This window comes from Myotis nattereri (genome assembly GCF_964212035.1).
Source record: "Myotis nattereri genome assembly, chromosome: 1".
NCBI classification, from domain to species: domain Eukaryota; kingdom Metazoa; phylum Chordata; class Mammalia; order Chiroptera; family Vespertilionidae; genus Myotis; species Myotis nattereri.
The window spans coordinates 186,760,484-186,832,572 of NC_138075.1; the positions used below are offsets into that span (position 1 = coordinate 186,760,484).

Genomic DNA, 72,089 nt, shown 5'->3' on the forward strand with positions numbered 1-72,089 from the left:
TTTTGACACCCTGACCACATTACTAAAATGTGCTTTCAGATGTTTCTTTTTCTACTAGATATAATTGTTCATGTGAATCCAGTATATTTTCTTAACCCCAAATAGTTTCTAAATGCTATGGTAGTGGAAATTGAAATGAAAGTAAAGTTTGACAGTATAGCAATATCGTGTGCTCTAGAGCATGACACTTTGTTCTTGCTAGACTTTCAATACATATTGATTGAAGGAGAACAATTATGTGCTAGACTTTATAGCTTTCATTCTGGTGTTTTCTACTGCCAGCTATGAAATCTGCCTACTTATGACCCTGAAGTATTTTTTTAGTGCCTCTCAAAATTCTAGGAGACTCTTAAAAAATGAGAGAACTCAGAACCCAAAGTAACATAGATTTGATGTTGCATGTAAAAGTAACCAACATGCTCATTTATCCTCCTTTATTTATTGTTCCAAGCCCAACAAATATCATCTATATTTGAAAACTTTATTGTTTAGGGAATAACATTAAACATCCCTACTTAACATTCTTAATGGACTCTTGCCTTGAAATTATTATTAGTCTTCTGCATTAATTAGATAGAGTAAATGTAAAATAAAAAGTGATTACATCAAGATGGCTTTGGGGGGATGCTTTGGGAGAAAACAGGTAAATCTAAGCCATACATTTCTTCGCAGTGCAGCATTAAAATTTCAGACTTTAGCCACGGTTGTGATTGGTTTTAGTTTGTTAGCTGCCTGGAGCGTTATTTTAAGAAAGCAGAAGCAACATCATTTGCACACTCCTTATAGCACACACACCTTAACCCTGACTGGTTTTAGGTCCAGTTTTCAAAAGAAGTGAAGGCAAGATGAAGAAGCATTTGCTTTTCTGGGGAGTCCTGGCCATTTTTGTTAAGGCTGTTCTTGTGACAGGTATGTAATATTTTGAAAATAAACCCAGATGAAAGGAAAAATATAGCACAAATCTGTTCTTCAGATCTAAACATTAATGTTTGTGCTTTAGTTGGCCAGCTAGCTGGCTACTTTTCTCTAATATGCCTTAATCTTTATATGGGCAGTGATCTTTATGCAGACAAGACTCATTATAATTCTTTTTCTCTTATCTGTTTGAGTACTATAAACTAGAGAATAAGAAAATATATATTTCTGAATAAGTATTGATAGCTGTACTTATATGAATATCCATATTGATTCTTAAAAATCAGTAGTCCTCTTCTTGAGTGTCTTAAATTCGTATTCAGGGAAATTAAGTAATAATTACTTTAAATACAACATAGACTCCATTGGAATTTTATTTTCTGAAACAGACTAGTATTAGTTCTAAGAACTTTTCTGGACCTGGGCCTACAGATTTATTAATAATGTTCAATGTTCTACAAGGCCTATAACTTGATGACCAAACTTTGGCTATTTTATTTATTAACCCTTCAAAGTATTATAGAAAATAAAGTACATTCTAAATATAGAAGTACAGTTTTTAATAATTTTCATCTAGAAGGGCACATGATTAGTGTGATATAACTTGGCTGGATTGTTTCTAAAACTGAGTTTATTCTTATTTCAAGACTGACTATGATATAATTAAGAATAATCCTTTAAAATATATTTCATACTAATTTAGCATTAAAATAATGAATTTCTAATTATATTTACAATATAAAGATAGCAGTAAAACATGTACAGTACATGTATCTATACATATGTATAAATACACACATACATAACACATATGAGCTGTCATTTATTGAGCACATATTAGGTTCTAGGCATTATGCTAACTACTTTACATATACAATTCTATTTATTTATTTTTTAAAATATATTTTATTGATTTTTTACAGAGAGGAAGGGAGAGGGATAGAGAGTTAGAAACACCGATGAGAGAGAAATATTGATCAGTTGCCTCCTGCACACCCCCCACTGGGGATGTACCTGCAACCAAGGTACATGCCCTTGACTAGAATCGAACCTGGGACCCTTCAGTCCGCAGGCTGACGCTTTATCCACTGAGCCAAATCAGTCAGGGCTATACTATTCTATTTAATTCTCACACAACCATTTGAAGGATAGGTGCTATTATAATTTCTACATATAGTTGAGCCCATTGAGATTTAGAGAGGCCAAATATCTTACCTAAGCTCACACAGCAAGCATGTAGTAGACAGAACCCAGGCCCTCTGACCCTCTGACCCATACTCCTACTTTCCTATTTTTCCTGTATAAGAGAATCGCCGTTTAGTAAATTAATTATGCTCATATGTAGAATATGTTGTTAAGTCTATTTTCTTATTTGTTTGAACTGAATTAAATTAAATTTAACAAATTTTATTGAGCACCTACTATATCTCAGTTGCTCTTTGAATAAAGTAAGGCACAATCCTTAATAACAGATTTGTTAGGGAAAATGCTGCCTGTCAGTGAGAGAGAATGTTGAATCTATAAGTCTTGGTGAATTGAAAATATTTGTACATTTTCTAGCAGGTATGTAGGCTGCCTAATATTTTTATATAACAACTGTAATGTTAGTTTTTTCCTAAATTTCAAGTAAGAAAATAAACTATATGCCATAAATAAAATATAGACATTTTCTATTTAAGACTTAATTGTCAACTCACATATTTGATTCAATTTTTATTTTGGTCAGGTATTTCTGGCTCATTTGTACTTTAATGAGAAAGCATTTAAGATTCATGGATACAGCAGCAGGGAAAGGACCTGCTTAATTCCTCTTACTCTTCAAAATGTTAAGAAAGTTATATGATGATCTTGAATTGACTTCATACAGTCCAGTGCTGTAGACTTTTACCCAAAGGTTTATTAAGAAGTTATGAATAATAACATTATAAAATACTTCTAACAATTATAAGTACAATAACAATGATCTTAAAATGTTTTTGTAATAATTATCACGAAGACTGAAATATGCGATTAGATCCTCTCAGCTCTGAGACCATTTCTGGAACAATTAGGCTTTCAGTAACATTGATATCTATCCCAGTCATTAACCTTTATAACTTTATGTGCTAAATTTTTGTGTTGTTGCTTTTTTCAGTTGAGGCTTGATGTGAGGGAATTTTAAAGGTTACTTAGCTAAAATTATAGGAACAAAATATATTTAACATTATTTTTACTTAATTAGCACTATTAAATAAAGCTATTTACTCTTCAAACATCTGTTAACTGTTCTAAGTCCATATATTAACACCTTTTCTTTCTTTATTCTTTGCAACATCTACCAGACCTCTTTGTCTAATATTCAGATTAAGGCTTTAATGGTCATCTGTGAATTTATTCATTTATTAATTTTTTCTGCATTCGGGCACATTAAACTAAATATACATTTACTCAGTATTTTCTGAATTGTTTTTGCAAATTTGTAACATTTTATATCTATATATACTGAAACTTTAAAAATAATTCTTATGAGAAATATTAATACAGCACCTGTTATTTTGATTGGATCATTATATCATAATAACCTGATTGTTACTACAAAAAAAGAAGAATAAATTAAGTTTAGGAGGACTGTAGTGGAGAATATTTAAAATCGTAGGAAGGAAGGTTATTTTGGGGGAAGTGTATCTGTGCTCAGCTCTAATGCAATGTAACAAACTATGTATATAAAGGGGAGTCCAGTGAAGGACGTGGCATTTCACACTGGGTTTACAAAGGCTAATGTTAGTTTTTGTTCACTTTTGAATGGAATGCTTTGGTCTGAGAGAAATCCAGTCTAGATTTTTGTTTTCTCTCTTATTTTTGCATCTGGTACTCACGTTTACAAGGCTACATCACTCAGAGACCTGTGCTCCATTAAAAGCATTGGCTTAAAACCAGAATTCTTTCAGCTCAGGTGCACCTAGACTGGTCCAAGGGAAGAAGAAAATTCCTTTTGGATGTCCTTCACTACACTGTGAGATTCTACTCAGCTATTTTAGATTAGGAAGGAGAACAAATGGAGAAAGCTGAAATTGATCAACCTTAAAACTGATATTTTTTCTGCAGAAAATAAGATTAACTCAATACAAAGTTGATAAGTAGATTTTCATCCCCATTTCTTCTTCTTTTAAAATATATATATTTTATTGTTGATAGTATTACAGATATCTCCCATTTCCCCCCCTTCTATCTTCCTCCTCCTAGCTCTTACCACCCATCCCCACCCCAAGTCCATTTCTTCTTAATACATTGTATTTTTCCAGCCCAAGACGAAGATGAAAGGACTGTTCTTGTGGACAACAAATGCAAGTGTGCCCGGGTTACTTCTAGGGTCATCCCTTCTCCCGATGATCCTACTCAAGACATTGTGGAAAGGAACATCAGGATTATGTATGTGGTATTTTATATTTCATTTCTTCATGTTGTAAGCAGAGATACTCTGTCATATCAGTCATTGTTTGAAGGTAATACCTATGTCTTGCTCCTCTTTGTGATATGTAGCACTTGACAGGAGATTGAATCTAGTTAATGGACCTGAGTCAGTTATGCACAAGCTGGGAGCAGGAACAAGGTTTCCACACAGTCTAAAACCAGTCAGCTAGGTCAGATGATTGTAACTGAAGGTTCAGATCTAGTCATCAACATGCCCTGTTTGTATGGAGTTATTTCCGTTTGAATCTGAACTTTTAGTTGCTCTTGATCAGTTCAAAATGAAACTTGACATAACACTAAAAGCTTTATTTTGTACCACACCTGAACTACAGAGTATTTTACATAGTACTCAAGTGGTGGCATAAGAGGTAAGGCAGACTAATCAAATTGACTAATTTGGTTTAGTTTTCACTTGTCCATTGGACTCCAGATATTCATTTAATTTCACATGTAGTCCAAGTTATAAGTTATGAGTCTTGATATTTAATTGCCAAAATGCTAATAATATTTAAGAAATGAGATTCCTATTGGATCCAATCAGTAAAGCCTTCCTTGTGAACACTTCTGCCTTGAATAGTTTCCTAACAATTGGGTACCTCTTTCTGAAACAACATAGCATTCAATTCCACCTAATCAATGGAAGAAGTATAATGTTTTAAAATTTTGTTTCAAGTTCTGGTTGGGTCACTGGTTGTGCTCTTGTATGCAAGTTACTTAACTATAAACTTCAACTCGCTTATCTTTTTAAAAAAATATATTTTTATTGATTTCAGATAGGAAGGGAGAGGGAGAGAGATAGAAACATCAGTGATGAGAGAGTCATCGATCGGCTTCCTCCTGCACACCCCCAACTGGGGATCGAGCCCACAACCCAGGCATGTGCCCTGACCAAGAGCCGAACCTGGGACCCTGCAGGCCAGTGCTCTATCCATGGAGTCTAACTGGTCAGGGCAACTTGCTCATCTTTAAATAGGGGGAAATAGTATATATATCATGGGGCTACTATAAAGATAAATTGAGATCTATTCTTTTTAGAAAATACTAAAAAAAGTATTTGCTGTTATTCATCCACCTAACCTACATGCCAATTTTCTTTATGTTACTATACTTATTTATTTTTTGTCTAAAATTTTACATATGTCTCCTTTTCCCCCGATTGTTACTATACTTCTTAAAATACCTTGGTTTACCCAACATTGTTACTGCGATGAATTACAAATGCCTCGGCCTAACCTACAACACTGAGCATAATGCTCAAGCTCTTCCATTGACACTTTTTTTCACCTCATGTTTGAAAATCCAGAAATATTGTAGTGCCCTTATTTTTCCCCACTCACAGTGCTTTCTTCCACTTCTATTTTTGCATGTTGTTCCTCTGCTTGAAGAACCCTTTCTCCCACTCCTCTTAGCCTGGCTAACTTCTTCTCAACCTGCATGTCTTAGGTTAGACATCACTTCCTCTGGCAGGTTTTCTCGGACCATTCAGACTATACCACTGAGCTCCCTGTTAGAGAACAGTTGGAGAAGCATGCGACTGGAAGGGATGGATGGCATTCATGACATTAAACATTTTATGTTTAAATCTTCAGATTTTTAAATGGCACTCTATAATTCTCTAATTCATCTTTTTTTCCGATGACCATTCTTTTTATGATATATTTTTTTCTGAATTCAGATAATTCAGTCACTTCATCCACTTTGCCTGATGTGTATTAATGGTTCTCTGATTTCATTTCTAAGAGTTCTATTATTATTGCCATGTCATTATGGCATTATTCCCAACTCCATCACTTCCAAGCGATATGACTTTGGGTAAATTACTCGACTAATTTGAGCCTGTTTCCTAAACTATAAAAAAGGGATACAATATATGTATGTAGATATACACATATACTTTATAGGGTTATGAGAATTAAATGTGATAATGTGTAGAAGTGTCTAGAACACTGTTTGACTCAAAGTAGACATTCATACATGTTTATTCCCTTATCTCTATCAATATTTAAAGCCTTTTCTGATATTACTAGAGCCTTTCAAGCTAATAAAGAATAGGTCCATTCATTCATTCAACAAACATTTATTAAGCGCTACTGAATGCCACTGAGGGTTGGAGTTGGGGACTGTTGGAGAATTTACAGCTGAGTAGGGAACTGTAAACAGTTAAAAAGCCAATTACAATACAGTATTGTAGATGCTATGATGACAGGAATAGGCATAGGCTGTTAGAGGGCACCCAGTCCAATCCTTGTGGGCTGGCGCAGAGTGGCAGGAGGCAGGAAGAATGTTCGGAGAAAGTAGTGGAAGTGAACGATGGCTGTTAGCTGGCTGAATGGGAATTAATTTTGTAAATGTGTGGGGAACGACAGGGTTGATAAGTGAGGAAGATCATTCTAAAGGAAAAGGAATAAGGGTTGCTATAAGGATTATATGAGATCATCATGTAATATATTTAGCATAGTACCTGGTACACTGTAAGCGCTTAGTAAATGTTAGAACTGTTTTTTTTTTTTAATTAAAACTTGGAGACGAGAAAAGCCTGGTAAGTTTGTGGAATTGTCAGCTGTTGTTTAGAGCTGGCATGTAGTGTAAAGAGGGTGGCATGGTGAGAGATGAGGCTGGAGAGTGACAGGCACGTCATTAAAGATACCCTGGTACTTCTGGAGAGACACGGTAGGTTTTAAGCAGAGAAGGAAATTAGGCTCGTATTTTAGAAAGGCCATTTTGGCAATAATGTAGCCAGTGCATTGTAGGGGTCAAGACTGAAGGAAGGCATTGCTAGGAGAGAAGAGGCAGTGTCCTGAACCAAGTGGATGGATTTCACAGAGGCAAAGAGTTAGAATCAATTGAACTGTGACATGGAATTAAATATAGGTCATGATAGAAAGGGAGGGCTCAGGGATGGTATCCAGGTTTTTGCTTGGATATTTATATGAATATTATTGCTAAACACTGAGTTAGGAAACACAAGTTTTTCTTGGTATCTTTTGTAGGGATGAGTGCATATGAGGAGAAAAATGACATAGATGAAAAAATGCACAAGTTAATAAGATCACCTGAACTATCTAATTTTTCTAATTTTTCATGGAAATCACCAAATCAAGAGATTTGGATTCCAGCTACAGCTTTACTACTTAGTAGTTGTGTGATCTTGGATAGGTTGCTAACCTCTCTGATTTATAATTTATGCATTTCAAAATTGTGGGTACTAATAACTGTCCATTCATTCCACAAATATTGAACATATTCCACATACTACACAAGTAGTGAGGCACTGGGAATACATAACTGTTTTTGCCTCAAGGAACTATGTAGTCTAGGGAAGTTATGCCTCAAGCAACTATGATATGGTATTTGTTATAATAAAGATAGATGAGCTTAATAAGACTACAGAGGAAGGAGTTTATAGAGGAGTGGAGATGGGATCTAAGTTATCATAGAGACCATAGAGAGGGTGAAACTTGAGCTGATTGCTAAAGGGAAAAATGGATTTGCCAAGTAAGCAAACATCACTGACAGAGAAGCTGTTGTGAGGTTTATTTTGAATGGGAAATGCTTAAATTATAGCAAATTACTGTGAAATCTGAGTATGAGCATCACCATAGATTCTTTTACTAGTAGAATGCTAAATTCACTAAATGCCCTCATGAAAAAGTACTGCTCTAGCAATATACCTATTACCAAAAAATAGCAATATCTGTTAATTTCATCATTTTGACTTGTTTTTTCTCTTTTTTAGTGTTCCTGTTAACAACAGGGAGAATATCTCTGATCCCACCTCGCCAATGAGAACCAAATTTGTGTACCATTTGTCTGACATGTAAGAGATTTTCTTTCAACTACTACTAATATATATATGTGCATATATATATATGCAAGTTAATAACTTTAAAAAATTAACTTGTTAGTAAGAATGTTTTGGAAAATATGTTGAGGTCTAAACATTTATCAATATAATTTTAACTTTTGAATACATTAATTCTCATGTTAATTATTAGGTACCATAAATTCATAAAATGTAATCAAAGATAAAAGTTAGCTATAAGTTTATTCTAACAAAGAAATACTTGCCATTAGTACAGGAAGGGCTGATTTGTCTTAATAGCTCAGTAATTGGATTTCAGGCATATTAACATGTAGGTGTTTTTTTGGAAACTACAGAATTCAGTATCAAACAATTTCTTTAAAAATATTCTTCCTTCTTTGTCACTATAAATAACTTACTTAATTCCAATACACAATTGGCAATTAATCTAACAGAGTAGAAGTTGCTATATGGTGTAGGGAAAACAATATTTCAATTAATTTTTATATTAAAGGTTGAAAAACATCCCATAAACCATTCTACATTGTAGAGCACTGCAAAGAATGAATTTATTTTGGATACAACATTTGATGGGGATTGTCTAATGCATAGATTTGTTTTTCAGGTGTAAAAAATGTGATTCTACACAAGTGGAACTGGGAAACCAAGTGGTTACTGCCACCCAGAGCAATATCTGTGATGAAGACAGTGAAACCTGCTACACCTATGACAGAAATAAGTGCTATACAAATAAGGTCCCATTTTCATATGGTGGTAAGACCGTAATGGTGGAAACTGCCTTGACCCCGGAGTCCTGCTATCCTGACTAATTAAGTCATTGTTGACTGCACAGCTTATCTTGAAAGGCTCTCTATTTTGATCCAGAAAGTTAATATATTTATTACCAATGAATTTGAAGCCACACTATTTTGATAATGTTAAACTCCATCCTCCAAGTAATTAAAACAGTAACATTGTTATTTTTATTAGGTAATTACTTCTCAACTCTTAAGTATTGTATGTTCACATTTATAGTGTTGAATCTCTTATTGCCCTTGCCTGAAGGGGTCTATGTTAATAATATAATTTCTAACATTTAAAAAAATAGACAATGAGAGAGAACAAAACTTAAGTTTAAAAACCAGGATACAGAATTATATTTTGTGGGTGTTTTTTGTACTTTCTTTTCTTTTTTGCTTTGCCTTGGAGAGCCAGAGCTTTTGCACATTCCATGCTATTCTCTTTGACAAAAAGTAAAATGTGTAGAGAAAAGTGATATGCAAACACAAGTCAATTATAGATCTTCATTAAAAAAGTGATTAGAAAACATGTTTTAGAAATATTTAAAAATAATTAAAATTGGATCTGTAATATTTGTGAAACCAGTGAGTTGAAAGTTACATAATTAAATGCAGAATTATAAAATTTGTTTTGACATAACACAGATTTGGTAGCAGATGATACATTTTTTTGGATAAAATTAAAAAAAAAAAATCAGGGTCATGTAAGAAATTCCCATTGGAAATCATCAATGTTGTAACTGAATCTAATGAAATATGTATTCCACAATATGTATTCTCTAGCACAGTTTGAACAATTAAATAGATTTTTAAGCATATACCTGTGTGAAATAATTTATTGGAAAAAAGTTTGTGTTAACTTTGTTGTATGTAAGTTAAATATAATTGATTACTTATGAATAGTTTGTAAGTATAATGTGGTTATGCATTAATCACTGAATTCATACATGTCCTTATCTGAGATAGCTTTGTGATTTAAAACTAAAATTAAATAAGAAGGCACGGTCCCTCAGGACAAACATAGTGTTCCTAAGTTTAGTTAACATCTCTCACCTCACACAATTACAAGCCATTCTGTTTCTTGTGGTAAGAACTTTTGCGGGAGATGGTTTCTGGAGAGGCTCCTCTCTGCCTCCTCATCTTTGCCTTGGTTTTTTTGCCTACCTAATAGGAAAAGGCTTTGTGACCACATTGCCTCATTAAATGCCAGCTAGAAGAGCACCTCAGACTTATAGTCCTGGGGCCTTCCTTCTTTTAGAAGTTCAGTTAAACTCGAAGATCCTCATATTAGTAACAGTTTAGTACTCAACATTAGCTAGGCATCAATCAGTGGTTTAAGTATTAACTCATTCAATACAAATCCAAAGTAGCTGGTGGCTCTTAAATGAGAGTTACTGAAGAAAGATGAAAGCGGTCCTGTTAGTTTTACTCATATGTTTGCTTGTATTAGTCAACAATTAGCAAGGAAACACCAAGGAAGCAACACAGAGGAGGCAGCTCTGAAAAGAGCCTATCGATTGTTTGCAGGGAGCGCATTTGACCCATGGCTCTGGTACCCACCACTGTGTTTGTATGAGGTACATGGGCTGCCTGAGAGGGTAAGGATTCTAATACAGACCAGTGCCTGGGACACACAGGACTCCTCTGATGGGTGACTGACTTGAGGACTCCCCATCAGCTTCACTGAAAATTTCTTAGCACCACACCTTCATTATATATTACTTATGCAATCTTCCTTACCACCTTCTTTCCTCCACACAGGTCAGACCTGAGTCAGAGTCTGATGGCTCTCCCAGCCTTCTTGGGCTCCTGCCCCATTTTCTTTCACAGGTGTTTTTCCTAATAAATATTTTGTACCTTTAATTTCATCTTGGATTCTGCTTCTGTGGGGCCTGAATGAACATAGTAGCCAATTATGAGGTATCTGATTTAATGATGATGATGTTGATACTGAACATTATTCACGTCCATGTGATTCACCTATGTTATTTAATTTTATCCTCAGAATGACTCTTGGGCTTACCTTTATGTCATTGAGAAAATGAACTCGGTGCATAATTAATAGTCTGGTTCACTGGTCTCTTAAATGGCAATGAAAACTCAATCACTGCCATAGCCTCAACAAATATCAATAGAAGCCCTCTGATAATCATTTTGCCCACTATAACATTTTTTATAGTTACTGTGACATTTTGAGGTTAATGTGACCAATTTACTGATCTGTTATAAGTCAATTATTTCTGTCCTTTTCTGTCCTTTTAAAATGTGAATTAAATGGATGCTGTTTTTAAAGGACAGGTATAAGTGGGTATTAGTGGTGAGAATGTTTTTCTTCTGCATAGTGCTTAGCTATTACTTACTAGTAAGTGAGCACACTCAGCACCAGCCAGAGAAAATTACATTAATTAACAATAAGAGTAATGTTCCTTTGTGCCAGGCCCTTGAAAACCAGTAGACACAAGTCAAGTATTCACTTTAAGACTATGGATAGGAATGATTTTTAATGATCTTTCCAGGTCTTGGCTTTGGGTGGCTGTGTAGCTTAGTGGGTAAATTCATGGCCTAGATTCTATACTTAGTGACTAAATGACATCACTAAGGCAAGTCCATTCAATCTGATTAAAAATAGGAATAAAAACAAATCTCTCATAGCTTGTAAAAATAAGGATACATGCAATCATTTATGTACACCACTCATTACAGCTATTATAGCATTCAGTAACCCTCTGTAAATTACAGTTGTCATTGTGTGTTAATTGACTTCTGGCTCTTCTTTTTATCCAGGCAACAAATCAGAAAACAATGTGATCGTATAGGATCACTGATTCTCAGTTTTTAGCATGCATGAGATTCACCCCGAGGACTCATTGAAACAGATTCCTGCCTCCCAACCCCCATGATGACTAAGTAGTTCTGGGATACAGCAGGAGCAAGTACATTTTTCAAAAAATTTCCAGCAGCTGCTTGGAATCCTGTGAGAACCACGGCTTTAGAATTATAAGCTTCCATCTCCTCCTGGTGGTTGATTTATGAAGCACAATGCATATTCATTTTTAACATGTTTCGTTTAATCCTCAACTGCCCTATGAAATAAGTACTACCTTCATTTTACAAATGATGAAACTGAGATGCAAAGAGATGAAGTAATATTCATAGGTTTTACAGATAGTGTATGGAGAAGTGGTAATTGAATCCAAGACTGTCCATTTTCTGAGGAAGCACAGAAAAGAAGGTGCTGGGTCCTTAGGCAGATGAAATGGACACTGAGAGCAGAGGACGGCGATTGGGGAAGTGATGGGCTTTGAGAGCCACTTCATCTATTTCACAATCATATCTGTGCCCGATTACAGCTCAGCTTTCTCCTTTATTTGAAGAATTCTGCTCTGCCAAATGGGATTTTGTTTGTTACCCGCTAAATCCTGTTTCTAAATCTTATTGGCCATGATTTCAAAATGAGAGCTAAAGGTCTAGTCAGTGGCTGATGTTACAGGGCTAAGGGTGAGAGGCAAGGAAGAATGGGTGAACCAAACCAAAAGCTTTGATTCCGTTGTGAAATGGTGATTACCGATTTCCCAAAAGTGCAGTTTTCTGAGTTTTAATGGGGCAGTTGGTCTGAGTCACAGTGAAACCTCTGAGGTTTTGTGAAGGAGGGTGACAGTTGTTGATTTGAATCCAACATTTCTAGTTCCCTTTTTGGCTTTTAGAAATGAAGTTTGGCTTCCTGAGGGCAAGCTGAATCTTCTTTAGGGTCCTTTGGGTCATGACTGAAGCAGCCTGGGATATGTCAAAGCAAGCAATAAAAGTAACTCAAAGGTCATGTCTTGTGAATTTCCTTTGAAGGTGTATTAAGTTAAGACTCTGATGTGAATGATTAAAGTGAAATATGTTCAGGGCATTCAAAAAGCCAGAGGAAGAATCTTCATGATAATGGCTGCTAGACTAAGTGTTCAGAGGTGGCTGGACCCTACATTCATTATCCTACTTCACTTTCTGCTTTAAGTGGAAAAGTTCAAGGTTTTCCCAGCCAACTGGATCAATGGCCAACTACCCTTTAAAGAAGTCTATTTCAGGCTGTGAGACAGAAACTCTTATAAGTCAGTTGTATTAGCCTTGCTGGATTATCTCCTATTTGCCATCCTCGGGTGTTATTTTCTTTCTCATTTATTTACATTATCATCTAAATATATGGCTGGGATATATCCAGCCATTTAAAAATCAGCAAGTGATAGCCACAAGATGTAGGAATTTGCCATGGAAATGGAGAAATGGCAGTGGGCTGGGAGTGCTAGAGACAAGAGGGGGTCACCTCGGAGCCTGCCATCCCACTGCATGCACCTTAACTTTAGAGCTGACTTTAAAAGCTTTATCAATAACTTAACAAGGGCACACAGAATAATTCCTTTACTGCAAGGAACTCAGGCCTGGTATCCAGGTTTGCAGAAGGATACCTGTGCTGATGAAGAGTCATTTTCTACAGGGACATTTTCTCTTTTTATTTTCTCACTATAGTCTCAAATTTAATAGATATTTTTGTCCCCATTGTTTATATTTTACATTACAGAGGTCTCAGATGATAAATTAAGTTCCAGTGACTCAAAGATTGTCAGCATATCTGCTAAGACAAGTGTTTGATTCATACATTTTGATGAAATAGTGAAGTGAAAGAGTATTTTTACAATGAAAGGCATTCATATCTAGATTAAAAAGTCATTTGAAAAAAGTAGTGAAACACAATGTAATTTTATTTTGATGAGGATAATTCTTAAGAGACAGTTTATTTAGAATAAGTTAATTTCACAATGAATGATTCAAATATAAAACTGGTGGTGCATTTATTAAGGAACTAATAAATGGCCTAGACAGTCTACCTCTAAGATCCCTTCTTACCCTGAGATTCTATAATGCAAATGTTGCCGAGTACATTAAGCTACAGAGTGTGGTGGCTCATTCAGCACCCCCAATGGTTTAACGGGCAGGAAAAGCACACTGTGGTATTTTCATGGGAGCTTTAAAAGCTGTTTTAAAAAACAGTCAACCAATAAATATTTATCAGATATCTACTATGTGCAAAAGACACAGAGCCAGGAACATTAGAAGACTCAAAGGACAAGATTCGTTTCCTCAGGAAGTTTTCAACACTCTATTTTCTCAAGTTTCAGAGGTTTTATGAAATCTGTCCTGATGGTCACACTTCAGAAGGAGGACAAGGGAGGGTGAGAGAGGGTCAGTATGAGATCAAACAAAAGACTTGTATGCATGCATATAAGCATAACCAATGGACACAGACAGTGGGGTGAGGGCCTGTGCTGGGGGTGGTGGGGGGTGGGGAGCAGGCTGGGAGAGGTCAATGGAGGAAAAAGGAAACATATGTAATACTTTCAATAATAAAAAATTAAAATAAAAAAGAAAAAAAAGGAGTATGACCTAAGAAGAAGAAGAAAAAAATACAAAGAAATCTGTCCCAGGAAATTTCTCCTAAGAATTCCTTAGAGTTAGAAGGTAACTTTCTAGGTAATTCTGAGAATTATTTTTCTCTAGGAAAGAATATATAGATAGTGGGCCAAATGCCATTAATAAAAACAAAATACCTAGATGTATTCTAAGCAATGCGATATAAAAATGTCTACTTTACAAAATAATTTACACTATTTAATCAAGGTATGAAGAAAGTGTGTCTGCAAATAATTCTAGTAGGACATGAAGAATGAAAATATGTTTCCCTGGCCCATGCTTCTCAGCAGTTAGAGCATCAGCCCACACACTGAAAGGTTATGGGTTTGAATCCTGGTCAAAGGCACATATTTGGGTTGCAGATTTGATCCCTGGCCCTAGTCAGGGTGCATGAGAGAAGCAACGCATTGATGTGTCAATCATCAACAGTCCAACAGAGCCACCAGCACAGCAAGGGCCTCTCTCACATTGATCTTTCTTCTCTGTCTCTCTCTGTTTCTCTCTCTGTTTCTCTCTCTCTCTCTCTCTCTCTATCTCTCTCTCTCTCTCTCTCTTTCTCTCTCTGTTTCTCTCTCTCCTCTCTCCCTTTCTCTCTCCCCCTCTCTTTCTCCCCCCCTCCCTTCCACTCTCTTAAAAAATATCCTCATGTGAGGATTAACAACAACAACAAAAGTCTTTATGTTTCTAGTAGCACACATTGCTAGAACCACTTATACTGTAGTGTTAAAGAAAAGTAACTGTTGAGTGTTTCCTTTATTTGATTGAGGACAGTGTTTCCCAGATGATGAGTTGGTGATGGGATATAACAAGTCCTTGTCTTTTTTGTGCTCAGTCACAGAGTGGCAGTCTGGCCCTATCTACTTTCCTAAGCCTTATTCCCCTGCTGCTTGTTCTGGGTAACAAGCCTGTTTCCTCCTATACTTCTCCTTGAATGTGTTCCTTTGACTGAGTTGTGTTTACTTGGTAAGACCCTAAGAATATCAAAAATGAAAGTAGGTACCAGTGTCTACTATTTCTGAAATATATTCTACAAAAATGTTTAGGCTAGGCCAAGAAAAAAAAGTAGGATGGAGCTTAGAGAGAAGATATAATAAAGGGAGAGAGATATGCAGTCTTAAGATAGGAAAATGGCACAGTAGGGAGGAAGATAAAGGGAAGAAAAGAGTCGGAGAAGAAAGGGATTGGTTGACAAGTGACATATTAGGAGACAGAACAAAGGGGGAAGAGAGGAAGACAAAAATGAAAGAGGTAGATGTAAAGACTAGTGATGGTTAAAGATAGCGTACTATGTAAGAAGTGATATAAAGATGGAAAGGGAAGCAATAGAAAGCTAAATATGGAATAGTTGAGATAGAATTAAAAGAAGGAAAATAAGAAAGTAAATAATAAAGGTAGAGAAAAAAAGAGGTAGTGGAAGAAAAAAGTGCCAAAAGAGAACCTTACCTAGGGAAAAACAAAAACAAAAATGGACAAAGACCAACACAAGAATAAAATGTACAATCATCAGGATTATACTGACACAGATCTCCATACACAAAATGGAAAGTTCATCTGCTTTTCTGTTTTGCAAAACCATTTTTTTTTTTTGCAAAAACCAGCATTTTGCAAATATGGGACTTTGAGAGAAAAAAGAAGAATCAGCAAGCAAAGGGAAACTAACCCAGACAAGTGGCTTCCAAGTTTCAAGGTGGTGGTGGTCATAATCTTCCTGCCTTTTTGTTTGCTTGTTTTTTAAGGTCTGCACTAATAGTGGTAGCACTGGTTGTAGTGACTCCAAGAAACCCAACCTCATCAGCACCACCTGGGTCACTACTCCTATTGTTGGAATGGGGGGAAACATAAGGATCACCAAGCGGGACAGATATTTAATCAAGTCTTCAGGGAAAACTTTGAGAACCACTGTAAAATATCAGGTATTTTTCTTCTTCAAAGAATGCTCAGTTGATATACAGTAATTCCTAGGCCTGAAGTAGTAAGCAGTCTTGTGGATTGGTCCCTATTTGAAGGGAATCAAATGGAATGTGTTCATCTACATTATATGGGTCTACAATTATACTCTGAAACTGGGTGCCAGTAGCTAACCCAGCCAATGAGTCAGGAATTTCAGTAGGCATTATTGAATCTCCATTGAATGGGCTTTGCCTTCCAATGCTAGATGGAGTTCCAGGGCTGGAGGAGTGATACTTTGCTAATTTGGAGCCAAAGCATGGTAACTGTAGAATACTAGATGGTCTTTGTTGCTGCCTTTCACCCTCATTTCCTTGCACTTCACTTTGGATTTCTTCTGGCTTGGGGCCTTCATCAGGTGTGCTGATAACAAGCTGCTCGGGAGTAAGGTCAACAGTCCTTTCATTAAGCTGGTTGCCTTCAAATATTGGTTCCAAAGCATTGTTTCCATCTCCTCCAAGGTCATTTTTGAGACAAGGTGTATTCTTTGATTGAAGGGAACTGGCTTCAGAAAAAGGCATAACTCCCCTTTGGCCTAGTTGATTCTTTATAGAACACGGTGTGTTCCTCCTCAAAGTGGACACATCATCTCTAAAAGGAGTTGGGTTTTGACTTTCTCCAGGCTGTCTTTTCTCTGAGCTGTTTCTTTGGCTAGGTAGGCTGCTTGTCGGGGAGATGGTATGTCTTGCATGCTTAGTGTGGCTATCTTTTGTATACAGGGGACTGGTGTCTTGGTTCTCCCCTGGTGCAAGACCAAAGGATGGAGTGTAGTCTTGTAGAGCGAGTGGGTTGTCCTTGTGTCCAACAGAGCCACCAGCACAGCAAGGGCTTCTTTGGTGTTGGTGAAATAAATGTGCTTCTTTTTGACCTGCTGAATAACTTGGAGTAATTAAGTCCTGGAAAGCCAAGTGTTCGTTGTCTGGTGAATTTAACCTAGTATTCTGCATTCCATAATTCAAATTCTCACCTTCACGCCATATTGGACTTTTCTGAAGCCCAGCTGGGGAGTTACTGGAATAGTGCGGGCTCTCTTTCTGGTGTGGTGGACTAGCAGGGGCTTTGTGTAAATTGGTTGGCCGATCCCAGACATTTCTGTTAAAGTATGGTCTTCTTTCTTTCTGCCCTTGGGTTTCTATCCTGTGGTCCCAGGAGTTCCAAGAAGGAAACAGAGAGCTTTCTTCTTGTCCAACAGGCCTGTTGGCATAATAGCCCCTATTCTCCACAGGCGGTGGTACAGTGGGAATTGTATTATATGAAGGGAAATTCTCATCTGCATTCCAGGGGTAAAATTCACCATAAGGAAAATCCTCCCTGGGTTTCGACGGATTATCTAAGGAATAGGGAAGGTACTCCTTTGGTCGATTTGAGGTATACTGTTCATCTTTGTAGTGCCTACCTGGGGCGCCTTCTTTAAAGCGCGACTCCTCCACACCCCATCTACTTTGTCCTGGAAAAGGTTCATCTCCAGTTGGATCAATTGGGTCCTCTTCATTATAAGGCACTGTCTCTTTTGGGTCTGGAGTATTCATGGGGTATAGCGGATCTTCCGGTAGTCCCATATTATTGGGCGCATCATCTCTTTCATCCCATGTATTGCTTCTAATGTATGGTGAGTTTTCCCTGGGATCATAGGGGTTATAGTCAGGGTAGTACACATCTGCCCTAGAGCCATGGGAAGGATGAGGTAAGTGTTCTTCCTGCCTGCTGGGGTCTTCCTTAAAAGGTGGAGAGATGTCTTGGTGGTTCCAAGTATTTCTTCCAGCAGGAAAACGTTCTCCTGCAGGGGAAGGGATGTCCTCAGGGTATGCAGGCTGATACATACTGTGCTTCAATTCTGGTTGATTAGTTTCTGATTCATATGGGATCCTTCTTGGCTCTAAAATAATCCCTTTGGGCAAATTCTGGCTCTGGGCTTGTCCATCAGCATTTGGGGCTCTTCTGGAATCTCCTCTTGGGTAATAAGAATTTTCACGCTGATCAATAGAATTAAAATTTGGGAGTTGCTTGTTACCCTCAGGAGGAGGCAGTTTATAGTTTGATTTATTAGCTCCATTATCTTGAGAGTTTCTCCAGGGGCCAGTTGGATCTCTTGTAGGAATGACGACTCGTTCTTTTTGACCTAATGGCTTTTCTCTTGGATTTTGAATTTTTTCATTGCGACCAACAGTACCATGTTTGGGAAAAGGGGCAACATTGGTTCCCATAGGGTGTTTATTTGGCCCCTGAGGTTTTCTTCTGAAATTTGCTGGATTTCCTGCAAGATTGGGAGAATTGCCTCTTGCAGTGGAAGCATATGGTCTGCGATAAATTGGATATCCTGGACGAACAGCTTGCTTGCCTTCCCAAGCATAGGAGTTCCACCGAGGACCTCTTTGGACTGGATTTCGGTAAAAAGGCCCATTCTGTCTGTGTCCCACGGCGGTACCAGTGGGACGCCATTGTCTTCCCACAGGAAAACTTGGAGAGTTGGGATTTGGGTAATTTTCACGAATATTTGGCTGACCCGAGCCCCATGGGATTTGACTTCTTGGTGCCCCCTGGCCTGAAACATTAACTGCAGGGTGTGGATTGACCCCATTTTGAGCTGTAGGGTTGCCCCCAGTGTTGGGCCCATGGCCACTGTTTCCTGTTGGGCTGGTGTCATTTCCACCCGGACGCCCTCCAGGATTGGGTGCATTTGGTTGGGTAGAGTTAGTCTCAGGAACTGTTGAATTAGACGAGGGCTCGGTGGCTGGACTTTCCGTTTTAGGAGGGTCTTTTTCTTTGGGTTTTTCAAAATCTTGTTCAAACATTTCTTCTGAATAATAGGGAGGACGACCCCCAAATCCCTGATATCCAAAATATCCAAAGTAAGGATTCTGTAGGGAAGAAGATAGACATTGATAATTACTCTCTGCTTCCCACCAGGTGGTGCTCAGAATTTTTTAATGTGATAGGGAAACCTTATCAGCCACATGCTTCTTTTAACACTAATGACTTAAGCTTTCTTTCTTGACATTTGATCCCTCCTTGGGTTCTATGACCCTTTTACCTTCTGGTTTTTGTACTTGCTGACCATTACTTCTCAGATTTCTTTTTCTTGTCCTGTATTCTAAAGCTATTTTTTTTTTTTTAAAGGTTTCCATCCTCTATCCTCATTCTCCGGTTCTCATTTTACACATTTGCCTTGAGCAAGCTATTGCAGCCGAATTCTTTTACTACGAATACATGCCAATGACTCCCAAAGCCACAACTCTGGCCCATCCCATTCTCTCCTGAGGTTAAGACAGTAAGACAGCTTCACTGAAGATCTCATGAGTCCCCCCAACAGAATGTACCCAGATTAGACTCATCTTTCCCCAAACCTCCTTCTCCAATATTTTATATCTAAGTAGTATTCACCATGATTTACTCAGTTTCCCAAGTTGTTTCTGTTTGTCTCCTTTATCTCATCTAGTGATTAATGACCACATCCTATAAACTCTAAATTTTTAATCTCCTTCTTTTGTTCCCTCTTCCTTTATCCCCCAACCCCCTGAACTATTGCAATAGTTTTCTTACTGGTTACTCTGGATGTAATATTACCTACCTCTAACCTTGCCTTTCCATTGCCACCAGAGTAGTGGAGGTTGGGGGTTGGGTGTGTGGGAAAGTTCTGTCACTTTCCTGTTTATTTTTTAATTTAAAAATATTTTTATTGATTTCTGAGAGAGGAAGGGAGAGGGAGAAATAGGAGCATCAACAATGAGAGAGAACCATTGATTAGCTGCCTCCTGCACACCCACTACTGGGGATCAAGCCTGCAACCTGGGCATGTGCAATGACTGGAAATTGAACCCTGACTCCTGGTTCATGGGCCCATGTGTAACCACAGAGGCATACTGGCTGGGCTAAATATAACTTAAGGTTGCCCTTGCCTTACAGGATAAAATCTAAACATTTGGCTAACATACAAAGCAGTACAGTGTCATGCTGAAGAGTGGGTCTCTAGACAGATATGGATTAAAATCCCAGTTCACCAGAATTAGTAGTATGGCTCTCAATGCACTTATTTGAAAAATGGAGATAATAAAAACAATCTACCTCATAGGTTTTCATGAGAGTCAAATGAAATAATATATGTAAAGCTCAGTGCCTGATACTGGTGAGGGCCTAACAAGAGTTATAATTGAATAATAATGAATAATAATTTTAAATAATCACCTGGCCCATAACTATTGCATTCAGCCTCATTTCCTCCTCCTTGTACTTTATGTGGTTGTAAATCACAGCTGCTACTTGGAGCATTATTCACAATAGCCAAGACATGGAAACAACCTAAATGTCCATTAACAGATGAATGGATGAGGAAAATGTAATATATATATATATATATATATATATATATATATATATATATATTATTCAGCCCTAGAAAACTGCAATATATGCCAACATAAATTAACTTTGAGGGTATTATATATTAAGTGAAATAAGTCAGTCACAGAAAGACAAATACAGCATGATTCCATTTATATAAGGTGATTGAAATAAATACATAGAACCAAAGAGTGGAATGGTGATTGCTCAGGGTTTGGTGAGGGGGAAATGAGGAGTTACTAATTAACAGGCATAAAGTTTCAGTTAAGCAAGATGAATAAGCTCTAGAAATCTGCCAACATTGTACCTATAGTCAACAATACTGTAGTGTATACTTCAAAATTTGTTAAGAGGGTAACAAATGTGAAGTGTTCTTATCACAATACATAAAATAAAAAGAAAATTACAACTAGTTCTCTGAATGCTCTATTCTCTCTGTCTTTCAGTGCCTCTGCACGTAGCTTCTTCATAGCAAACCTTCTCACTGACACATCTGTACCTCCTGGCAAACTTGACTCATTCTCAGGACTCAGTCTGAATGCTCCCTTCTCTGTCCTGACTTCCATGGGCAGAATTAGTTCTACTTGGGGTGCCCCCAGCAGCATAGACTTCTGCTATAACATTACCCCACTGAACTGCAATTGCCCATTTTCCTGGGATTCTCCCACTTGATTCTCCCATGTGAAGGTTTTGAGTGAAAACATTCTTTTCAGCTTTGTTTTCTAGGTACCTAGCACAGGGGAAGTGTTTAATAAACTTTTCATGAGTGATGCAATCATCATGAGCTCTGTTAGTGTGTTTGTTAGACATTTGTGTGGCATTTAGGTCATTTAGTTTTTCTTTTAAAAACAGACACACTCTAGGGGAAAAGTATTTTTAATCTCTATTTGTGGATGGAGATGATGAGACAAATGGCTGTGGCGATGTCTCTGACATGTAGGAAATCAGACAAGGTCTCCGGAGTTGGAATACAGATTTCTTAATACCTACGCCAACTGCCTGGGTCATTCAGCCTCACTCTCTCATGTTATAGTTGTGAAAATTTGAAGTGTTAGTTTTTAGGCTGCATACAATTATCTGACTCATTTTTATTTGGGATTATTTCACAATGATTTTTTTTTAAAGCACCTTATGCCATTACTAATAGTAGTTTTTTTAAAAAAATGTTTTTATTGATTTTAGAGAGAAAGGGGGAGAGAGAGAGAGAGAGAGAGAGAGAGAGAGAGAGAGAGAGAGAGAGAACATCGTCTAGCTACCTCCTGTGCACCCCCTACTGAGGATGGAGCCCAAAACCTGAGTATGTGCCCTGACCGGGAATCAAACCAACCACCAACCTTTCAGTGCATGGGATGACGCTCAGTCAACTGAGCCACATCGACCAGGGCTAACATAGAATTTTTAATGTCACTGTTTTAACTCCCCACTTCCCAGATCTATCAGGTTTCTGCATTTCACTGAGGATATAGCACATATCTAGGAAAAAAGATGTGGCATGCTGTGCCACCATCACTGCAAGGACTTTTTGATGACACAGTGCTGGAATACATTAACAGCATATCCCTCTGTGACATGCATTTGGCTCTTCTCCTAGTGTGGTGTCATAAAAAACTCATTGAACTTGTGTCAGAAGACATAGATTCTGGGTCCAGTTTATCCACTAAATCAGTAGGTGAAATTAATTAATTTATCTTCTCTGGGATTTGATATATTTGTACAATGAGGGAGTTAGATGATTACTTCTCTTGTGGGGATAACATTCTAAGATGCTTTTACTTCTTTTTCTGTTTACTAGTTGCTCCATCACTGGAGCGTAGGTTATTAGGTTAGCCCTCTTTGATAGAGAGGAGAGTAAGAGAGAGGGAGGGAGGGTGGGAGGAAGATTCCAATACATGTAGAAGAGAAATGATGTATCACATTTATTGTATATTTACTGGCTTGATTTATTTCACTTTTTCTCCCTTGTATGATGGGCACTTGAGCCATAGGTTCATGTGTTGGATTTTAGTTTTCTTATTAGGCAGGGATAAAAAAAAGTAGAGACTGAAAGGTTGTAACTGCTAATGGGGAATGTAGCTTTACTTGTACTTACCCCCCCTTCTTCATTGCTGACTGGTGGACGTCCATAACCTGGTGGTACCCTCTGAAAGGTGAAAAACACAATGAACACAAGAGAAAACCACTTCCTATGCTGCTACTTGTTTGTTAGACTTGAGGTGTCTTAAAATAGTTCGTATCAGTGATTGGGTGTCAGCACTGTTAGCTTTTAGCATCTGAGTCATTAGTTCTCACAATCCAGCTATTAATACTTACAACTATAATTATAATCTGACAGTGAATACTGGTAAATACAATTGCTTCAGAAGGATCCTAGCTCACCCTACTGAAAATATCATCTCCTAGCATTCACCTGGCCCTGTCACCTCAACACACACACACACACACACACACACACACACACACACCCAGATGGGAGGTGTGAGGGGGAGGAAGAAAGTGGGTTGAGTGCCATTAGGGTCCAAACATGTAATAATGAAGATTAAATAATGATGCTATTTTTAGATCATCTACTTCACATTTAGGGTGACAAATTGACAATCCTTCCTGGATTATTACTATAATGTTTTTATTTGACCAAAGTTTATTTTTCTACTCAAATTTGGAGGCTGTGTTTCTACTCAGAGGAGGGTTAGAAAAGCAGTTCAACTTCCACAGATCTTCCAGAATTTTATGGTTAATAGCTACTTCAGCATGAGACTCATGCTCATCTGCTTTTTAACTATTCACCCTTCGTTTCCTTACTTCAGTATGCCCAGTAAAAGGAAGTAACTTTCTTAAGGCAAAAAAGTAAGGAGCTCTTATTGAAATGAATTGTTCCATGTTAACAAGAAACTTTCTTGGTTATAAGGGTGATAAATAAGAAAAAACAATGAATGAAGTCATCAAATATTTATTTATGTTACTTTAATAGCAACTGGTCTTTACTATTTCTTTAGTTTAAATAGTTTATTTTGCAATTCATTTTTTTAATGCCTGTGATGCAATTTCAATATTATATTTTATTTGATTGACTTTAAACTTTAAAGGATTCTTGTAAAGATTATTTTGTATGTTTTTTATAATAAAATAGCTGTGGCTAGGAATCAGATATGATGGAAAAATCTTTGTCTAATCATAGCTTATCTTGTGATTTTCAAATTCCATTTTGTTTAAATTTCCCCATTACGTTAAATGAGGATAATCTTTGTGTTGTCAAATCTCTTGAGGAAGCAGAAAATGGTAATGAAGTAGTACAACCTTTTAAAATTAACTCATTAACTAAGTTACTAGCAGTTGTTTGATGATTTAGGGGCTGTGTTCATGCCACCAATTTGAGTAAAAAGGTCACTGAAAAATTCTTTTTTCCTTCATGATCACTGATGTAGTGATTTTGCTCCATACTCTCTAGGATTGGCACATAACATTCCTTTTAGATCAGAGGTCCTCAAACTACGGCCCGCGGGCCACTTGCAAATACAAATATTGTATTAGTTCCCGTTTTGTTTTTTTACTTCAAAATAAGATATGTGCAGTGTGCATAGGAATTTGTTCATAGTTTTTTTTTAAACTATAGTCTGGCCCTCCAACGGTCTGAGGGACAGTGAACTGGCCCCCTGTTTAAAAAGTTTGAGGACCCCTGTTTTAGAGTGTATAAACTTATATTAGTTTGAGATATAACATGCTAATATTATTTTTCACTTCTAATACTGAGAAGAAAAACTCACATGTGGAACTTGCCATGGTGGCTGCTGATAGGGAAAGATCCCATTGCCGAATGGTGGGAATGCCTAGAGAGAAAGAAAGAATCATCATGATGTGGAAGTGAGAATATATGAAAAATAAAACAAAGCTGGTAAATACAATTATTTGAAACTTGGGAGTCTTCATCTCCCTTTGCACTAAACTGTGCTTTTTAATTGTAGGGCAGAGATGATAATAATAACAACAATTAGTATGAATATTATTGAACACATGTCCTAGGTATTGTGCTGAGTATTTTATGTTGGTAAGCTTACTTAATCCTCACATAACCAAAGAAAATATGTGCTATTATTATTCCCATTTCACTTAAGATTCTGAGGTTCAGAGAAGTTATGCACTCGTCCCAAATCTCATGGCTGGTAAGTGATTGAAGCCAGGGGAGTCTTTTCATTTAATTTTCCCTACATCCGTAAGAGTGTCTAACAATAAATGCTAACTGACTAAAAGACAACCGTGTAGAAGCTCCACACGAGAGGAGATCTTGAGACACCATTTATCAGCTTTCGTGCTTTAAGTCAGGACCATCCTGAAGTACTAGAGCAGTACTGCCTTTCAGGGCAACATTTTAGAAAATCAAAAGGTAGAACTTGGAAGGGGCTTAGACATCATTTTGTTTATTTATGGGGAACTTGGAGTCTAGAACAGTGCAGTGACTCGCTCAAGCTCATACTACTACCATCCAGTTCTACTGCTGAAGGTAGAACTTGAATCTCTGTGTCCAGACTCTTCCATTAGTGCTCAGATTCCTATCTCATGTTACCTCTGTATTTTAAAAGGACCTTTTTAAGGTGAGAGTTTTTGAGTAATTTTAACTCAAACAAGAACTGAAATGGGCTCACCAGACAGTTTTGAATAGGAGGTGACAACATCACCTTGGAAGAAAATGTCAAAACTAAAGATTCTGTTTTGCTCTTAGCAGGGCCTGTGCTGAGCAGCAGCACCAAAGGAAGAGTGTATGTGTGGGCAGCAAGGCCCTCCGAATCACTTTGAGGCCATATGACTTGGTTTGAAATTTTGCTGGGCAAGCCTCACCTGAGGTGGCTGGGCTTCCTCTTGGGGCGGAGTTGGGGCAGGCGTTGGCTGCTTTAAAGGTCGCTTTGGTGGGGACTTTTTTGGTGGAGGCTGGTTGGGCTTCGGGGTCTCTGGGGCTAGATCCGTCTTGCCCTGGCGTTTGGATGCTGGAGGAGATGAGGGTTTCTTTGGGCGCCCGGTGTTGGGTGGTGGCTGGGGCCACATGGGCATCTGGTACTGTGGGAAGAGCTGAGGGGGTTGCATACCATAACCATATGAGGGGCCCAATTGTGTCATCTGCAAGGGAGCAAATAGCAATAAGGTCACACAAAGGCTGAGATTCCGGCTCTCCCCACCCTCTTGTGTCAGTCTCTATACTCAGCCAGGAATCTTAAAAATCCCATGGAACTTAACAATGGAAGCGTCAAGATCTTTAGCTAGCATTCCCTTGCATGTCATCTTATAGAAATGAATTTCATTCAGTCTTCTAGAAAACCAACCAACCAACCAACCAACCAACCAACCAACCAACCAACCAACCAAAGCAAAGGACAAATCGGGTGAGAAATTTCAGTTTAAGAATAAAGCCCTTACAGTTAGGAACTGTAGAAGTCAGGTTATAGAGGAGTTGATGTCAAATTCAAAACCCCTGTGATGTGTTAAGAGGCTGGAAGAGGAGGAGAAAAAGCAAAGGAATAAAGTGAGAGTGTTAAAAAAGCAAATGATGAGAGAGAGAGAGAGAGAGAGAGAGAGAGAGAGAGAGAGAGGGAAAGAGAGAGAGAATAAAAATTCTGTTTGTGTAAACACCCTTAATGGTGCCTGTGCTTCTTGATTGCAGGTGAATCCTCATTAATTTCATTTTCATTATCAGAATCTCCACAATTTCAAAGTTGATGGGGAAGCAAGAGTAGCAATAAAATCTGAAAATGCTAATCTAGAGATTGACCTCTTACAACATCAGTTCCCATTTAAATGCTCCTTCTCTGTTTTCACACCAGTTTCTATCTCCAGTCTTCATTAAGTTGTCTCTTGCTGTCTATTGGATGATGTACACACACATAGTGCAAATGCCATGTGAACTGATGGAAGATAAAATTGCAACTCTTGCATTAAGATGTAGTATTTTATGACAATTAAATTGGTGAACACATCAAATTACAGGCAAAGTCACTAAAACCGAGAATGAGAGTTTAAAAGAATTAGGTCAACCAATAGTCAAAAGTGAGAAAATTGACAATGATGATAATTTTAAGTGAGGGGCTTTAAAAGAGAATGACTTGTTTTTAAAAAAATGTATCTGTATTGCTGAAAGTATTACAGATATCCCTCCTTTTTCCCCCATTGACCCCCTCTACCCTGCACCCATCTCCCACACCCCAGACCTTCACACTATTGTCTGTTTCATGGGTTATGCATATCCTATATAATCCTATATAATAAAAGCCTAATATGCTAAATGTCTGGTCGGCTGGTTGGCCATTTAACCAATCAAAGCATAATATATTAATGATATGCTAAGGCTGCTCAACCACTCACTATGATGTGCATTGACCACCAGGGGGCAGACGCTTCTACCGGTGGGTTAGCTTGCTGCTGGGGTCCGGCTGATCTGGACTGAGTGAGATGGGCCAGACATGCCCTGGCCAGCCTCCCACGTCCCTCCTTGAAACTCTTATAATTAAAATGTGTGTATAGTTACAATGTAATTATCTTTATGTAAACAAGAAATCATCAGAAAGCATAGATCATTAGACATAATAACTTACATGTGGGGAGTTCATGAAGTTGAATTGACCATACCGCATCATCTGTGACCAAAGGAACCCATTAATGTGGCACAAGTGAAACATTGTCATTCAATCAATCCACAAATCATAATAAACAAGTTGAATTTCTGATTTTAAGGTGCAAGAGTCATAATATATTTTACTGGTTATTAATAAAGTTAAATGCAATAAAAACTTCTATGACATTTTAATTTTTTACTCAGAATTTTATTTTGAGAAGAATAATAGAGAATAAAAATCTTGTCTACTTTGAAGCTGTTAAATGTTCAATTCCGCTTTTTTGGAATTCAGGATCTGAGAGTGTGATAATTCTATAAAAAGATGATTCTCCTTTCTGATGAGTAATGAGTTTGGCTAATGATCCTGGGTATACGTCATGTAAAAGTTATTTATATACTTAAATGTCTAACAACCCTTGGTAAAAATGGCTACCTTTGAGTCTTGACAACTTAGCAAAAAAGCTATCTAATGTAATACATTTAATTTGAGAAGGAATATTGAAATACATAAGTGGGATGGTGCTGAAGAGATTATTTGCCTTCATCTGAGAGTTTAAGTCTTCCAAATCTCACTCCTTCTACCTCTTTCTTAAGACATTTTATACCAGAACGTTTTCCAACATTTTCCTTTTTTTAAATGAACTCTCAGGACAGGGCTGTGGAAAACTTGTCCCCAGACACTGCACATACATACCTCCTCACTTTTACTGCTAAATCCAGGCATCCGGGGCATGTGCATCTGGAAGTGAAAGGATACCAATGACAAATTCAGAATGTCAGTTGAAATAAGCCCAATAATTTTCTTCAAGCTATGTAACAATAGAGCACACAAAAAAGTCCTAAATTTTAAAAATATACTCACTGGCATAGCAATAGAATTACCAAGCAGACCTAGAAAGACCAGGAGAATCCTCATTTTTCCACTTGGTACCTGAAATAAAAAACTGGATTTTATTTTTGGACTGTGAAATAATTGTGCTTGGGGTACTCTGCACTTATTTAGGCACCAGCCCGCCTGTCTGTCAAGGAGAGTGCAGAAACAGACAGTGAGAGGGGCCTCTGCTGCCATTTTAATTTTACATTAAGAAACTATTAGGTAGTTATTACCTGGTACTGTTCTAAGCTGCCCAAATGGTCACAGTATAAAGGAGAGATGAGAGGGAGGAACTGTGCGAGGGGAGGGAGGGAGGGAAGGAGGGAGGGAGAGAAATAAGAGAGAGAGAGAAAGAGAGAGAGAGAGAGAGAGAGAGAGAGAGAGAGAGAGAGAGAGAGAGAGTTGATGCTTGATGCTTGAGAATAGAGAAGATGGCTCATAGCACTGGAACGTGGAAATAAGAAATTAGGAGTTTTCCTGAAAATATGAATCCTGCTGGTTTTGAACGTCTAGCTGCTAGGCTGGTTTAGAAAGGCATCGTCATGTCTGACTATATTCATTGTCCAGAATATCTCAGTTTCAATGAGGGCACACTCCAAAACCAGTACTTTAAGCTACTTTCTAAGGTGCTATAGACAACATTCCAATATATAGAGGCTAATTAAAAAAGCTGGAATACCCCAGAATCCTATCCTTTTCTTCTATTATTTTTTCTTTATTATTATTATTTTATCTTGAAAAATCATTTCTGCTCAAGGGCTGGCCAGGAAAATAGAAAAAACATAGGCAAAACCATAAATGTATTTCTGTTAGATACTTTGATTAAACATATGGAGGGAAATATTGAAACTGAAGACATATATGAAGCTTGGAGATTGTTTTTATTTATCTTACTTTAATTAATTATGAAAGTCATGCATAATTAGAATTTGTATTTTACATATTTGAACAAGTTTTATTCTGAAGCATTTCCTTAGCTAATTCCTTAAAAAAAAACAAAACTGTTCTATCTGCATATACAATAGAGGACGATAAAGGATTTAGTCAGAATGATTTATTTTCATGGTATATCAGGTACAACACAATTCCTAGCATAGTTACCAGCATAAAGACACCATTTTTATTCCTTTTGTGCCTGCTTCTTTCTAGGCATGAAATGCATCTAGTAGTGATTTGAGCCAAAGCTCAGCCTTCTTCTTGCTTCCCAAAAATATAATTAAAGGACACTTTAACATTTTCCTAAATTTTAAGTGTAATCAATTACCTTTTATATATCAGAGAAGTTGGGAGAGTGTAATTAAACAAAGGAAGTAGTAATATGCAAATACCTTTTCTCCTAATTAAAGATTTTCAGAATCATAACATTGTGGAGAATTAAAAATTACAACTGAAACTAGTGAGTTTAGTATAGGAAGCTAATAAAGAGAATATTAGTGAATGCTTTCCCCCCCACTAAACATACTTTCTAAGATTATGGCCTAAGATTTGGGGAACTTTTTGATGTTTAATTTCTTGCTTGCTTAGTCATCCATTCAATCTCTATAGTAGCTGTCACTTAGATTTTTGATGTTATACACTCATGTAGGAATATTTGGTGTTATATTTTATAAATATAAAATGCCACTCATTTTCTCTTTTGTAAAATTAATATATTATGTTGGTGACTTTTAAGATTCCTTCCATCTCTAAAAAGTTTATGATTAGGTGAAAGTCTCTGATTAGTTATTTTTTGAGCTGAAAATAATACTCATAATGATTGCTATGGAATACAATTACTGCATAAGTTCTTACTTCTTCCATCTCATCTGTCAACTCAAAAATCCTTTGTTTCTTCTGACATATTTAAAGTGTTTTATCCCCTCAAGTATATTTCTGACAAGATTTAGTTTGATATAAAACCTGTGTGTATAAGGAAAAATAAATGATAATACTCACCAGGTTATCTAGCTTAGGAAAAGAGGTTCCATGTCTGCACTGAAGCAGCAACATTTTTTCACCAAAATTTTCATAAGCCTTTAAGAAAAATACACATTTGGCATGAGAAAACTCAATATAGAAACGAAACAAGCAAATGAAATGAATAGTAAAGCTTCAGTCCTAAGGCTCAGATGAAATGTTAATTATTTTGCCCAATCATGTCCTCATTAGGGGTCTTCAAAAATCAAGCTTAGTGTGTTGTTCTAAGGGAATGTGAAAACGAAATCAGAGAGAAAATGACCCAGGCATTGTACTTGGGATACTTCTAGTGCAGTGTTGACAGAACTTTACTGCTTTATTGGAAAAATGTATAAAATCACAGTGTTAAATGAGATTAAGTAGGTTGGAAGAAAACTTAGAAAAAAAAGCAAATACACCCAATAAGCCAACGAGTTTCAAGTTTTATCAGAAGATCAGTCTGCAAAACATGGTTATACAATGAATATCAAAGAATGCAATAAGGAAGTCAACCAATATCTCTGACCTAAGTTCCTTTTTTGGCTCTATATTATTTGTGTTGATAATCTCTAATACATACTCACCCAATTAGAAGCTCCAATATTTAAAAAATAACTTGTACTTTGTTAGTCTGTCTTTGAAATATATTCTTAATGGTCTGCAGTGGAAATGACTACAAATTGCTGAAGCCAGAGAGATTTCAAGAAGCAAGACACATTTATTTCTTAATAATAAAACAAATTCTTCATGAAGATGTCATGTTCTGTACCAAAAGGCTCCTCCTTGTCAGAAGAGCTTGGGATAGCAAGGTCTCATTTAAGCACTGCTGCAGACCTGCACAACCAATCAGCTTTGAGGAAAATGGTCTTGCCGCCACAAGAGTTTAAGGTAAAAAAACACATCCAATGTAAAATCTGTAATGTGTTATTATAGGAGCTGTCAAATCAAGTCTTTTATTATGTATAATAACAGTCTAGGAAAATGAGCTTGTAGCAGTAAGTTTTAGACGATGCTTTTCTTGATGAATTTGGGGATTTTCAGGTATAGAAACTTTGTTTATACAAAGACATCTAGGAAACAAAGATGAATATTGACTATATGCTATGGTCATATATCACTGAACATCATTAAAAGGCAGGTCAATATATGTATTTAATGTTTAATTAATGTACATTTAATATATAATTAAAAGGAACTGGAATGTCATGGATAACTCAGTGGGCTGATTTTATTCAAATTACATAAGGTTACACAGTGTTCTTTCTGAACTCCAATATAATTCAGCCTGTGGGGATTCAGAGTTTTAGAGGCGCGGGGCAAGACAGCAAATGGACTCTCAGCTTTTCATGACAATATAACTTCTTTAAACTATGAGCTGAGAAACTCACTGAAGGGGTTATGTTATGGATTTTTTGGGAAACCTGACTTATCATAATAAAGATTTTATTTCTAAATAAATGGGACAATGATACTTTTCATTGACAAGAACAAGCTTTACTGTCTTTGCTGAACTTGGATTCTGCTGTTCCCTTACGGCTCCACAAGAGAAAACATTCCCAGTGGTGATGTTTGCTTATTATAATGTTTGCATTTGAAAATTAAGAATGTTGAAATTTGATGCCAAAAGCTGGTTCCTACTTTGTATGATTGTGCATATCAGTTCGCCCAGTGGTCGCCCAGGCCACTGTTCTCCCAAGGTACCGGAGGTGCCATGTCCTTTCTCTTGAGCCAACTAACAACTGTATTTCTTTCTTTTAAAAAATGTATTTTTATTAATGTCAGAGGGGAAGGGAAAGGGAGAGAGAGATAGAAACATCAATGATGAGAGAGAATCATTGATCGCTGCCTCCTGCACGCCCCACACTGGGAATCGAGCCAGCAACCTGGGTACGTGCCCTGACCGGGAAGCAAATGGCCACCTCCTAGTTCATAGTTTGATGCTCAACCACTGAGCCATGCCGGCCAGGCTAAAACTGCATTTCTTAGCCCCACTCCCACACCCTGAATTTAGTACCACAAATTAAAATTGCTCCAGAGTATTTGACTTTATTTTTATTATTATTATTTTTTCAATTAATAATAATCTTGCCTCGGGTAAGCCTCATTGGCTATGATACTGCCACTGCGCAAAGCTGAGAGTATTTGACTTTAAATTAAGCTTTAAATACCTTTTAAGTCTGTATGTTTCCAAGATGTGCAAAGGTATATCTGCTCCAAGTGCCTGGCTGTTTTTGTTGGATTTTGTAGAAACTGAATAGAAATTGTGATACTGTACATACTGTATGTACATTAAGATGAATTTTCTTTTTTTTAAGATATATTTTATTGATTTTTTACAGAGAGGAAGGGAGAGGGATAGAGAGTTAGAAACATCGATGAGAGAGAAACATCGGTCAGCTGCCTCCTGCACACCCCCTACTGGGTATGTGCCAGCAACCCAGGTACATGCCCTTGACCGGAATCGAACCTGGGACCCTTCAGTCCGCAGGCCGACGCTCTATCCACTGAGCCAAACCAGTCAGGGCAAGATGAATTTTCAAGTGGCAGGATGCTCAGAGTACAGTGTATTCATGGAGGTGAAATGTCCGCTGACCCTGGCCTCTTGTACCCTTCACACAGAAGCTGGAGTTTTTATTTTGGCCTTAGCCAGGTAGGTTATTGGGAGATGGCACTAAACCTCACTGTTTACCCTCTTCTCTATCTATCCTCTTCTCTCTGCCACAGGATGGTTAGTGGTTATGAAACAATCTGTTTTAAAAATCTAGCCAAGCTATTGAATGGGTAAACTCTTAGTAGTGGTAGCTTGGATTGAGAGAACAACCAAGTCTCTTTTTTCTTTAAAAACTTGATATAATATCTTGAAACCAGTCCTTTGTAACCTTTTCCTTTCTACACCAGTTATCTCTACTTATTTTATAAATTCTTTCCCCTCCAAACCATTACAACTGTTTGTGAACATGTTTATGATTTGGCTTTTTAAAAAGTTTGTGTATCTGTTCCCTGCCCCTTCTCTCTATTTGTTATCTTGTCCATAAAACAAGTCTTCCTAACTGGGATCTGTAATCCATGACATTGTATATAAGTATTCGTGTGTGTGTGTGTGTGTGTGTAAAATCACTTTTATTTTTCCCTGAAAGAGAACTCATATCCTCTAAGAATCTGTGACCTCCTCACTTTTCTTTTCCTCCAATTATTAAGATTTTCTCATTGTCCCTAGAGTTTAAACCACTGGGAGCAGCAGTCTTCTGATTTTTTTACTCTAGGTGTGGCAGAAAGAGGCCAGACTTTGGCATTGCCAGACCCTAGTTGAAACTTTTCACAGATTATCCAACTATTCAATTTCCTGTTCAGTGAATTAGGGAGTAATAAGTTTATTCTAAGAAAGAAATGAAATAATGTATATAAAGTGTCTGGTACCTAGCAGGCACTGAGTGATGATCGATGACTAATGGATCAATACATGGGTTACTTGTATGGTTCCACATTACATCTTATAATGATTTACTAAGGACTAAGAGTAATAAAAACAGTCATAATTCTTAGAGCAAATAAATCCTCTCTTCTAAGCGCTAATGTCGAGCTGAAGGTCTTTGTATTATTTTTCGCAAAATACTCCAACACTGCAGACTGACTGAACTTGAGACAATTGAGAAAAAGTTGTCTTAGGAATTCATTTTTGGTGACCAAGTAGTGTCTAAGAATTCACAAACTTGACTTCTGTCTGGAACTATTCATATAGCATATCCTCAGGCCCTAAATTTGAGAAACTCTTCCAGCCTAAGAGAGAGGGGTGTGATTTAATTTCTCACATATTAAATGGTTAATAATGTTTTATTCCATAAACACTTCCTGAGTGGCCTCTCATGCAAAGCCCCAGCTTAGGTGTCCACCCAATCTGCACAAGGTAGGAAATTTTGGGAGTCAGAACTCAGAATTGGGCTTCAATTCTGGCTTCATACAATGATTTACTTGTTTTCAAATCTTGGTCAAGTGAATTAATCTCAGTTTCTTCACTTGTAAAGTGGAAGATAACAATAGTCTTTTCTTCATTGGTTTGTTGAGAATTTAATGGATAATATTTAAAGTTCTTAGCACATAGTGCAAATAAGTATTATAAATAAATAGGTATATAAAGGTTACTTACCTGTGATTATGATTAGGGCTTGCTTAATAGTTGCTTTAACACTGACCAGTGATATATTTCCTAAAGATTCTTGAGGACTGTTTCACCTTATTATGCATATTCATTAAACAAAACAAAACAAAAAACACCAAAACAATAAAAATAAGAAACAAAAACCATCCAAGGAGCAATAAAACATACATAATTAGAACCTAGAAAAAATTAAATCATGAAATGTATCAGACTTCTCTAGTTTAAGCCCAGTTTTCAGTCTACAAATGCAATGTTACTCTGTGGTGTTGGTGAGTTACAGCTGGTGGGTGCTAATTTATTTGGACCACCCTCTGAGGTAGTGTTTACTTCTTGGAGCTCTGAGTAATCACTCTCATATATGTACTCAAGATCATCTTTAAAATGATTTAGAATTGAAGAAGACTGTCTTGTTCTCCATTTTCTCTCTTCATCCTCAGAAGAAAATGTAACCCAATGGTTAAGAACACAGATCTTGAGGTTTGAAATACTGAGTAATGGTGTTTACTGTGCTTAGAACAGTGCCCGATGCATACAGGTGCTTCATATGGGTTAGATGTTTTTAAACTTCTAATACTTCATATAAGCTGGTTGTAATGTCATTTTATCATGGAGACAATATATTTATTGACCATTTGCTATAAGGATACTGCTCTAAGCATCCACTTATCATGGATTTAACAACCCCATGAGGTAAATTCTATTATTATCTATATTTTATTATAAGAAAATCCAGACAAAAAAATAAGTAGCTTGTTCAGGGCTACACAGCTAATAAATGGCTAACATCAGATTGTTTGGCTCCAGAATCCCCATTCTGCTCTTCCTCTACTCCATGCTGCCTTGACTTGCATTGAAGCAAAGAGGTTAACACACAGCTTACCTAGCTTTTCCTTTCATAACAATGGTTGCTATTGTCTTGATTTTAACTGTGGAGAAAAAAAAATCACAGAGTCAGAATATCAATTTCTAGTTCTTGTTTGATCACTCATCAGCCCTGGGACTTTGGGAAAATCATTAGACTTCACTGTGTTTCCCCTTTCTTAACAAGACCCTGTCTTTATGTTTTCCAAAGCATATGATATTGTCCATCAGCAGAGCAGAATACTAATATTTTGGACTTTTGGTCTAAGAGAACCTTAAAATAGCTACAGTTCAGTTCTGATGACATGCCAGATTGAGAGAAGTGGTTTTAGGAAAAGAGCTATTCAACCACTCCCCTGGGAACTCCAAGATCTGTCCATGGATTAAGTCATATTATCAGGAGCCCATACATTTAGATTAACTTAGCTCCTTTAAAAAATCACCTTCTCTAAGTTACATTTATAAAGCTCCCAAATGAGTGATAGACATAGGAAATCTGCTCCTATTAAGTGCCCTGTGTGTTCCAGGCACAGTTTGCATGAATGGTGTTAATTATGGTGGACACTGTAGATAGAGTCTGTGCCTTCATGGAGACATTTATCCAATAGTGGATCTAGACATTGTAATATTACAGGTAATATCGGTTGTAGGAGGGATTTTATAGAAGGTATCCCAGAGGAAGTGAGTTATCAGCCATAACCTTATGTCTGAGTTCAAGGTGGCCAAAAGAGCGTAGAAAGTGTTCAAGACACAACACAGTATTGATGAAGTCTGGAGGAAGAATGAGCAATGTTAATTTGAACAACTCTAGAAGTCTAAATGGCTGGAAAACACATCAGGACTAAGAGTAGTGAAAGATGAGGCTAAAAGAGATGAGCCAAACAGAATCTCAAGCCTAATGAAGGACATTTCCATAAAATAAAGTTGAAAACTGCACTATATCAGCATTCTATTCATCATATAAAATGCTACAGAGGAAATTATTTCTAGAATTTTATTTTATAAAAGACCTTGCTATCTTTGACACTTATTAATTTATTTTTCTGGAGTCATATCGCTAGTGGGGGAATCCAGACAATATGATTTCTGGCCTTGTATCGTTGGGTCACTTGTAGAATGAGTAGGTACTGAGAGCTAGGCATGGGAAGTAGGAATATTTCTAGGAGCCATTCCTACAAGAGAATGGCTAGTAATATTTTAACTATTCACAGAAGTTGACTGTGAATCACATAAATATATTGCGCTACTCCCAAATGAAATGTCTCCCTATTTCAACTTCCTCAAAATGCCCATGGCTATTTCAACACCATAGGCATTTAGGAGAAGCAGGATGGAGGGACTAGGGGGGTGGTAAGAGACAGCAGTCTTAGCCAATTGTGGGCAAATTTTACCAAACCTCATGGCCATGTGAACACTGATGGTGCGGAAGGGGCCTATGCTTCATTAGTTTCATTGTGACTCTACCTTGATCTCCACATTGAGCCTGTCTGTGAACTTCCTCTCTGCTGTGCCTACCTTCTGATTTTATCCGTGTTACTACTATTTCTTATTGTGAACTGTCTAAAAATACTTTTTTGAAAAGAGATAGATATAAAATATTTAATTAATGAAATAAAATGGTGACAATAAGCCTTGTCATTATTGTTTTCTTGTAGTAATAGCACCCTGAAACGGGTAACAGTAATACCTTCATTTACTATGTGCTGGGCACTGTGCTATGTGCTTTAGATGACTTACCTTATTTAATATTCACAAAAAACCTATAATGTAGGTGTGATAATTCCCCTCACCAACATTTTACCTTTGAAAAAAAAAAACCGGAATCTTAATGACGATAACTTGCTGAAGGCTAAAAAGTAGAATAGGGATTTGAAACTAGGTCTGCCTGTGGTTAACCATTTCACTCTAAATAGTGTAGCCATATACAAAATGTTTTTGCCAGGGGTGTCAGGACACCAGGACAAAGATTCTATAAAGGATTTCTCTGTAAATACTAAGTGGGTTGTGAACTTAAAGGAGATTGCTTTGTGGAACTTCAACTCCAAATACTATCACAGGTTATAATTTTTTAAAGTTTAATGGAAAGTTAAAGAAAAAGTCTTCCTCCTCTTGAAAACAAGAGGCTCTCTTGGTATTGGGAATAGAGTGCACACTGGGCAAGATGAATCAACTTTAAATAAACAGTTACAGCAGACTAGATAATTGAGTAAGTTGAAGCTTGGTGAGTCTATCACGTCACTTCTTACCAGACACCGTCTAATCACTTTTTTCAGAATTGCTAACATCTACACGGACACATCGACGGCGAAATGACGCACACATTTTGTTCAAGCTCCTCTTCCTAAACCGGCCCATCCTCATGGAGTGCAGCCCTCTGTTGTGTGTGTTCCCTTTCCCACCCGTCACCACCCAAATTCATCTGTCCCTTCACAGGTAATGGATCTCATAAGCCCACCCTTGGATGTTAAACAAATGTGTCCTTGGATTCTGATACCCACTTCTACAGAATGTGACCTAAGGAAAGAGTTGTGTACTTCAAAGATGTTCCCCCCCCCCCTCCCAGAATTCTGAATAGTAGATAGTTTGAAGAGATCTGACTTGGCATATTTGGGCTTTAGGTGGATATGATAGAAAGCTTTAGAGATTCATAACAGAGAGACAATCTCTAACAGGGTTTCTTTATTTTTAAATTTTCATTAACTTTTAGAGAGAGGGAAGAGAGAGAGAGAGAGAGACAGAGAGAGACAGAAAGAGACAGAGAGGAGAGAGAGAGAGAGAGAGAGAGAGAGAGAGAGAGAGAGAGAGAGAGAGAAGAGAGAGAGAGAAGCATCAATTTGTTATTTACTCATTTATGCATTCATTGGTTGATTTTTGTATGTGCCCTGACCAAAGATTGAGCCTGCAAACTTGACATATTGGGATGACACTCTAACCAACTGAGTTTCCCCAGCCAGGGCTGAGTTCTTTCGTTTTTTCTTCCATTTTTTTTTTTTTTAACAAGATTGCAGAAATGCTATAGTTTCTGCCATCTGGGACTCAGTCCTCTTTGTTTCATGGCGGTAGCATAGCCCAGACAGTCAGATAGAAATGACGTTCAAAATGTGCTAGACACATAACCTCAGGTTGACCTTTTCTATGTCAGATTTTCAAGCATGTCTTTAACACCTAGACAGTTCTAGTTTGTAAATAAATTAGAATGTAAATCCCCATCCACTCTGAAAAACTCACAGTCATTTCCTTCACTGTGCTCACTACAGCTTATTTTTAAGTCATTATCAAACCGGTTGTTAAGTGGGTCTCTTGGTAGAAAGCTGCTGAACCCTGGGGAAAGATGAAAGTGCAGGAAGAGAGCTGAAGGCATCAGCAAAAGGTATTCATAAACAGCTTCATAATGATCATTTCTCAAAGTTAGGGCTTGAGCTTCTAATGTCTGGCCTCTGCGGAGTGTGGTTGTTGGTACGTGGACTTCCCCCTAGTCTCTAATGTTCATGGGAGAAAGGAATGATTTAAACAGCTGGTTTGATCTCCCTCTTTGGAAAAATGCAGCACAGTCTGTCTGTTGATGTTGCTTGCTAGTCACATGTTGTCTATATGCGTCAATCCGGCCCTGCTGAGCATTTTTTATTTTTTATTTTTGAGAGAGAGAGAGAGAGAGAGAGAGAGAGAGAGAGAGAGAGAGAGAGAGAGAGAGATTTGTGGTTCCATTTACTTATGCATTCATTGGTTGATTCTTGTATGTATCCTGACTTGTGCCCTGACTGGGGATCAAACCCTCAACCTTGGAGTATTGGGAGGATGCATTAACCAACTGAACTACCCTGGCCAGGACTCATGCTGAACAGTTTGGATGAAAGAGGAACACACTTAGAAAATCAAAGCTTTTACGTGTTTGAGACTTATTTTCCTAAAGAGAGTGTTTTCAAGTTCTAAAAAAATTCAGACTGTGAGTCTCGGTCACTTTGAATATTTGCTTCAACTTGTACAATACCACATACTGGTGGGTATTTGAATGATTAAACTTCAGCAATTCTGAGTAAACACTGATATTGTTGGCAGAATTTCACGTGTTCTTTCCATTTACTTTTAAAAAAGAGATTATTCATAGCTTTAATTAAACTCTTGAAAGAGTGCTTGACAGCTGTGATGGTTCTGTGTAGGGCAGTATGCTGAACAGGAAATCCAAAGGCCTAGGTTTTTCACCTTCTAATAACAATCAGAACTTGAAAAAAGACAGTACTCTTCTGAGCATTAGCCTCCTTACCCATAGTGAAAAGATTGAATTAAATCAAATTTTCTCAAACTTTGTTCATGTTCATAATCATTTATGTACTGCCTTTATGATAGCTGTCATTTCCCACTATAACCTGTACTATTCACTTAATATTTTTGAAACAATTCAGTTTAAATGAACCTCATTTTTGCCTGGCTGGCGTGGCTCTGTGGTTGAGCATCTTCCTATGAACAAAGAGGTCATGGTTTGTTTCCCAGTCAGAGTACATGACCTGGTTGTGGGCTTGATCCCCAGTGTGGGTCATGCAGGAGGCCACTAATCAATGATTCTCTCTCAACCTTGATATTTCTTTTTTAATTTTTTTCTTTTTTCTTTATTTATTTTTGTTGATTAAGGTATTACATATGTCCTTATCCTCCCATTGCCCCCACCCCCCCCACCCCCCCAGTCATGCCCTCACCCCCCTGGTGTCTGTGTCCATTGGTTAGGCTTATATGCATGCATACAAGTCCTTTGGTTGATCTCTCCCCCTTATCCCCACCCTCCCCTACCTTCCCTCTGAGGTTTGACGGTCTGATCGATGCTTCTCTGTCTCTGAATCTGTTTTGTTCATCAGTTTATGTTGTTCATTATATTCCACAAATGAGTGAGGTCATGTGATATTTATCTTTCTCTGATTGGCTTATTTAGCTTAGCGTAATGTTCTCCAGTTCCATCCATGCTGTTGCAAATGGTAAGAATTCCTTTTTTTTTTTTTTTTAACTGCAGTGTAGTATTTCATTGTGTAGATGTACCACAGTTTTCTAATCCATTCATCTGCTGATGGGCACTTAGGCTGCTTCCAAATCTTAGCTATTGTAAATTGTGCTGCTATGAACATAGGGATGCATATATCCTTTCTGATTGGTGTTTCTTGTTTCTTGGGATATATTCCTAGAAGTGGTATCATTAGGTCAAATGGGAATTCCATTTTTAGTTTTTTGAGGAAACTCCATACTATTCTCCACAGTGGCTGCACCAGTCTGTATTCCCACCAGTAGTGCACGAGGGTTCCTTTTTCTCCACATCCTTGTCAGCACTTGTCATTTGTTGATTTATTGATGATAGCCAGTCTGACAGGTGTGAGATGGTACTGCATTGTCGTTTCGATTTGCATCTCTTAGATGATTAGTGACTTTGAGCATGTTTTCATATGTCTCCTGGGCATAATTTATATTTCTATCTCTCTCTCCCTTTCCTTTCCTCTCTGAAATCAATAAAAATATATTAAAAAATAAAAGGACCTCATTTTTGCCTCTGCAAATGGAAAACCATCATCACTTGATAGAAGTAAAAATAAGATTATTCAAGTACTATATAAAAATATATACCGTGAGCCACACAGGATATTGGATCTATTATGTTTACCACTCCAGATTCACTCCCATCCTTCTCCATCCAGAAGGGCCCAGAAAGCACTTGCTTCAATAAGGCAGTATGAAGAGCTCTGTGGTTTTATCCTCTGGAGGATAGATAGGGTGATGGGATTTGCTGCTTTGGACTTTTAGTGGGAAAAGTAAGGTTCTGAAATAGAGGCCAGATTGTGGGGCCTAGCTCTCAGAGACAAGGAGGATATAGTAAGCCATAGATGAAATGGTGGTGACAAGTAAATCAATGGTTTCTAGAAAAAAAATAGATGGGCATCTTGTTAAGGTACTACTTGACATAAAAAGACAAAAAATTCTAGGTTTACTGAGCCTCACTCAAGTCATGTTAGTGGGATTCACAGTTTCTTATCCAGTTCCCAGACCTAGAGCCCCTCAGCTCAGGGGAGACCAGGTCCCTGGGAAAAAAGACCGAATTTGACCACATCTATATACCATAGGAATCTCCCCAAGCTTTCTCCAGAGGGACCTGGAACAGTTTACTAGAGTGACTATGTAGGGTGGGTGGGGAAAGGAAATACCCAGACTTTCTGGAGGTTATTAGACCATGGTTTGAACTTGAAAAGCCTTCATTGTTTACCAATGAAAGCTTCCAGAAGTCAGATGAGAGGTGCAATCTTGGTTCACATGCATGTAACAATGGGCCCAATGCATCTATTTATCTTGTGGGTATTTCCTCAGTTCCAGACATACAGTGAGACTAGATATATCTAAAAACTGGCAGAATCCCACCTTGATTCCTGCACCAGCGAAATGAAAGCTATCATGGTAGGAGGCACCAAGTGGAGGAAGCTCCTGAAACTGTATACTCTTTTCCACCCCCAACAAGATGGTAACTCCTTTAAGGAGAATTGCAGAGATCAGTAGCACCTTTGAAGATTTGAGAAATACCAGGAAGTTGTCCTACCACGTCCCCATTTAACTCAACTGTTCAACTGTTACAAAAGCTAGGTGGGTCATGGAGAATTGCAGTGGATTACTGCAAACTCAGTGAGGTGGTGATGCCAGTTGTAGCTGTTCTAAATGTGGTACATTTATTGGAGCAAATCAGCATAGCCCCTGGCACCAAGTATGTGATTATGGACTGGCACATGCTTTTTTTCTGTTCCAATCAGTAAGAAAAATCAGCACAAACACAAACTTAAGCTATCTTGCCCCAGAATTGTGTAACCTCTTCTGCGATTTTTCATATTGTCCTAAGGATCCTTGATCATCTTTATATTCTACAGGATACCACAATGGCCCATTACACTGAAGACAGATGCAGTAGGTTTTGAAACAGCAAGCCAGAGGGTGAAAGATAAATGTTGCAAAAATTCCTTGGGCTGCTAACACTTCTATAAGTCTAGCACTCCGTACACATCAGGATAGCTAAAGGAAAAGGCAGTATGCTTTTTGGACTTCTTTGTGTTTTGAAGGCAACATATACTACATACTGTATAATTTGAAAGGCTGGCAGTTTTGAGTAGAACTTAGGGAAAAAAGGGGGTTTGCACAGTAGCATATGCTTCCCTGTCACTTGGGCATTAGGACACAGGGACCAAAATATATTGGAACTAGCTATAGCTGCATGGAACCTCTGGCAAGCCCTGATAGAATAACATTACAGAACCTTAAGGTTTTCTTTGTGAGAGACAGTTTTTGCCTTGCTATTGAACCCTGATGCAGACCGTGTACCTGATTATGGGATGTCTACTGATTATACTGTTTGAGTTGTCCATGTTGAACTAGGTCATAGATGATTCACTGAGCCATAAAATTGAATATAAACAGCAGCATTGCATTTTAAGTTAAAATGATCCCTATGAAACCAGTCTAGAAGGCTCTAGTAAATTGCACAAACAAGTGGTTCAGATTTTAATGTACTTCCTCTTTATAACTTTGATACCTTCCCCTCATTCTACACTTTTGGCTTCATGGGGAATTCCATATGACTAGAATAATCAGATGTCCAGCTTTGCCTTAGGTATCACTGGTTTATACCTGTTCAACATTCACTCCTCATTCACGATACCACTTTTCTTTGGCAAAAGTGTCCCACTTCGGAGAATCAATTATATGGCTACCCTACCTTTGATCATTTAATGGAGAGGAAAGACTGTGTGCCTGGTTCATGGGTTTCTGTATGGTATTCTGGCATTAGCTGGAAGTGGACAGTTAATGTACCACACTCCACTCGATGGCAGAACCTTAAATGACATGTCTGGTTGTTTATTTTGTGTGGAAGGAGAGATGGCTTGAGATGCATATTTACACTAACTCAGTCAGTACCAGATTGCTTAGCTATTCAGGGACTTTGAAAGAATAAAATTGATAGATTAGTAATAAGGAGGTTCAAAAGGCAGGCTATTTGCATAAACCTCTCTGAATGGGATATGATATGAAGATATTTGTTTCTCATGTAAATGCCTGGTACACGGATGCCCCAGTGGAGAAAATTCTCAATAATTAAGATCTCCCCACTTTTTGGGTGATATTTAGACTCTTTCTCTGGCCACGTTGGTGTTTACTCTGTGGGTCAGTATTTAAAGTGTATTGGTAGCAGGGACAGAGGTTATTCAAGGACTCAGCAACATGGTATCTCTCCTTGTCAAAGTTGATCTAACTAGTAATGCTATTAAATGCCAGGCCTGCCAGTAGCTGAGGCCAATTTTGGGCCCTTGATATGACAACATTCATCATGAAACCAGCATACGTGGTCTCACAAGTGCATATTCCAAATTACCAAGAAGGATCAGAAGGGCAGTGTGTGGCATGTGAACAGGAAAGCACAAATTTATTGATGAAGGGCACAATTCCATTCTTCCATTGTTACTGCTGCCGTTTTGCTGGGTTGTCTTTATGAAAAGGATCATTGGGAAAAAAGGAAAACTACTATAATTCAGCAATTTTATTTGTGTACTTTATCTCATTTTGTTCTCACAACGACCTTGTGAGGTGGGTTGGGTGGTAGCTCCACCATAAAATTGAAGACACAGGAGCAGAGAAGTTAATTTTCATTTCCAAAGACACATAGAGGGTTAGATGTGATGTTAAGGTTTCAACCCAGATATGTCTGTAGACTGCTTTCTAGGGGAGTGCATGGATTGCTAAGGTGGGTCTCAGTGGGCTCTCAGTGTAAGTCATTCTCTTACCCTTGCACCTTTGCCAGTCACTGTGAGATGCAAACTGCATTTTAAACTCCTGCAAGTCTCTTTAAGCTCTAGCCCAAGAATGGGGTGAGCAGGGCTCTGCCTGAGAGAGGGAGACAATAGGTGGTGGCTGTATGCTTCTGCTGAGGCTCCTGAAATGTCCCAGGTCAGGGCTCTTTTCCTGTGTCCCCAGGATCTTCGTAGGGGATGAAAGGGAGTCTGAGTTCTGTGGAGTGTGATCTGGGCTGGGCAATTTGGGAGGGAGTGGACAGAATGGGGCAGGAGGCTACTTTTCAGAGGTGACCAAATCTGGCTTTGGAACCTCTTAATTTGGGCAAATAGTCTTCACTGATACATACCTAGTTTGGTGACAAGTAATGATTATTTTCCCTTGTTTTATTTCACAGGGTTAAGTCAATTCTCACATGGTACTTGGCCTTTTCATAGCACTTTTCACATGTGTGGTGGGTTTGGAAATGTATCTATTTTGCAACGGTGTTGTGAGATAATATATGTAAAGTACTTGAGCTTGCCCCAGAGGGGCTGTTTTTGTTATTGTGGTTGTCTGCCTACTTGTCAAAAATCTGTATTGCAGTGGTTCTCAACTTGTGGGTCGAGACCCCTTTGGGGGTCGAATGACCCTTTCACAGGGGTTGCCTAAGACCATCAGAAAACACATATATAATTACATATTGTTTTTGTGATTAATCACTATGCTTTAATTATGTTCAATTTGTAACAATGAAAATACATCCTGCATATCAGATATTTACATTACGATTCATAACAGTAGCAAAATTATAGTTATGAAGTAGCAACGAAAATAATTTTATGGTTGTGGGTCACCACAACATGAGGAACTGTACTAAAGGGTCGCAGCATTAGGAAGGCTGAGAACCACTGGTCTATTGTAAGTTCTCAAGGAAGGGACTGTGTTCCTGTTGCTTAGTACAGTACCTAGGACATGGATAGGTACTCAACACTCTTTCTATGAAAGAGTGAATGAATTGAATAAAATGGGTTAAAGACAGCAAAGGTAGGGGATGAGTATGCTTTTCTTAACCATTTAAATGTCCTATATAATAAAAGGCTAATATGCAAATAGACCAAAGGGTGGAACAACCAAACGGTCGCTATGATGTGTGCTGACCACCAGGGGGAATATGATGGGCATTGGCCACGGCAGGATGGTGGAGCAGACCAAGACCAAGGGGCGCTAGACCAAGGGGGGTGGCTTTAGTCACTGTCATCGGGGTGAGCCTTTGGTGGTTACTGAAAATTCTTTGCTCCCTCACGCGTGGTTCTGCATGGTGCTCACACCTGCTGCCGACGCCCCTCTGCTGGTGCCTGGCGTCAGTCCCGATCACTTGGTGCTATCAGCTGGTGTGAGCAGCAGCCCTGATCACCCCTGAGGGCTTCTCTACCTTGCTCCTGGGGAGCAATTGGGGCAGCAGCTGCTGCTTGCACCAGCTGATGGTGCTGGCCCCAGTAGCTCTGCGTGTGGGAGTGGTGGCGGCGGCAGAAGTGGGGCTGCTGGCAGATGGACCGGGGCTGTGGAGGGAGGGGCCGGGAGTGGACGCAGATGGACCGAGATCCTCCCCTGTGCCTACAGCAGCCTTGCGACCCACAGTTCCTTTCAAGGTGCATGGATTCATGCACTGGGGCCCTAGTATATAAATAATAAACATATACTTCTTGATTTTTTCAGTGACTAAATTCTTTATTTAAAATAGGCTAGATGTTTTTACTAGATTAAATAAAATACTCTACAAATGAGAATTTAAAATCCAACATACCAAACCCAGTAATACCAGTCAGGGATTGTCCACTGATCCCCATTTAATAACATTTGAATGAAATAGCTTACAATTCTAAGAATATGTGCCTTTGCTTAGAGAAAGATATCTAAAGCAGTGTCACATTTTCTGGATACAACAGTGTCACACTAGTAAGAGACATCCTATAATGCCTAAGACAGCGAAGAAACAGTGACTTTCAAATGCAGAGAAGAATAGTATTTCTAAGTCACGGAGACAGTCGACACCTTTTATTTCAACAAGAGAATGAAAGCAAGAAGGGAACCTACACTATTTCTAGCCACTTGTATTTATTAATATGCGTTTGCTGCAGAAGGGTAAAACATGTTTTAGGAAAAAGATAGGCCATGGTACAAAGCTGGGGAGCTTATGCATACACAAAGTAGCTGATAGCTCAAGGCTCTCAGGGCTCTTGGAAATGCCACCCATTATGCATAACATCGGGCTGCTGGACCTTGTTTCCTGGCATTGATGTTTGCTCTGTGTCTGGGGTCACTGTGGTATCCAAGGTCGTTTCTCCTAAGGGTGTGGTTGTATCAGCAGCGTAGGGCTCGTAACCATCAGCCAATCCAGGGGTCATCAGTGGGTCAGCGGCTGCTGGGGTAACTCTGGGGGATCCCTTGCTGTGCCCTGCAGGGCCCCTGGCCAGGCTGGGAATATCGCCCTTCGGGAGAGCAAGTAGCCCTCCAAGGGCACTAGGCATTACTACCTCTGGAAGGAGAGCTGGGTTTTCTGGATTGGCTAGGTTGGCCTCCGGCACGGGGGAGCCTTGCCCAACTCCTTCTCCCTTCTCTGGGCCTTTGGTTGCAGCGACGGGGGAGTCAAATTCCAGAGTAAAGTCCCCACCCTTGCCTAGATTGGGAGGCATCCCTCCAAGGCTCGGCCTCATGCCTCCAAATCCTGGGAAAATGGCTCCATAGGCCATGGGGCCTCCTCTGCCTCCCTGGAAAAAAACCATTTACCAAAGACACCGTTATCACATATTATTACTATTCCATACTATTATACCTGGTCAGATTCACTGAGAAACCACAAAAAACGGGCAGGGATATAAAGTCCTTGAGAACAGGACACTTACTTATTTTGCCTCTATGGTATCTTTCAATGTTTCTAGCCCACAGAAGGCACTCAATGTTGAAATGCAATTTTTCTTTCAGTGATAGCATATGGGTGTATTTATTAATTTAACAAGATGCTGATGATTTGTTAATTCAGTATGGTTCTGTTTTGCTTTGTGCTCTAACAGATGCAACATGAAATTTTCAAAGGAAAAAGTCAAATTGTGTGTCTATTAATTCACTTTTTAATGTTGTAATATGAGTGGATAATAACAGAATAAGACTATACTTGAATTAACTTATTAATGTCCTTTCAATTTTATAATAATAACATTTTAAACTTGATTACTTTTTTTCTTTTTGATCTCTCAGTTTTGAGGTCTAAATAATTTGTGAGCTGTTGAATTTGTTTTGAGGGGTTAAATGGTCAGAGAAGGAACAGGAACTTTGTGTGAACTGTAGGTATTGTTTTTGGTTGGAAGCATTTGCTCTTCATTAAAGTCTTTTCAAGAGAGATTTCTCCTCTCCTCATTGTCAAGAAATGGAGCAAAATCCTATGCTCAAGAAAGGCCATCTCTCAGAAATGTCTGTTTGGGAAATATGATGAAATCTTTGCACACTGCTTCAGGATCAAGCTTTGGTTTTGGAGCGGACCAATCTGAGTCACATGCTTTCTATTTGGCTGCATTCACAGCCAATGCCTCTTGCAGCCAGTCACCTGTGACTGTTCTCCCTGGATATTATTTTAAGAAGAGTTTGAAGATATTACTCACCGCCATTTCTTCTGAGCTCATGATGCCAAGTCCGGTAGGAGCATTCTGTCAAAAAAGAAACACTGCTGACCCCTATTGTAGCAACTCAGTACTAAATTAAAGGTCATTTAGTTTTTCCTTAAATCTCAATATTAATGCTGTGTCCAGAGGCAGAGTACAGTGGAGAGATGAGGATAATTGAAGAAATGTAGCCAATTTGGAAAATTCAGATAGCAAATTTACTTTTTCTTTAATGTGTTTTGTGTGTGTGTGTGTGTGTGTGTGTGTGTGTGTCCAGAATTATCCAGATAGAAAATGTGTCTCTTTGCCATTTCAGTTGCTAATTTAGGCATTCAGAGAATATGGAATCCATTGTGTGAGGACAAGATTTTATAATTTTAGCTCTTAAGGCAATATTTCTACTTACTGAATGAATTTATTTAATATGTGTTTTTATTGATTTCAGAGAGGAAGAGAGAGGGAGAGATAGAAACATCAACGATGAGAGAGAATCCTTGGTTGGTTGCCTCCTACTTGGGATTGAGCCTGCACTGAGAGCATGTGCCCTTGACCAGAACCGAACCTGGGAGCCTTCAGTCTGCAGCCTGATGCTCTATCCACTGAGCACACCGGCTAGGGCATTAAAGTAACATCTAATTAAAAATTATACTTTTCATAAAATATAGACTTACCAATTGGTTTGCTCCATAGGACATGTAAAACATTCCTGGATAAAGCTAAATATAAATACAATAATAATCACAAAATGCATTTTCCCAGGGAAAAACTTTGAAACAAAAGTGGTATTTAAAAAAACTTACTGAAGATGGTTTATTTTGGGCCAGCGGTCCCTGAGATATCAAGCGGGCAATTGAGAATATCTTTAAGTGGTAGAAAACAGGATAAGTGATTCAGATTTGCTACAACACGGGCAAACCTCCCATTACAGCAATTTCTAACACTTTTGTGAAACACATTTTCAGATGTATTCATCTGACAAAAAAGTATTTAATATTTAAGAAAACAAAGGATCTCATACTTCATATTCATAACAAATGGAGCAATTTAAAATTTTTGCTCTTCTTTCTTAAATAAAGGATAGAAATATTTTTTTTCAAGAAAGTCTCATTGAGATGTGTACTTACGGATGGACCATGTGGATCAGCAAAATCCAGTCCTGGTAGCTGCATCATAGATAAACAGTAAAATTACTAAACTATCAAAATAGACAAACCGAACACACTTTTACTTATGAATACAATAAAACAATCTCAAAGAAGTTTCCCGATTTTTACTTTCATCAATCTCAGGGGCTGCAGACTAAGAGACTGCAATTGCCTTTTATTGACACGACTCAAGTGCACGGGCAGAGATGCAGATATATTTATGTGACAATGACGTATGTAATTAAGAAAACAAGAAACTCATACTTCATATTCATAATAAATGGGGCAATTTAAAATTTTTACTCTTCTTTCTTAAAGGATAAAGATATTTTTCCCAAGAAAGTCTCACTGAGATGTGTACTTACGGATGGACCTTGGGGATCAGCAAAATCCATTCCTGGTAGCTGCATCACAGATAAACAGTAAAATTACTAAACTACCAATTACTAAACAAACCGAACACACTCTTATTTACGAATATGATAAAACAATCTCAAATAAGTTTCCGGATTTTTACTTTCATCAATCTCAGGGGCTACAGACTAAGAGACTGCAATTGCCTTTTATTGACACGACTCAAGTGCACGGGCAGAGATGCAGATGTATTTATATGACAAGGACGTATTTCATATTTAAGAAAACAAAGGAACTTATACTTCATATTCATAATAAATGGGGCAATTTAAAATATTTACTCTTCTTTCTTAAAGGATAAAGATATTTTTCCCAAGAAAGTCTCACTGAGATGTGTACTTACGGATGGACCTTGTGGATCAGCAAAATCCATTCCTGGTAGCTGCATCACAGATAAATAGTAAGATTACTAAACTATCAAAATAGACAAACCGAACACACTCTTACTTATGAATATGATAAAACAATCTCAAAGAAGTGTCCAGATTTTTTACTTTCATTAGCTTGGGGCAACAGACCAAGAGACTGCAACTGCCTTTTACTGACACGACTCAAGTGCACGGGCAGAGATGCAGCATGTCTCTAGTGGGTTTGCCTTGTCTTGCACAGTAGAAAGCAATGAGTTTAGGAATCGGAGCATGCCAGGTTAGTTTGAATCCTGACTCTGCCACTTAAATTTTATGTTATGCTGGGAAAATTGTATAACCTCTGAAAGTCTGTCTTTTCCTTTTAAAAAAGATAGTAATATTGTTCTTTATAGGACTGTAATCAGGATGATATGGGGAATGTTAAATTCCTGCAGCATGTCAGTTACATGGTGCCTTCCTTTTCTGTCCATCACTCTTTCCTCTACATTACTGTGAGATACTTTCCCAGGGCTGTCTTCTCTACTACCAGGTAGAGAAATAAGAATGCAACATACTATTTGCCATGCTGAGGGATTCATCACTCTTCTCCGTCCTTCCAACAGTGAAAAGGACCCCGATGATGGGAAGCCTGGACTTCTCTGGGCTTCCCTATTTTCGCTAAAAGCTTACATTTCTTCAACTAAGAAACCACATTTTAGAGGCACAGACTCTTTTAGAATCCATGCCCCACCCCTGGTGGCAAATGACAGAAGTGAATATTTGTGTTCTACTCTCAGATATGTCAACTGCTCAAAACCATATTTGTATCTTCATGCATTATTCCCTGAAGCTCTGACTATTTAAATGTGTCTCAAATAGGGTTTCTTTCATTAAGTTAGTGGGTGACCCTGATCTAACTTCAGGGGAAGGATTTACCTCGGCCTTTGGTGGCTTCTCTGATGGTGCCACCTGCTGTTGAATCATTGGCCCCTCTGCCTGCTGCAAGGGTGGCTGTCCGTGGTAAACCGGAGGCTGAGGTCCTCCCTTCTGGACTGTGTCCTGGATGGCGGTGATCACGCTGGGCTGGTGGAAAGGTTTCTGTCCCGGGTGCTGAGGCTGCAGGGATGGCTGCGATGGGAGAGGTGGGGGATGCACAGGCAAAGAATATTCATACTGCAGAGAAATTTGAAAGGAGTGTCAGGATGCGATGGCTCACTGAACTGTGGTGGCTAGAATTTCTAAAGCAAAAGAGCTGAGGAATTTTCTGCTTATGAAGGTAGGAAGCTATGTGAACGTCCTTGTAGAATGAGTCATTTCCTCCTCTAGGTTCTCATAGTGGCCCCTGTGCATCTCTATTTTACCCCTTTCTCCCTGGATTACAATTTTTTTGTTACCAATCTTTGTCCCCAGTCAACTGAGGGAGGATATGTCTTATTTATTTTTATAGCCCCAGGACTTAACATAGCTCCTAACAAGTGCCTGGCACATGACAGATGCTTAATATAGTTTTGAGTTAATGAAAGGAGAAAGAGTAATTAAGCAAAACACCAATTAAATTTCTGCACTACCGAGTCCATTTTGGAAACAATCGAGAGGAGAAACAGTCACCATGAACGTAACTGATTGTCCCATTGACTGTAGTTTGGTGGGCAATGCTACCTGTTGTGGGAGGCCATCTGGACTTATAAGTTCTTGTTAACACAACCATGTTTTGTTGATCTTTAAAAAATTATTTGTGGTAAATGGCTCCCTATTATTTTTAAATTGATTGCCAGCTCCTCAAAGTGACATGGATCTTACAACAACCATTGCCCATCTCTAAACTCTTAAAGCTTTTGTTTCTTATTTCTCCTTCATTACCTATGTTTCACAATTTAGCAGCTTGTAATATGTTGTCTTCTCTTATTTCCCAATCAGATCTGAAATTCCATAAACCTTGGAGTCATTCTTAAACATTTTCACTTTCACTCCCAATCTACAATTTGATTTATGTATTAGGCACCTAATGAATAATAGTTAAAGTTAACTGATATATTTATTGATTGCTGTAAGGTTCATGATGTTTTAACCAGGACTTTGGCATCAGTTTTAAATGTGCTTTTTAAAGAATTATTTGGGTAATCTTGATTAAAATGAGAATTGCCAAGGATTTAGCCTGTTTCCATTTTGAGGATAGTTTATTGTTATTGCTGATATTTTTAACATAGATCTCATATTTGGGAGTCTATATCTTCCTATTTGAAATAAATGTTCAAATGGATTGAAAATTTTGACCATTTTATTTTAAATATTCCAAAGTACTAAAACTAGTTTTGATGTATTTGGTGTCTGGATAATTACTATAGTGTGTTTGTTTATTACTCTGTGGGTATTATATGACAACTTAGAGAATGTAAGTAGAGGAAGATTTTAAGGCTTAGTGTTTCAAACAATTGATGTAACTAACTTACCTGTTGAGTTTCATGTTCCCTTGGTCTCATCCATGGGAAGGAGGAATGTGGTGGGAGGAGACCGTGCATCCACAAAGAATTAAGTGATTTCCCAAAGCCAAATCTTGAATACTAAAGTCATGGGGAGAAAAGATAGATAGAGAGAAATTTAATTCTATTTCAATATTGGTTTAAACTTGGTTTTCATTTTCCAAAAGATCCACAGAAAATGTAGAGATAGCAAAAGTAAGAGTGAGATTACTTAATTTAACATGGATAGGCAAACACTCTCTTGCAACAGACTTATAGACATTTTAAGCCAGACTGCAGTATCCTCATATACTTGTCTTGGATTTAGCTTTGTAAGTACTCATAATAAAATTGATAATGCAATTTTTTTTTTTTTTTACTAAAGAAAATTCAGTACTGTTTTTATTTCCCCCTGCCAGCCCATCTTAGAATCTTATTGTGTTTTAGGTTATCTCAGTTATTCATTAGTTCTTCCAAAATTTAGGCTATCTCCTGTTCACAAATATATTCTATAAGTGACAATGTTGCTGCTAATATCACTACCATCACCATTAATACAGTCTTTGCAATAAGAAATATTTGAAAATAAGTTTACCTGAGAAAGCATGTTTAATCCCTGCAAGGTGCCCAATTGTCTCATTGTCTGTTAAGAAAAAAAAGTGGGTTACTGTTTACCACACATGTTCCTTTTCTGTACGACACAACAGATTTGGAAACATATACCATTAATACAAAGTTTGGCGTGGGTCAATTTGAATAAAATAGAAGCAGACATTAATTATCGCTGAAAAATGGAAACGTTGAATGTGTTTTTTTCACTGTTGTTATTATTGCTATTAGAGTATTTAGCTTGCTTTCTATTATTAGTAGAGAAAAAGCACCATTTAATTGAGGTCACAGCGAAATATGGAAAAATAGCTCATTCAACTGAAATATAAATGTAATTATCAGGACTTTCCTTCGCTGACTCTTTTACCATACTTTGCCTTTTTAAAATTCAACTTGAAGAGGAATTTGAAAAAAACAGACGAACAAAACAAAATAAGACCACCTCCATCTCCTTCCCAAACAAAAAAGCCCTAAAAATAAAAAAATATAAAAGATGTTGGGAAAAATGGTATCTGGAGAGATTGTAAAAAAATACCAGCAAATCAATAGAAAGTCAATTTCAATGTATTAGGAAGAAGTTTAGAGTGCTTTGGTTGCATTTAAGCTAGAAAGTGAGAAAAAAATAACTCAGTGAAAGTAGCTTGCATGTGAAATGGGCATCCAGCCAATATAGGTACTGATTGCCCCCAGATTGTTATAATATGAAAAAATATTGAAAGGTTCTTGTGATACATTTATAATTTCATAAATATTCTTCTATTTGTAACTGTCAACAGATTTTATTAATATGGTCAAACAGTACTATTTTGCTGGGATTTTCTAAGCAGAGTATATATTAGTTATGAGAAGTGCAATGAGACTACTACCACGATTACACAGCAGGTACAATGTTAGTGTTATTCACAGGAGTTCTTATAAATAACTGAATTTTGTAAGGTAAATTTTCTTCATCTGAACTTTATAATAGAAGATACTATAAGGAGAAGGAACTAAATATAAACCATTTATGACTTCAGACCAATGTGTTTGAATTAGTATAGTAATTACATTAATGTAGTAAGAATGTTAACGTATATATAGTAGGTATTAAATAATGTATATATGGTGGGTATTAAAATATTGCTTTGATTCACATACAGATGATGTTATAAGGAGTAAAGCACCCGAGAATTGAAAATGAGGTAAAATTATAAAACAAGGCTCTCAGAGATGCCATAACCTTCTCCAGAACCACACAGGAGGACGACCACTGCCGTCCCACACACTGGGAAGACCGGAAACAGCCCATCACCTTTCTCCCCTCCCAGGAACAAACAAACGTAAAAAGTAAACGTCAGTGCTCTGACAATACGTACCTCCAGGCTCAAACTAGCCATGCCTGGCGTCCCCGGCTGCCGAGGAAACACCTACATGGAAATAAGAATAATTCTGAGTGTTCTTCCGTGAGAAACTTCCTTAACCACCGGAAATAGAAAGTACAGTCAAGAGGCCAACTTTTAGTTTATTACCTAAATAACTTGAACTTTTGGGAAGAAAGAAGAATAATTTAAATTATTGGGGAATTAACATATTATTTTCAGAAATCATCTACCCTTTGTCTGCATCATAGTGCTATGTTGCTTTAAAAGCAAAATTTGATTTGTTTGAAAGTGGTCTAATAAGTACATTAAAGCAACAAAGAAAAATACTGTAAAAGTAACTTCTATTCTTAAGTGTTATCATATAGAAGAGCAAAGGGGAAAAACTTGAGGTCATTTTTCTTGTGTGTTTGACAAACCTACACGCTTCTGGTTGATGGAATGTGGCATGTGATCATGACTTTCAGCAAAACCCTGTCCAAACCCAACTTGCCTCCTACTCAAACAGCTTCAACAAGTCCTCCATCATCTTTAGTGAAAGATTACTTTTTGCATAAAGCAGTTGATCTGTGTTTATATTTGGGGGATCATATCAAAGGTATTTTTTCTTAAATAAAAAAGTTCTAGCTCTAAGTCATGAATTAAATAATAATTACATGAATGTAAATAGACAGGGGCTACATTTCCCATGTGGCAGTGAAAGGAGAAGAACATGTAATTTGGCAGGCAGTCTGCTGGTGATCCCAAACAATTGTCTTGCTCCTATGACAAAGTGGATCTGTTATAGGTGTGGATTAGAATAGGTTCCAATAGTGTCAAGGTATTAGACTGATGATGGATTCTGACCTCACTATCAGTATCAGACAAAGGTGAATTAGAATGGCAGCTTCAATTTTTCTTTCATTTAAAATTCATGTTGAGTAATAGAATAGAAACTTTTTATTTGTAGAATTGAGGTTTGAGTCCTTGTAATCAGTTTTCATCCCCTTTCTCCAAAATGTTTAACTTTAAGAAACCCAAATAGCTAACCTTTTTTCTCAAGGAACTGAAATATTTTAAACTTCATCTAAGGCTGACTATGAGCTCCCCAGCCAAGAGACCATGCCATATTTACCTTTGTGTCTCAATGTCCAGCGCATTGCTGGGTACATGGCAGGTGCTTAGTTAACATTTGCCCAAAGCAGATAGCAGCTGAATAAAGTCCTCGTGAAAACAGAATCACATGCTATTGGCTATTGTTCAGTGCCCAAAAGAATTGTATTCTTATGAGATCACCTCAATATATGACAGAGTGGACCAGGTGTATGACTGTATCATACAATTAGCCCTATTGCCATGACATGTTTTGATTTAAGAAATTCAGCTCTTGATCACACAATATCTTCCCTATAAGGCAAATTTATGGTTTAATTACTAGCTTCAAATGGAATTACTAGTTGAGTTTTGTAGCCATAGTAACTTGGTTAATATTGTTCTTTTCAAAGTGAAGAAAATGGACTTCACTTTTTTGAAGAAATTTTCTTTCCATTTCAATTTCATAATAGTAGCAAGTAGCTGATAAGAAAATTGTGCCATGGCATTGTGGAGACAACAAGTTTCTTATCTTTAAATGAGTGAAGGGAGACTTAGACATTGTCTTTGGAATATTTTAAATATCTTTTTGAATAGAAAAAAATCATTTATTTGACTTATTGCTTTTGGATGGTAAGGCTCATGTCTGAGCAACTACGACTTTTGGCTCAGTAGGAATTATAACACTGGATTAATTCAAATGAGTCCATTCCTGGACTCTTAGCCCATGTCCTTCAGTGTTGTTTGGGGCCCAAGAATGTCTCTGCTGGGACGCACTCTAGAAGACTCGGACTTACCGGCACTGCAGAGCTCGTTCCCAGGAGGCACAAGACCAGGATCAGGTTCTTCATCTTGAAAAGTGGGATCTGAAACAGAGTTAGGTTGTAGAATTACATCAGATAAATTGTTATTCCAGAATGGTTTAAAGACAATACCTCAATGAGCTGAATCACTGATTTTCCAAAACAACCAGGTTGAAACAAAAACAAAAGCAACAACAAACTAAATGTTGCTGAACAACTGATTTGTATTTACTAGTTTTTGGAAAGAATTGACAAGCAATTAGAAAATATCCAAGAACTTTCTGTGTGTGTGGAGCTACAACCTAAATGAACATGTAGGAACAACCTTCATGCATATTCTTTAACTGCTGTGTTTCATTTTGTAAAACATGAATTGGAAAATCCCTTCTGCTATGTGAAATATTGGTCTATTCAGTATCGTCCATGGGAAATTATACTTTGTTTCCTTCCAGAGTAAATTTTGAATTCAATGAAAATGTAATACAGACAATAGTAATTCATAACAGACCTTTCTTTTGCAGGTTCATAAGGCATATCATTCTATATTTAGGTTGCCCACATAACCCAAACTTACATTTTTAAAATAAGAATGAACTTAATAGTTCAATTTCTAAAAGTTTAGTGGAAAATATTTCTAAAAATTAAGTTTTCCTTTTTCTAAAATAAATTATCTCTTTAAAATGATTTTATAAGTTCAAAAGGCTCTTACCCTTACATGAACAAAAGTCTGTCTAGCCAAGAGATCTCTTCATCTTTTTATACTTTTATAAATTAGGCAATGTCACTAATAATCACAAATAGTAAAAAAACAACAACAGCACACCAAAACACCTCATTGATGTCTTTTTTCTTTTTTATCCCCTCACTATAAAATGTTTATTAAATATAAGAGATACATTTAGATTTTATGCACCATAACCCAGCTTAGCACATTATTACAATTAGCAAATGTATTTTACCAAAATTCATTTTATGAGGTAGTACATTTATTTTTATTTATTTACTTATTTTTTTACATGTGGATTTTAAAATTTAATGTTGTTAAAATATCTATACCACCCAAAGTGATATACATATTAAATGCAGTTCTATCAAAATCCCACCCTAAAATTCTTTTTTAAAAAATTTTATTTTATTGTTTAAAGTATTACAAATAGTAGTACATATGACTCCTTTTTTTCCCCATTGACCGCCCCCCTCCCGCCCAAACCCCCAGCCTCCTTTACTCCCTGGCACATGCAAGTCTTTTTTCTTTAGCTGGAAGGTTATTAGACATATCTTCTCTGAAACTTGCTAATAATTTACAATAAGTTATTATTCTAGTGACAAATGAAGATAAATCCTCTTATAATAGCTGCCTGCAGATAGGAAGAAAGATCTTACAGGAATCACAAGGAAATCATAAAATCACATTTTACCTTCAATGCTGGCCTGGTGATGCCAACCAAGATAGTTCTAAGAAAAGAAGATTAGTTTTTTTGTTTTTTTCTGGACTGTGTGTGTCTGGGACTCGCTCTGTATCTCTCATCAGAGTAGACCTGAAATCTTTATTTAAAGTGTCAACCCACCAATCAAAGTGAAGCAAAATGGGGGAAAAAAAAACATACCAAACTCTAGCCCACACCTTTTTACTGCATGCAAGGACATTGGCCTGGTAGAGTCTCATTATTTTTAATTGTAACTCAACCCCTGTATTTATTCAGAGAACTTGATTGCAGGGAAGATAGTGAAGGAATAATGGACATAAACTCTAAAGATAATCATTTTGGTGAACCAGGGGGGAAATGCATGTAAAATAGGTTCAAAATAAACCATTATCTGTTTTGTGCAGGGTTTTATCTGCAGATAAAATTGGAAACCTAGTGCCAACATTCTCAAGATTTCCACCCTCATGTTTGTTGTAGTAAAAGTAACTCCTCCCGATTCCCTCAACAAATACACAGTCTAGAAGGAAATACTATTATAACTTCCTGGACTTGAAAGAGAGGATGAAAATATTAGGTAAATCATGTTATGATTCTTCCTCTTCCCCCCGCCCCCCTCCCCCCCTATGAATTTCCTAGGTATTAGACTAGAGATAGCTAAGAATCACTTCAGGAAAACCTTTGGTGCATGTTCTTTGGTGGGAGAGGGGAATACATCAGAACATTCTCCATGACCCAATCAAGCCCACGGCACAACTCTCAGTTTGCTCTTTAGATAGACCCACTTTCAGGCACTGGTATTGCTTAAGAGGCTAACATCAACATGGATGGTTTTTTTCCCTCATGAGCAAATAGGAATGTCTTGGATGTGAATTGAACTTTAGCTGCTTTTGTTATTTCTCTGACCCTCCTTGTCTTTCCAAAGTGTGATTTCTGATGTGAGAGGGATAAGAATTTAAGGTTGGTTTCTTAAAAAGGGATGAGTCAGTACACTCTTTAGGGAAGTAGGGATCTTGTTAATTATAGAGAACTTGGAGGAAGCTGGCATTATGGAAGAAGTATGTCTTCATACCTAAGTGTAGGCCTAAAAGCTTCAAATAATGTTACCCAAGAAACTGCTCCTGAAAAATTATTTCCCATTGATAAAATAATAATTTTTAGGATGCAAAGAAATAAGGAATGGGAATATGTTTCATAAACAGCAAAATATTATTAAAATATTTTTGACTTCTCTCTTTCTTTATTCCAGCTCTGGTATTTGATCAAGTTCCTTAATTTCTCTAATCCTGTTTCTTCTTCTTGTGATAGAAGAATAATCACTTAGCACACAGTTAGGCTTATTTTTTAAAAAAATCTTTTTTCACAGTTTATTTATTATTATTATTATTATTTATTATTATTATTATTATTATTATTATTATTATTATTGATTTCAGAGAGGAAGGGAGAGATAGGAACATCAGTGATGAGAGAGAATCATTGACTGGCTGCCTCCTGCACACTCCACATTGAGGATTGAGCCTCCAACCCAGGCATGTACCCTTGTCTGGAACTGGAACCTGGACCCTTTAATCCACAGGCTGACGCTCTATCGCTGAGCCAAACCAGCTAGGGCCAGTTAGGCTTGTTTTGAGGATTTGGTGAGGTGGTGAAGATGCAGCATCTGTCATACAATGGGTGCTCAATAAATGGGATGATTGTCTTTTTTGGTGGGAGAAACTACATGAAACATGGGACCATAAAGATACTGTGTGTGTGTGTGTGTGTGTGTGTGTGTGTGTGTGATAGGATGAGGAGTACTGGCAGTTAGGTCCATGAGCTCCAAGGAGGGTAGAGTGGGACCTGATGGAAGGCATTTCCTCTGCATGGAAGTTGATACTAAACCCATGGAATTAAGCTTCCCAATGACTGCTAAACAGGAAATAGAGTTTGTGTATGTCTTTTACGGTTTACTAGTGACCCAGTGCATGGATTTGTGCACATTCAAAGGAAATTAATTAGAAGGTGGCTGGCAGGGCTGACATGCCCTGGAGCCAACCTCCCATGGTCCCTCCCTGGCGTCTGCAGAGTGAGCAGGGTCCCTCCAGCAGGTGGGGTCCCTCAGCCTGGCCTGCAGAGATTGGGCTGAATCCGTGCTCTCCGACATGCCCCCGAGGAGTCCTGGAGTGTGAGAGGGCACTCTGCAAAGTTGGTGTCGTACAAGGTGTGGACTGCAAACACAAGTGTGCAGTAAACCAGATTTGGGGCTGACAGCGCCCCAGCAACAACATAACCCACATCTGAAGGTAGAATTGCGCAGCCCCATGAGGAATCAGGCTCCCTCCTCTCTGGTTTTCAGGGTGCATTACCCGAGAACCACCACTGCCAAGTCACTGCAGCAGCTCCTGTGTTGAGCATCTGCCCCCTCGTGGTCAGTGCGCATCATAGCGACTGGTTGGATGGTTGGACACAGCATATTAGCTATATATATATATATACACACACACTAGAGGCCTGATGCAGAGATTTGTGCACCAGTAGGGTCCCTTGGCTTGGCCTGTGGGGACCAGGATGAAACTGGCCCAGTGCATGGATTCGTGCACTGGTGGGGTCCCTCAGCCTGGCCTGTGGGGATTGGGCTGAATCCGTGCACTGGGTCTCCAAATTCCCCAAGGCGTCCCAGATTGCGAGAGGGTGCCACCCTCATCTATGTGGCCATGTTCAACCTCCCGCCAGCTCCTGGAAGCAGGTGGGCTTGCAGATGGAGGCTTCAGGGTTAAAGCAACCCTATTGGTGTAGCAGAGACACACGTGGGCTTTTTGATGAGAGAGAATCCATAACATCTCTTCACAAACGTGTTTTTAACTGTTCTGAGATCACACTCCCAGTCTTGGCGACTCTCAAATAGTCCTCAGCGATTCCACTCACCCAACGCAAAGACTGACCTGGGTTTTATGGAGACTGAACCCTCAACACCTGGAGCAGCCATGTCCTTTCAAGAGGAAGGTCACCTGGTTGCAGGTCCTTGCTCTTTGTCACTTTGAATATTTCTTGCCACGGCCTTCTCTACCCAGCAAAGGTCATTTAGAATTGAAGGCCAGATAAAGAGCTTCACAGACAAGAAAAAACTAAAGGAGTTCATCACCCCGATCGGGGGCAGAGTTGGCCGGCCAACCTCCTACATCCCCTCTCCGCAGCAGGCCCAGCCCAATTGGCCCCGATTGGGGCAGCTGGCTGGACCCCACCCATGCACGAATTCGTGCACTGGGCCTCTAGTATAATATAAAACATTTTATATAGCATACAAATTAATCTCATATTTGATGTAATTTTTGACAGATATTAAAAATAGCTTAAAATGCATTCCATGTAAATACTTGATATTTTACAATAATTTCTTACACGTATATTTATTGGAGTCAGATGGAGCTCATTTTCCACCCCTCATGCCTTTATTTGCATGAGGGGTGGACTACATTCCTGATAATTCTGACAGTAAGCAAAATTGGCATTTATTCTTTCAAACAAGGAATTTTATGGCAAATTGTGTGTAATAGATACAATAGTTTGTATGCTAAAATTGTGATTCATTTTATTTCCAGGATTATTATCATCTGCCAGTTGATGCCCGTTATAAACCCACTTCAGAAGAACTTCTGGAAGGATGACTTCAGCTCTTCACACAGTGACTCTACACACTGACATCAGAGTCACTTTTACAGCAGAGATGGTACTTGGGTCTCACCTTGCCTAGGGGAAGCCTCTGGTGTAGATAATTGGTAAGCAAGTCAGAAAACATGTTTTGTGCTAGTCACATACCTGCTGAGTTTGCTAAAGAACATTTATTAAAGGCTTGCTATGAACACACCATCATATTACATTTAATGATGTAAGAGGGACACTCAGGCTTCTTTTCCTCAAAAACATCAGTTGACGTTATATGACACTGATACATGAACTGACATGAGTCTTATTATGAAATATCTCACCATGTAAAAGCAGGTAGGGTACAAATTGCTTCGCTGCTAAGAATGTGGGCTCGGGGTCAGACTAGTCAGGTTGGGATACATTCATGACTCTCTAGCTGTGTGTCTTGGATAGGTTATGTCACCATTCTGTACTTCAGTTTCTTCATCTGTAAAAGGGCACAAACAAAGGATTTGACAAAGGAGTAAATGAAATAGTGCACTGAGGTTCCTAAAACAGTGCCTGGTACATTGTAAGTTTGCAATTAATGCAAATTATTACTGATTTAACATAATTATTAAAGGGGTGTCAAATGAGGAGGTTGTTAGAATGGGACAGACTTAATCATAGAGGCATTCTTGCAAAAAAAATGAGTTTTAAATCCAGGATTGCAGCAAATAAAGCATATACACAGATAGTTTTAAGGTGAAAGATGGTTCATATTGATGGAATGACCTGTAAAAAGAAAGCTGATTGTGTGATAGTGAGAGTAAAGCAAATTGGCTGAGGCTGAATGACATTAGGGAATCTAGTGAAAAATATGTCCAATTAGTAGATGGGCTATAATCATGATGCCAAACATCGTGAACTTAGCTAACTTGCATACAGAAAAAGAAGAGAAACTTATTTGCCTCACCGTTTCCCCAGTTATTGCCATATCCATCTTCCAAAAGGAAAGACCAAGGTTTCCAATTTTAGAAACACTTCTAGTCACCTGAACTAACAGCTCAGTCCGAGAACTAAGATAAACAAACAAGACAAAAGACAAACAAAAACCAGACAGCTTGGGGACACTGGACATAGAACCTCTTTCCCACTACCTTAATAGGAATGTGTGTTTGTAATGGTCATGGTGTCATTAAAATCAGGTTAGATTATGTTTTATATCATTAAGTCAAGAAAACAGAGGTACCATTCTAGATGTTTTGCCTTTAAAATAATGAAACGTGTTGGGATTCCTTACCCTTATCAATTTCTAGGCCAAGCACAGGCAGCATTCTGGTAGATCCACAGAGCTTGGGTGCTGAATTCCGATCTCCTCCTTTCCTTCCCTGAAGAGCAGGCTTAACAAGCCAGGAGAAAGTATTGAGGCTCTTTCTACTCCCCTTTCTTTTAAAATTGGGACTTAGAACAAGCCTCCTGAAGGAATTGCCTGTTTTCGTGTTTTCTGAGGCTCACACTAAGCCTCAAAGAGCCTACAGATGCCCCAAAGCTCACACTAAGCCTCAAAGACTCCTGAGATCCAATGCCTCCAAACCTTTTAGTCTTAGGTCAATAACTATAGGCTACAAAGCCACAAACATGTCTAATCCGAGATACTTCTAGTTTCAGAGCCTCTTTCTCCAGACCTCTCCAGCCCGCCCAGCTGCAGCTCTGCCCCTGCTGTGACAGACATGCCCCACAGTCCTGCGGGGGCTGCACCTGCACGGGATGGAGGGGTGGGGGAAGGGCTCCAGCAGCAACACTTGCCTTGGGTAAGGCTGTGGCCCCCATTCCTCCTAATCTCTAGTCAGAAGGTCCACACTGCTCTGAATTTGTGATGTTGACCTTGATCCCGTCTTCAAGTCCCTCCATTTTCTTTTCTGCTTTCTAGAACTCCTGTTAGTTGGGGTGAGTGGAGTAGGCAGTGGGTCAACTTTAAACTTCATTTACCTGCACATTCCCTTGTGTTGAAGAGCACATTCTCTCCTGAGGCCAATGAATGGAGTATTATGGGTTATATAGTGTAATACATGCAACATAATGTAAATGAAGGCTGATGTTTCACATGATTACTTCTCTTGGGTTTATTTTATCACTGAGAAGTAAATTTCAACTATTCGTAAATAGACATAGATTACAGTAATGATTGTACAGTAAGACATTTTATTGTGACTGAAACACTGTCTTGTGCAGGGTTAAACATCATAATTTTTTAAAAAATTTACTGACAATGGGAGTCTCCGGAATGGAGTTTGGAGGATTTTACTGGATTTTAGATGGAGCAAGGTAACATTCAGCTGATATGGTAGAAATGTAGGGCTCTAATTACCCTGGGCATTTAAGAACAGCTTCTCCCAGAGAGAAGCCAGATTTCTTATTCAGGCAAGATGAAGATCCTGCCTCAGCATCTCTGGCTGAAATGCAGAAGTGCAGAGAGGTACAAACCTGCAAGCAAAAATAATAGAGACAGTACCCGTGATCAAGCCCCTGTATTTCTCTTTAAAGCAGCAGAATGGATTTACCACTGCCTGGGTGCGCTGTGCCTTCCAGGATATCATAAAGTGCAGCTTAAAACAGGGGGGAAGGGAAAGGCTATGTATTGGTTTCCACTTTTACTCTACCTCTGGCGCTTTCCCTATGTGATTACATTTATTCCTCACAGGAGCCCAGGGGGCAGCTGTTATTACATCCCTGTTGTTCAGACATGGAAATGAGCATCAAGAGCTTTCACAGTTTCCTCAGAGCCACACAGGTAAATTGTAGGATCAAAGTTCTAATCCAGTCTGGGTCCAAAGCCCACAGCTCTCCCACCGTAGACATGTAACCCAACATGCAGGGCTGAAATAGCGGCTGCTCAGTGACGCTGGGGGAGAATGCCTGCCTCCCATTTGGCCTCTTTGGCCTCCTTTAAAGTCTTATAGGAGCGGCAGGAGGGAGGAGTCCCAAGGTACATGATAGATCTGCTCTTTCCAAAGTGTGTTCTGAGAAACCTGTTGAGATGCTCCTTGAAACAAAGGCCATGTGGCTAAGTAGAAACGTTGCATTTTATTTCCTCAAGCACGTTATTGGTTCAGGGAAACTCCATAATAAAGAAACTTTCCCCCAATTTTCCCCACATTTGGTTTTCTTATAAAATTTCTTAGCCTGTCGACCTGATATTCTGTAAAACATACCTTAAGAGATGCTACTGAAGGTGAAGTCTGTCACAGCCTGGAATGTGAGCCTTGAGGACGGGGGCTGTCATTTACTTTCTGTATCTCCAGTGCCTGGTACGTATAGTTGTTGACATTTATAGGGCACAGCATCCTATATAATAAAGAGATAATATGCAAATTGACCATCATGCCCTCACACAAGATGGCGCCCCTATGTGGGTGCAAGATGGCTGCCACAAGATGGCCAGCAGGGGAGGGCAGTTAGGGGCAACAGGGGCTGGCAGGGAGGGCAGTTGGGGGCGATCAGGCTGTCAGGGGAGCAGTTAGGTGTCAATCAGGCTGTCAGGGGTGGTTAGGGGGTGATCAGGCAGGCAGGCAGAAGTGGTTAGGGGCAATCAGGCAGGCAGGCAGGCGAGTGGTTGGGAGCCAGCAGTCCTGGATTGTGAGAGGGATCCCAGATTGGAGAGGGTGCAGGCTGGGCTGAGGGACACCCCCTCCCCCAGTGCACGGATTTAGTGCATCAGGCCTCTAGTTTATTAAATAAGTGACTTAGCAAATAAATGAACTCATCTGGCCACTCCTGACGGGTCTACCTGAGAGGAAGGGGCAGCACAGACATGCGCTTATTCAGGGCGAGAAAGGAAGATCCTTCACTTTCAGTATCTTGCCTAAGGACACGCAAGTCATCCCTCCTTAATCTTCTGAGATGTGTGTGAAATTGGATTGATTCCCGCATTGCTTTGGTGGAAAATGGGATGGAAGCAAGACAGTACATTTATTCAATATCTGTTAAATGATAGATGGTAAAGAGGCACTTTGTCTATGCTATTTCCTGTAATCTTTGTATCAGCCTTATAAAGTAAGTCTTATTGTCCACATCTTTAGAGATAATGACACAGGCTCCAAGAAGTTCAGGAACTTGCCAAAGACACGTACCCCATAAGCATGTCAACATTTGAATTCAGGTTAGACTGACTCCCAAATCCATACATGCTGTCCACCCTATATCACACTGTCTCTAAGTAGGGAACTGGATTTGGATAGATGATATTAACACAGATTATTTACTTTGAGACTTAGATGTGCTTTGAATATGTTGTATATGAATTCTTAATATTAATTCACAAGATTAATTCATAGTAGTTGTTAAAATGGAAGAAAGCCCAGACTATTGACTTTATTACTTTCATTTGATTATGGGCTCCTTTATATTTTTAAAAACAAACAAAAAATCAATTTCTACCACTCTAAAGCCTGGAATTGTTAAGTTATGGTATAAGTGTTCTTCATAAAAAAAAAGTATCCTTTTCTTTTTGTTTTTAACCCTGTGGCTTTTTTAGACACTGTCTCTTCGCTCATTTCCTAGCTAAATTTTAGCATTTGTTCCAATTCTGCAAAGGCAAGAAAACTTACTGATTTTTTTTTCTTTGGAAGAGCTGGTCAGAACTGGCGGTCTCTGATTACAGGCCTAAGCCAACTTGGAGAAAATCACATTCTGTTCAGTCCACATTTCTGTCTGATAGGCAATGTCTGAAGGTGTCTGTGGGGGTAATTACTCAGGGAAAATATAGGCTAGAAAAACAAGAAATGGGTAGACTATCTTTCCCCCAAAAAACCAAAGAAATTACCATTAACAGAAAGTAAACCAGGAGAGTCAGCATGCCTAAAATTTTAGGTTTTCATGATTCAATTAAGAGACCAATTAAAACTGGAGAAACATTTTAAAGCTCATGAACAAAAATTTTGTGAGATAAATATAATATGAAGGAATTAGAAAATGTGAATTTGCCAAATAGTTTCATTTCTCAAGATTATTTCTATGGATGTGTGACTGCTAATGATGATTGTAAATGATATGAAACAACAATAATGAATATTAATGAGCTCCTGCAATGTGCTAGGCATCTATTAAGCACTTGACATATACTATCTCATTTAAAAACTTGGAAGTTCAGTCCTTCTGAATGGTAGCCATGATCAAAGTTGGGGAGCAACTGCTCCCCTTTAACAGGACAAGCATTTTCCTTATTTTTCTTGTACCTGACTGGCTTCACTCATCTATGTTACCTGCCTTGCCTGGGCAGGCATTTTGGTTTTTGATGCCTGCTGTAAATCTAAAGTGCTTGCCATGATAGCATGAAGGGTAACTGACCAAATTCTTTCTATTCTCTCACAGAGCATACAATGTCATGTGGCTTACGCTGTTACACATTGTAATAACAAAATATGCTTCTTCATTAATGAAAGCAAAATAGGAACAGATGCATTTTCAGGCCTCATGGAGATGGATGTCATCCAACCCCTTGTCATTGCTCTGGTATCTGCCAGCAGCTTCAGGTCTTAGCAGACACTTACCTTTCACGTTGTGACAGTCACCATGATGGAGACACAACTGTTGCCCATGCCACTTTGAATGAGCCAGCTATTGCTAACTGCCTCTTCCTGAATTTCCAGTATAAATTTCCCCAGAGAGAGGACCTGACTGATTCAACTCGTCACCATTCTCTGCAGGAGGTCTGCATTAGGCAGATCTTTTGAGGCAGGGCGCTCCACAGGCTGTTGGCCAGAGTACCCACCCCTGGTCCAACCATTTGTGTCCAGGCAGGCAGAGTGAAAAGTATGAGGCATGATTAAAGAGCCTCTTAGAAGGGAATGTGGGCCAAGCAGGCATTCTGAAGCTCCCACAAGGGTCTATGACTGTCAGATACCTTTCTTGGCTTGTCCAGTTATAAGCTTCTTGACCCAATGCTACAAAATACAATTCCTCCCATTTTTAAGGAGGATAAAAGCTTTCTAATGTTGGGATGGGCTTCTTCTTCTTTATTTTTACTCTATTTTTCTTTAGCTCTCTTTTAAGAATTCTCTTTAGAGAAAATATTGGCAGAGGAGAGGATTGAAAATTAGACCTGAAGTCACAACAAATTGTAAGGTGAATTCAAAGGTAAAAATTCTGGGAACCTCTATTGCAGTGACATTAATTGTATTTATTCCCATTAAACTGTTTCCACATGACTCCTCATGGATGTACTCAGTGCATCCGTACGGTCATTCACAAGTACTCACTGGTGATTTATGTGAGTTGGTGTTCTCTGATGCTGAGATTACAAAGGTGAATAATCACAGTCTCTTTCCTCAAGGAGCTAACAGTCTGTGAGAGAGTCAGACATATAAGGAACTTATTAAAGTTTGGTCTGCCCTAGCCGGTTTGGTTCAGTGGATAGAGTGTTGATGTGTGGACCAAAAGGTCCCAGGTTCTATTCTGGTCAAGGACACGGGCACGTACCTCGGTTGCAGGCTCCTCTCTGGCCCGGGCACTGGTCAGTGCATGTGCAGGAGGCAACCACTTGATGTGTTTCTTTCACACTGATGTTTCTCTTTGTCTTTTCCTCTCTCTTCCACTCTCTCTAAAAATCAATGGAAAAATATCCTCAGGTGAGGATTATAAAAAAAATTTGGTCTGACAAATGTTGTAATACAGGGATATGCCAGGAACTAAGAACTATGCTACCATATAAAGTTTAGATGTTGGCTTATTTACTCAACCAAAATTTACTGATTTCTAACTTGCACAAAGTATAGTGTAGGACATGGCGAATAATTTTGCCTCCTAGAAGCTTATAGTCAGTTGAGGAGGCAACAATGAACACACACACACACACACACACACACACACACACACACATCACGATCAGCACTGGTAGCCGAAGGCCGTAGGAGATTAAATTCCAACTACTTATAGAAAATAGAGCCATAGGATCTCAGAGAAGAGACCTGTCTAGGCAGGAGCAGTTTCAAAGCCCTAATTTCAAAGTGCCTTAAACGAGCCTTGAAAAGGAGATAGGACCACAGGACAGAGAAGAGAGACAAGGTGTTTGAAGGTGGGGATTGCAAATAGTATCTTTTGTTATCTTTAGACCTGAAGCCCTCTTAATAGAGTAAATGTTTTTCTTTCTGAAGTGAAATTAATTCCATAACCTACCTGCACACGTAGTTTAAAAACTAAATTACGTTAAATATATTGTGCTTACTGTAATTTAAGTGAGGAAAAAGTATAAGCAGTGTGCATTTTAATATATAATGCTTGAGCATGACTACCCAAGAAACCAAAATGAAATAGTCAGATGTTAGTACTTTCTTCTGATGACTCAGAATTTAGAAGTAAAATTAAAAGCCATGCTGAACAAGAAGTAGAGGGAAATGAAAGAGCAGAGGCAAGTGGACAGAGAATAAAAACTAGTGCTAGGATTAGTAATATCACACTAGACCTGCCTATCTACTAGTATGATAAGAAAAACAGGGAAATAACCTTAATTGCAGAAAAGATAACATGTCAGGACAAATTACAGATTGTTGAAGTGAGAAAATGAGGAAGTCTGATATTCTTGCCTTATTTATAAGTGTGTGTCCAAATCATTCCCTGTGTGGCATGGGAGGGAGATGAGACGGAATATTTCATTAAACAAATTCTATCTTAAAACCACACGTTGAGGTGTACACTCTGTCTTTGAATATCCAAAACGACCACAGAGACATATGCTTTGATAGCCAACAGGAAATCAGAGATCTATTGAAAAAAGAAAAAGCAACTCAAGGAACAATCAAGGTTTGTGGCAGATCGCTGAGGACTATAGGATTAAAAAGAACATTAGATTGAAGAACAGGAGGCAATTTCAAAGAAATTTCAAGTTGTAATGTTCATAATGAATACAATATATAACCATTTTGCCACAAAATTACAATAAAATAGTTTATTAAGAAATCTGTAGGTCTTTGCATTTCATGTATCTCAAATAATATGAATGGCATCTCAAATTGTCACTGTAAAATATTTGCAAACATCAGCTATCAATTCAGATGATTCAAATGTGGGACATTGGCTCAAACACCAAGTTGTGCCTGCCTTTAAGGACCTGATTTTTTACAATGGTTAGCAACGCTTGGAAACATTTCAGCAAAAACAAAACATTCTCTTCCCATGATTAAAAGGAAAGTGCAGACTGAAATATTCTATGTACATTAATATTGTGCAAAAAATACAGTGTGTTATATATTTAAAACGTTGAATCCCAAGCTCAGATATGCAAATTGCCCTATTTACCTCCATGAAAATGTGGTGGGACATTTGAAAGTCATGCAGGATGTGAACCAAATCTTGTTTGGCACTTACCCATGCACGGCAGGACATTTAGCAGCATCGGCCCTTGACACCCTAGGTCAACAGCAGCTTTAATCGTGACAGCAAAAAAGTCAGCAACAATGGCCAATCCCCTCTCCCCCAGGATCATCCCATTTCCATTCCAAGGTCCTGTTACTCTAAACCAGCGGTTTTCAACCTGTGGGTCGCGACCCCTTTGGCGGTCGAACGACCCTTTCACAGGGGTCGCCTAAGACCATCCTGCATATCAGATATTTACATTACGATTCATAACAGTAACAACATTACAGTTATGAAGTAGCAACAAAAATAATTTTATGGTTGGGTCACAACATGAGGAACTGTATTTAAAGTCCCAGAAGGTTGAGAACCACTGCCTAAAGCAATAAAAAAAAAGCTTAAGTAAGGTGAGTTGTACTGTAACGTCTTGTGGTGGATTTGAAGGAGAGTGAGGAGGCCTTCTGTTGGGTAGAGCCAACTGGTAGAGACTTCTAAACCCAAGGCTGCAGATTCTATTCAAAAAGTCTTGAGAAATCATAAAAATGTTCTAATGTCCTAACTTAATCTAAAATTTACACTTCTGTATTTTTTCACGTCTCTGTAATTTTTCTACTATCACAGTTCAAAAGGATCAAACTCTTTCAAAAGAAATCTGAGTTTGCAAGTTGTATCAACTCACTAGTGAATGTTTCAGCAGAATTCAAATCCCAACGACCTGCATGAGCATTTGTGGGTAAACATCAATTGTAGGGAATATTCATTTTAGGGATGTCATTCCTGGAATATCATGTCTGCTCACACACCCACTAGATAACTACTAGTTATGTAATGACCAGTGTAAAAATGGAGAGCCTGCCAGAATTTTTGTTTTGTGAAATTTTATAGTCTTGCGATAATGCAAATATTTAAATCATGTCTAGGTTAGGAAAGAATTTAAAAAAAATGTACCTGACCATATTTTTACCCCAGACTTCTCATGGTTTTGAGTCACTTTTCTCCTTTAGTGTCTAGGTCTCTTACTGTATGCTGAGTGCCATAGTTTAGGGAAATTTGAAGTTTAAATACTTCAGAGAATTTCAGTATCTTCTAGAGCAGTGGTTCTCAACCTGTGGGTAGCGACCCCTTTGGTGGTCAAACGACCCTTTCACAGGGGTCGCCTAAGACCATCCTGCATATCCGATATTTACATTATGATTCATAACAGTAGCAACATTACAGTTATGAAGTAGCAACGAAAATAATTTTATGGTTGGGTCAAAACATGAGGAACTGTATTTAAAGTGCCAGAAGGTTGAGAACCACTGTTCTAGAGGGTATTGAAGAAGGGCATCCAAGCTTTTAACGGAGACATAGTTATTTTCATAGCCCAGCATAAACACATACCAATCATGCTTTCTTGACAGAGAGTGGGTGCTTTTTCTTGAGTCCCAGAATCAAGAAATCTTCTGGGACTTGGTAATTTCCAGGAGAAAAGTATAGGACAATTTCAAGAACAGGGATTGTATCTTACTTCTTATGTATTTCAGGCACGTAGCATGATGTCTAGCACATAGTTGGCATTTAGTAACTGTCTTTTGATTGAACAAATGAGGGAGAAGTGTGTAAGGTGATTGCTGTGCTTTGCAATTTTCTACGTTTAGTCTCAGTTGCGGCGTCTCCGGCTAATGCTGTCTGACCAGCAGAGGGAGCCCAAGGTCTATGTTAGGATCAGAACAAAACGCAGAAAGGAGAAAATTTCTAGCCGTAGAAAAGCAACTGTCAGAAAAAGGAAACAAATGAATCTGAAATCGCGGAGAGGACTTAATTTAAGTCTTTCAATAAAAGATTACTTTTGGAGTTCCAACTAATCATGATGCTGTGTGGATACTATATCAGAGGAAAACATCTATTTTTATTTGATTTGAAACATGGAAACAACCAGAAAATTTAAAGGAGAAAATAAAGGTTGCTCAGAACTAACTCTGACTCAAATTTGACTGTGTATACTTTTACTTTTTAGACACATAATACTGTATATAAAATGTAAGCTCTTCAAGGAAAGGAATTTTTGTATTTTTTATTGAATTAATCCAAGCACCTATTATTACATATAGTACATAGCACATATAGATACTAAATAATTAAATTATTGAATTAATTAACCAAGAATTAAAATTATATTATAATATACTTGGTAATTTTTATTTAGCATTATACTGTCCATTAACAGATGAATGAGTGCAGATGTGATACCCAAGCACGCACACACACACAAGGAATATTATTCACCCATGTTATATTTTAAAATTTACATTATATTTTATTCATTATCCATACAATCACAATTTTATCTATTCAATAAAATACTCAGTTTTTAAATTAAAAATACCACACACACATACAACCCCAGCAAAATACTCACTACTGGGTCCCACTCTCAGAGATTTTGATTTAATTAGTCTGGAATGGGATCTGGGCATAGATATTTCATAAAGTTTGTCATGAAACTTTAATGTACAGCCGGACTGGGAAGCACTGCTCTAAATCACACAGCCAAACTACTTTCCTAAAAGGTTGCACTGATTTACAGCAGTCTCATGTGACACACAGCTATTTTCACCAATATTCATCATATGGTTACAGATCACCTGAGTGTTCAAGGTGTGGCCCCAGGTTAGAAACATGGGCATCATTAGGAGACTCTGAGGAAATGCAGAATGCTTTGTTCTCTGCCTCCAGAATCAGGATCTCAGTTTGAACAAGAGACCCTGGCGATCTGAAAACACATTACAGTTTGAGAAGCACTGTTGTAAAATACAACATTAATGTTCTTAACTTGATAAGGCAAAAACCAGCAATTCAACTTTGGAGGTTAAACTTTTCCTTCCATATGTTTATTGTCCATTTTCTAGCTCTTTTTAAAAATATTGCCCATTTCCACCCTTTGCCTGTTTTAAAATTAGG

General features: G+C 38.2%; 3 protein-coding genes across 3 annotated transcripts; 1 reads left to right on the top strand and 2 right to left on the bottom strand.

Annotated features, from left to right (window-relative positions):
• Positions 1–820: 820 nt before the first annotated feature.
• JCHAIN (joining chain of multimeric IgA and IgM) lies at positions 821–9,785 on the top strand. Its single transcript, XM_081083390.1, has 4 exons — positions 821–909; positions 4,197–4,323; positions 8,102–8,182; positions 8,793–9,785. The coding sequence occupies exons 1-4, from the start codon at positions 846–848 to the stop codon at positions 8,995–8,997; spliced, it is 477 nt and encodes a 158-aa protein (XP_080939516.1). The 5' UTR covers positions 821–845; the 3' UTR covers positions 8,998–9,785.
• A 6,591-nt stretch (positions 9,786–16,376) lies between these two features.
• ENAM (enamelin) lies at positions 16,377–30,161 on the bottom strand (the record flags this gene model as incomplete). Its single annotated transcript, XM_081111503.1, has 8 exons — positions 16,377–19,223; positions 22,793–22,843; positions 24,465–24,527; positions 25,534–25,809; positions 27,279–27,320; positions 27,993–28,037; positions 28,161–28,229; positions 30,108–30,161. The coding sequence occupies 8 exons, from the start codon at positions 30,159–30,161 to the stop codon at positions 16,377–16,379; spliced, it is 3,447 nt and encodes a 1,148-aa protein (XP_080967629.1).
• Positions 30,162–46,130: 15,969 nt separating this feature from the next.
• AMBN (ameloblastin) lies at positions 46,131–66,121 on the bottom strand (the record flags this gene model as incomplete). Its single annotated transcript, XM_081113584.1, has 15 exons — positions 46,131–46,670; positions 47,559–47,603; positions 48,230–48,274; positions 48,359–48,418; positions 48,683–48,721; positions 49,069–49,107; positions 49,461–49,499; positions 50,401–50,637; positions 51,915–52,025; positions 52,519–52,566; positions 53,888–53,938; positions 55,759–55,827; positions 61,771–61,873; positions 63,166–63,281; positions 66,059–66,121. The coding sequence occupies 15 exons, from the start codon at positions 66,119–66,121 to the stop codon at positions 46,131–46,133; spliced, it is 1,605 nt and encodes a 534-aa protein (XP_080969710.1).
• Positions 66,122–72,089: the final 5,968 nt, after the last annotated feature.

Bases quoted from the DNA above. Each gene is read 5' to 3' on its own strand.
- JCHAIN (XM_081083390.1), top strand. From the start codon at position 846: ATGAAGAAGCATTTGCTTTTCTGGGGAGTCCTGGCCATTTTTGTTAAG. The intron at 910-4,196 runs GTATGTAATATT...GTATTTTTCCAG, and splicing joins TAAGGCTGTTCTTGTGACAG to CCCAAGACGAAGATGAAAGG. The intron at 4,324-8,101 runs GTATGTGGTATT...TCTCTTTTTTAG, and splicing joins GAAAGGAACATCAGGATTAT to TGTTCCTGTTAACAACAGGG.